The 69,664-nt window shown below is 53.5% G+C and overlaps 5 protein-coding genes across 6 annotated transcripts; 2 read left to right on the top strand and 3 right to left on the bottom strand.

The window, feature by feature from the left end:
* Positions 1–6,330: 6,330 nt before the first annotated feature.
* LOC119102026 (X-ray repair cross-complementing protein 5-like) lies at positions 6,331–9,948 on the bottom strand. Its single transcript, XM_037225401.1, has 4 exons — positions 9,819–9,948; positions 8,600–8,800; positions 7,791–7,969; positions 6,331–7,341 (listed from the first exon to the last, which is right to left on the bottom strand). The coding sequence occupies exons 1-4, from the start codon at positions 9,946–9,948 to the stop codon at positions 7,219–7,221; spliced, it is 633 nt and encodes a 210-aa protein (XP_037081296.1). The 3' UTR covers positions 6,331–7,218.
* Positions 9,949–10,627: 679 nt separating this feature from the next.
* On the bottom strand, positions 10,628–14,452 carry LOC119102025 (X-ray repair cross-complementing protein 6). Its single transcript, XM_037225400.1, has 7 exons — positions 14,259–14,452; positions 12,736–12,916; positions 11,926–12,104; positions 11,755–11,854; positions 11,074–11,193; positions 10,733–10,774; positions 10,628–10,687 (listed from the first exon to the last, which is right to left on the bottom strand). The coding sequence occupies exons 1-7, from the start codon at positions 14,450–14,452 to the stop codon at positions 10,628–10,630; spliced, it is 876 nt and encodes a 291-aa protein (XP_037081295.1).
* A 14,002-nt stretch (positions 14,453–28,454) lies between these two features.
* Positions 28,455–37,703, top strand: LOC119102024 (peroxidase-like). The gene is made up of 6 exons (XM_037225399.1): positions 28,455–28,469; positions 29,184–29,362; positions 31,471–31,615; positions 33,547–34,857; positions 35,500–36,002; positions 36,334–37,703. Exons 1-6 carry the CDS (start codon positions 28,455–28,457, stop codon positions 36,545–36,547), a joined length of 2,367 nt encoding a protein of 788 aa, XP_037081294.1. The 3' UTR covers positions 36,548–37,703.
* A 3,393-nt stretch (positions 37,704–41,096) lies between these two features.
* LOC119102027 (protein undicht) lies at positions 41,097–52,369 on the bottom strand. Its single transcript, XM_037225402.1, has 10 exons — positions 52,226–52,369; positions 50,078–50,299; positions 49,488–49,656; positions 48,680–49,062; positions 46,903–47,119; positions 45,974–46,155; positions 44,530–44,778; positions 43,510–43,616; positions 42,884–43,025; positions 41,097–42,000 (listed from the first exon to the last, which is right to left on the bottom strand). The coding sequence occupies exons 1-10, from the start codon at positions 52,284–52,286 to the stop codon at positions 41,840–41,842; spliced, it is 1,893 nt and encodes a 630-aa protein (XP_037081297.1). The 5' UTR covers positions 52,287–52,369; the 3' UTR covers positions 41,097–41,839.
* Positions 52,370–52,962: 593 nt separating this feature from the next.
* On the top strand, positions 52,963–63,405 carry LOC119102028 (uncharacterized). Of its 2 annotated transcripts, XM_037225404.1 has the most exons (5): positions 52,963–53,045; positions 58,637–58,671; positions 59,977–60,219; positions 60,887–60,943; positions 62,932–63,405. In XM_037225404.1, exons 1-4 carry the CDS (start codon positions 53,042–53,044, stop codon positions 60,938–60,940), a joined length of 336 nt encoding a protein of 111 aa, XP_037081299.1. In that variant the 5' UTR covers positions 52,963–53,041; the 3' UTR covers positions 60,941–60,943; positions 62,932–63,405. The 2 variants fall into 2 exon arrangements, with proteins under 2 accessions (XP_037081299.1, XP_037081298.1); XM_037225403.1 differs by lacking the exon at positions 60,887–60,943.
* The last annotated feature ends 6,259 nt before the right edge of the window (positions 63,406–69,664 follow it).

Here is a 69,664-nt window from a genome sequence, read left to right as displayed (position 1 = left end):
CCCCGCCCCGGACAAGACAATCAACGGCGTGCCCCGGCGGGCCGGGGACGGGCGACAGGCCCCCAGTTAGAGGGGCGCGACGTGCCATTACGCCGGCAGAAAACGAACCCCCGCCGGTCGCAGAAAACAAACCGGTCACCCAGGTTGCGAGCCGAGGGTGTCCGGCCCACCCCACAACCAGCGTGGGGGAGGGCTTGTTATGATGGGGCCCGTTACACCCGATTGTCAAGTATGGGAGTCAGAACGGCCTTGTGGGTGTGGGAGGGGGGGGGGGGGGGTCCTTGGGTGCGGTGATCACTCTGACCGTGATTTTGTGCGTGAAGTGAGATCGTTAGGGAAGGACCTTTTTCGACCGTCTGAGACGTTCATGGGACTGGTGGGTGTCGTCGCCTGCGAAGTGCAGCTGGATGATTGCGGAATGCCGTTCTATATCAAAAACATTTACAAGCATGCATTCAGTTTGTCGTCATGGGGCACTGAAAAAAACTAGAGTTTTTTCTGTGCCATTCCCATTGAATGTTTCCTTCCCTCACTTTCCCCTACATAATTTGCGTCCTACGCCTCTGGTTCAGACATTTAAAAACCATAAGTACCGTGTGCTGGGTTTAGCAGCTTTCTTCCTGGGCAACGCATGGTTGTCCCCACGCAGTTACGCCTAATCATTCTATGGATCAGGACAGATCGGACAGAGCCGACAGGCTGCCAATAGCGCTGGTACCGGAACTGCCCGCTAAATCGACTGAGGTGAGATAGCTGGCAAGAGGGCATGGAAGGTGTGTACAAAAAACGCGCAAATTGCCACTCACAACAATGGGTTTGGCAAAAACGGGAGGGGAAATGACACGCTCTTGAACTTTGTAAATGCCTGTGCACACCTACTACATACCTACCGCCATGTCCAGCATTCCTGGAACGGCCGCAACGAACCTCTTCCGGTTGAGCTTGTCGTAGCTGCACGTCCCGCACCGGGCTGAGCTGACGAACCTGCTGATCAAACGCATGGCGCACGAGAGCGGTGCTGAACAGTGCTGGCCAGCCGGGATGCCTGCCTGCCGGCGTTGTCCCCGCCTGCTTGCCGGTGGCCTCGGCGCCTCCACTGGACGGAGCTCTGCCGGTCCCTGAACTTCCGCGTGTGTTGCCTGTTGGGGGGCAAAGCAGACGGGATCGGCTGTGGTGAGTGCCGCGGCTTAGAGCTCAGCTCCAGGTTCGCCTGTCGCACAACCGCTGCACTTTTCGCAGCTCGATCCCACGGGTTTGGGCTGCGGCCAAGTGTGACCGCCATTGTTACACGGAAAAAATAAACGCGCAATGTGCTAGCCTGAATTGCCTCATTTGTAAGGAGATCACGGATTATTGAAAACATGCAACGTTGTTTGCACATGCCTTATCACAAATATGATAAGAAATGACGCATGTTACCATAAAATTATCGTCACACAGCACGTGTCTTTGGCTGACCAGGTCGACCTCACGGATGAGCAAGAGGCTGCGGGGGGTGGCCGAGTCCCGGAGCGGTCGGACCTGGGCCTGCCCGGAGGAAGTCGGACCTGGGGCCTGCCCAGAGGGGTCGGGCCTGGACCTGCCCGGAGGAGTCGGGCCCGGACCTGCCCGGAGGGGTCGGGCCCGGACCTGGCCGGAGGCCAGGGGCGGGGGCCGTCCGCTCCAGCTGGGCAGCTGGGGAGGGGAGACACTTCGGTCAGGGGGAGGGGCCGGCGGGGAAGACCCGGTCGCCGCCGCCACCGGTTCGACAGATGTCACCGGCCAGGTGACAGGGCCGGGGGCGGGGGCACCCTCTCCTCATCGCCCGGGTCACCTCCGCCTCGACAATGGGACGACCGCTGCCTCACAGATGGCCCGGACGCCGGTACCGGCCGCTAACAGCTCTAAATACACGCTCTGTGGTGGACGGGTCGTTTTGGAACAGGAAGGGTTGGCCAATGACCACTCATAAGGTGTGACGGTGAGTCGCAAAGCGTGTTTTTTCAACGGAAATGTTCCATTTTCAACTCATCCATTACGAGGTGATTCGTGCCATGCATTTAGGGTGCAGCATTGAACAATGCCTTTTCTTTGTTTTATGCGGATTTTTTTGTCTTCCTGGCTATCGGTTTGTATTTATATTGTGTTCATGTGTCGACTGCAAAATTCTCAAACGGGAGCGTTATAGTCCGTTAGCGGCAGGGGAAATGTGACAGGCTTCAGACGAATATGGTTTACCTGTAAGGCGTCAGGTCAGTACTACCTTGCCTGCTTGTTGTGACGTTCTTCAGCCCTCGGTCCTGGAAGCACAGCGTGTGTGACGCATTTTGCTTAGGTATTGAACAAATCAACAACATCGAAACGATCATTGTGTGCATAAGAATAACGAAACTACCCTACTGTGCACCCAGGCAGTTATTTTCAGTTCGTTTAACCACACACAGCATGATACTAAACTGTCATTACTGACGTCAAAACAAGCATCCTACAAACGACACGAACTCCGTTGACAAGGTTCTGATCGTCGCATAGCGACCCGCTTATGACTTCTCTCCAAGACTGCGGGCTTCCTCCATCAGAGTGACTTCGACTTCACTTATGACTTCTCTCCAAAACTGCGGCTTCCGCCACCAGAGCGACTTCACTTATGACTTCTCTCCAAAACTGCGAGCTTCCGTCATCAGAGCGACTTCGGTTATGACTTCTCTTTAAAACTGCGACCTTCCTCCATCAGAGCGCCTTCACTTATGACATATTTCGAAAATTGCGAGCTTCCTCCATTTCTTCATTAGAGCGACTTCGCTTATGACTTCTCTCCAACGCTGCGGGCTTCCTCCATCAGAGCGACTTCGTTTATGACTTCTCTCCAACGCTGCGGACTTCCTCAATCAGAGCGACTTTCGTTTATGACTTCTCTCCAACGCTGCGGGCTTCCTCCATCGGAGCGCCTATCACCGACGTCTGATGCTATGCCGGGCTGGTATCAGACAAGCGCTCGCTAATTACGACACCTACCCTTGCAATTATCCAATCAATAGCAGCTCTTGCGCCCTCTCATCTCTTCCATGACGCCGCGTCGCCGTTACCGTGGCAAAAAAATCGGTCGGGCGCGTCTGACGGCCGGTGGCCTTACCAAAGGGTTGCCGGTCACAGCCGGTCATTACAGTCGGCCGGCGCCGCCACGGGCGACGGGCCCGTGCGCTGCCTTGTACTCAGACCTTCAGAAGGTGCCGGCGCGCAGTGGCGCCGGGCCGCCCCGCCGCCCGCCCGGGAATAGTTCACAGTCAACCGCACATTACCGCGTCGGCCTGCCGGGGACGCGTCCTGCCCGGGTCACGGGCGCCGGCCAGGCCATGGCAGGGACAGAGGACGGCAGGTCGGGCCAGGCGTAACAGGCGTGGTGGGAGGTGCACATGCATGAAGGGGCTTTTGGTTTGGGAAGCTGATCGTGTCGCGATAATTCGAGGGTGTCGCGATTTGGGAGTTTGATGCTGCCGTGTAGGAGTTAGATGGACAGCATATATTTATAAAATGAGTCTTGCAGATCGTGGGCCTGTTTCTTGACACAAATCTATCATATAAATCGGAGCTTTACAATAACACGCAACCCGGGTCTTGACCGTGTGTCACGCATACAAGATATGACCTGGGCATCGCCAGCTTGCCGAAATCGTTCGTACGCTCGTCGGTCAGTTATGCGAAAACCATGGCTACATTGCTAGTCCACAGTTATTTCCACATCTCAGACTAGCAGAACCAAACCAAAAAACAGCAGCCGAGCCGCCAGGCATCAAGGCTCGCGCCAGGCTCACTCATGATAGCCAGTTCGCGGCCTTCTCAAAGATTGCTGGAGGCCAAAACATCGCGTGATCCGGCGCTGCCGATTTGTGATTAATTTACAGCTGCCTCCCAGGCATTCTGCTAGTTAACACGGGTTACATCCGCCCGCCGACCAGCATCCTCGAAGCGACGCATGAACGCTGCGGTACACCGCTGGCAGGCCACATCTGCGCGCAGTCGTAAGGCCGTCTCTCGAGGGGAATGTTTCAGTTCCATATGGAGTTTTGAGCTGAGAAAGACAGGCTGTAGAACAAAGCCAGGCATTCGTAACCACGTCCCTATGAAGGCCTGGAACGCTGTAGCTCACGAGCCTGAAAGCACTAAGATCGGGGCATATTTCGGCCAAAACAATCAGTGGTGACATCCGGAGGCAGCGGCAGGGCAGGCATCGTTCACCGATGAATGCTGAGCTCGACGGCCGGGCGACCGTACGCTTGGCCAGGATCTGTTCGAGTGTGACGTCTTGTGCGGTATAACGAAATGTGACCCAATATCTCAATCGCAAAACTTGACAAAACGAAAACCAACAGTAGCAGTACTTCCAGAACATTCAATTCAGCCGCATTTTGTCATTTCAATCGGCCTTCGCACGGTGAGTTTTTTCGAAGCCTGCTATTTATTTCTGCTATCCGGAAGAGTCCAGGAGCGACAGACTGAGAAAGCCAGGTTATAGTTGTCAGCGGGGCCGAGCGGCGCCGGACCGGCGTCGGTAGTGGCACCAGACGCGTGGGAGCGCGCCCCGCTCACCCGGCCGGCCGGCGGCCTGGCCGCGCGTCTGGCCTCCGGTAGCCGGCTGGGTCACGCCAGAGGTCTGGTCCGGCCGGTGCGGTCTGGTGGTCAGGTCCGGTCGAGTCCGGTCTCGAGCTGCCACCGTGCCCCCCTCCCCCCGCGCGGCTCCCCTAGCTAATCACGCCTGTCACACGGCCCTAACGCGACCGCCCACGCGCCGCTAATCTATTCATATTCAATAATTCTAATTCGGTTTTGGCAGCGGCGCACGGCCGCCGCATCGGCTAGCGTGCACCCCATTATGGTATTTGTGGCCGGTTTTTTGACACTGAAGAGCGGACAAAAAGCGTCGCTAGTCAAATATTTATATGGCGGGCACCGGACGGCGGCGATCCGCCGCGACAGAGCTGTTATTTTGCGAATTAATCACGAATGCCTCGTCTACCTGTCGCGCGAGCCGTACGGCATTGCTCGGCGCGTGTGGCACAGTGGAGCGATGGGATGGGCCGTTGTTACGCGCGTGTGACGCGGTGGAGCGATGGGATGAACCGGAGCGCTGTTCCAGCGCAGAGTCCTCCGCCGGTCAGCCAGCGCGCAGAGAAGTCGGTTGTTCAAGGACGTGAGGTCAGGCAAGGCACCGAATGACCCGTTGGTTCAACTCATCGATACTTGGCCTATAGCGGAAGACCAGCAGGAGAGCTGTGCTTTCTCGCACTGGGCTATGCGGTGTTGCCCCCGCTGGGTTTGTATCGTAATTGATCTGGTGCTGGCGGGAAGGGCGTGAAATCGATCAGGTCCGCGCGCGGGCCACTGGGCAGCTTTGCACGAACGCACCCCGACGCAGGCTCCAGGAAGCCTTGCGGCGTCCGGGCGCGTAACAGGCGTTAGCAAATGGCAAAACGCGAGGATAACGCTCGACCGAGAACGAAAAGCTATCGAGGTATGGGACACACGCAGCACAACATAAGATGCAAAGTCGCGAACAATAATACGGGGCCAGTTTAGTCATGATTACCTGGACTGAAACGCACGGGTTAGATATGCAGGCACTTGTGTAAAGGTCTGACAACATTCTATAGTGAGAAAATAGCGAGAAAGATAGCGAGAAAATTTAACCAGCACCAGCCCTCTGTTACTCAATGCACACCGACGTGCTTTAGCCCCGACGAAGCACGGCATCTGAAGTCAGGTCTCAAAATCCTCTCGAGCCCTGCAGCTTTGATAGCGTGAACAAAGTCGTTGCTGCGAGAGGTCAGACTCGCTCCCATTCCGTTCAAAGGAGACGAGCCTGATCGACCTACCTTCGCCAGCAAGCAATCACCACAAACAAGATCATTGCCGGGAGAGGGCGTGGCGACCTCCGCTGATTAAGTCGCTTGCCGCGCCGTGGACCTTTGGCGACACTCTGTGTTCTCGTCTGACAAATATCTGGTGCGCTGGCCAATGTCGATCCTGAATGACTTAAATCGGCTACATCTGCCTCCAAACCTGTCGCCGAGGAACAGTCTCAGAGCGCGGCAGGGTGATATTTCGGGTTGGCTGCTCTGGCAGCCGGATATGCATACGGCGGGGCGCGTAACGGAGCGCATTTCGGCGTGGACGTAATAATTGGCGAAAGCCAGGCCAAATACTGAGACATGATATATTTGTACATCTACCTCATGCACGCTCTGTGACCCACAGTTCGAATAGCGATAGAAACTGGACGCAAATCCCAATCACATCAGTGGGCCCAGGTTGCTGGGCCTTAACGTAGCAGGGCCCTGCCTAAGCGCTCGGTGACCGTGACAATGCGCGCGCTTGTTCCGACATCTATTTGTTCTATGGCGCTGACAATAACGCCCTCAATAATAGCGTGCGAAAAATGACGGGTAAAATAAACGCTTCACTCGCATAATCCATGCAACATGATAATCCGCTGAGACATTTTATTATTTACACTTCGTAACCGAAACCGCGCGCTGTTCCCGCTTCGCAAATGTTTGCTGACACCCAACGCCATCTGTTGACTCTTCAAGCAACGACGCATTCGGCGATTTCCCATCGGCTACTGTCGCCTGTGCGACTGCGCAGAAGTTTGCACGACTCTGGCGAACCAATTCTGGCTTCTTCTGAAACAACACTGTTCACGCCAACAACCCACTAACAAATCCATAACACGGCCAAGAACATCGCACATTTTAACAGACTGTGCAAACAGCAAACGAGTGTTTATCGAAGCATGTATTGTGCGTTTTCTGTACTATGCGGGTCAGAGATCGTTGCAGTTGAGGCACTTCACTTGTAAGTCCGATAATGCTCGGTAACAACAGGAAAACCGTCCACGAGCGCCCGTGGTCGCTGGGTGGCTGAAGGTATCCACAAGTCACACACGCACGCACACACCAGACAGTCAATGGAAAGTCTTGACATCGTGTAGAACACCGCCAATGTAGCCACAAACACTGCCAATCCAACAAAAACATCACACACTTAACTGTACAGACCACTCTGGTCTAGTCCGTACAAAAATCAGTAGAAACTCAACGATAATCATCACAAAGCAAGCAGCAAAAGACACGGCAGAAGAGCCGCAGCACGTCGAGAGCGCTCAACCGCCGCCATGTCGGCGGGTACTGGCGCCGTGGCCCCGCCGTCCCGGCCCACCGCCGGCTGACGGGGCGCCGGCCGCTACTGCTTCTGCTCCAGCTGTTCGTACACGGCCTGGACAAGGTCGGCCTTCTTCAGACCGCTGACGGACACGCCAGCGTCCTGGAGGAACGCCTTCAGCACGGGCATCGTCGTCGTGTGGACCTGCGACGGAAGGCGCGGCTTAGGCGAGGGCTGGTCCGGACGCCTCCCTCAGCGGTGGGGACGGCCACAGGCGTTGCGGTGTGATCCGCGGTACATTACGGACGAGCAAAGGTGCTGCGAATGGGGATGACAGGACCTGCGATGAAGCAGACGCCGATGTTTAGCGGTAGAACCGTGTGACACGTGACCAACAGGACCTGGCTGCGAGACTCACTGCCGAGACTGGTGCGAGTCTGCTATGCTAGTGCTTACGGCAACCTCTTGTATAATGAAATCCCATAAGAACTGCAGCACAACATTCATAACAGAACATACCATAAAGCGAGGGCCCAGCAGTTCTGTCACGAACAAAAAGCTGACGAGAAAGCTTCACCGCCGGTAGGAGAGAAGAATACCGGGAAGGGAAGTGGGGCGGGGGTCGGGCCGGCGACCGCGGTCGACGGCCTCACCTTCTTTTCGAGTGCCAGGGCGCGCACGTCCACGGCGTCGGGGTCCAGCTTGGGCCGCTTGGCGGCGGGCGCCCGCGGCTTGCTCTTGGCCAGCGGGTCGTACCCCTCTGGATACACGAGCTCCTGGAACTTCTCAATCAGCGGCCCCGCCTTCTTCCTGATCCGCTCCACGTCCGGTGCTGAAACAGGGCGCGGTTTTGGTCGTCACCGGACTGGATGGCCGGCACCTACTCTTCAGTTCACTGAGGCAATGAAGCCGAGGACGCGGTGCGCCACGGTGTCGCGCGCGGCGACAGATGGCCAAGTCAGATGATGCTAGGTTTGGGTCTTAGAGTCGGGTCACTGTCCACACGACGCAGTGGCCAGGAATGGTTTGGGGCTGGTGCGTGTTTCATGACTTCCTTGACTGGGTTTCGAACCGGTTATGTTCTGCGCGATGAAAGGTTTCGGTATCAATGGCAAGAACAGATTCTTAAAGACGGCTGTCGGCCCTGCATTGACCACCGCAAAAATCAGCAGAATCCGTCCTACACATTCATACGGAGACTTGATATAAGTGCACAGAGATATCCGGGTACCTTCTGCGCGACACCACTGGCGGCGCAGAGCGCGCGGGGAGCGAGTACACAACCGCAAACGGCACGAGAGGCCTCTACCGCCGGTGACTGCGCCGACCGACCTCACCGCACCAGGCCTGTCCCGAGTCACGCACCGCGAGCCTGTCCGTCTCCGCAGGCCGGCGAGCGGGCGCCGCCCTCCCCGCCCGCCCCTCACCGGTGTAATCGGTGCCCTCTTCGCCCGCCCCTCACCGGTGTAATCAGTGAACTCCTCCACATCAGGCCGGTTCAGCGCCAAAGCCTCGATGTTGATCCAGTGCTTCTGCAGCTGGGGGTTCTCGATCTTCTCGGGCGCGTACTTGAAGCGCAGTTTGGTGACGATGGCGCGGGCGGCTTCGATCTGCTCGTCCGTGGCGCGCCGCGGCGCCGGCAGCGACAGCTGGCGGACGTCGTCTGCAACAGGCCGGTGACGTCAGCAGCTGCGCGCCGCACACCGCACGCAATGGAACGGAACAACTCAGTCATTGTGAGCACAGTCTGTACGGTGGGCAGATTATGTGACGATACAGAAGGTGTCGCTGACGCAGCTAAAAAATTGTTTAACTGTGCCTCATGAACCTAATTTGATTAGGCCAGACGGTTTTAGCTTCGGCTATTATAACTTTGTATCTCGCCTGCCGACGACAAAAAGCAGGCTGTTGCTAGCGTTAACGTTCTTCTGCCGGGGAGAAATGGAGCTCTTTTTGAGTCGGGGCTACGTAAGTCATCCACCGGGCCATTTCGTTCTGACCCGGTGCTCTTCGCGCTCACTGTCTCGAGGCTCGCTGTTCTGGGGTGCACATCTTGTGCACCCTCTCCCCTCCACCACCACCATTGTGAACCCCACAAAACTATTTATATGATAAATTTGAGGCAGCTGTAAGTTACTAAAATTGACAAATCGGATCTGTGACGTCATCAATACCTTTGCAGCCGCACGCTCCTTCTCGAACTCAACATGCTATACCATGGGATCAGTGAGATCCTAGTCTGTGATCATCAGTCAGATATCAATTTGTCATCATATCTGACTTCTCTCCCATGGACAGTGGAAAGAACACTGCAGACAGTGATCACTTGACAACCAAACTGAAACAGTTGTTGCCTCCGCCGGCACGGCACCCACCGCCGGCACGGCACCCACCGCGCAATGTGTATTATTCTACAACGCGAGGCGACATAATCTGCTCCGCAACCTCAGCATAGCTCAGGCTATCCCATACCCTTCATCCTTAGCAGCGTTCGTCCCCGCCCGCAGCAGCCACCGCCGTCTGCCTATCGCCCAGTCCCTCACCCGCCGGCGCCAGCTGCCGGTCCGCGAGCCGCCCGACTAACACCCGACACGCTCCGCGCGATCCTGCACTACCCCCCACCCGGGTCACGTCCGGACGCTCGGGCCGCGGCCCCGGCGGCGGCCGGCGGCGCCACTGACCGGCGAACGGCAGGTAGATGACGTGGAAGCCGGGCGGCGCCGTCTGCACGCCGTCGCTGACCACCTCTGGCTGCGGCTGCAGCGCCACCAGGTGCGGCGTGTCGTTACGGCGCGCCACCAGACGGCACATGGCCACCAGGGCGCGCTCCGAGCAGCGCCGCAGCAGAGCGGCGAACAGCTGGCGGCTGCCTGCCGGTTACAGCGGAGCTGATCACGCGGCGTCGGCTTGGCGAGGGAGAGACGGGGGCTCGGACGCGGCGGAGGACTGGCGACACCTGCTCGCGGGAGACACGTTGACTGGCGAGGGACCAGCGGTTAGGTCACTTACTGGGGGAGCAGACGGCCCGGGACTAGACCAGGCTGACTGCTGAGGCAGACGGCCGGGGCATGGTGACCCGGCGGGGGAGTGCTGAAGGCTTTCCGCAGAGCTGAAGGGGCAGAGTCGGACCGTGCAGCATCGGTGCTGACGGACGCGCTTCATATGCCACGTGATGTTGCGGCGATCAATTACTTCACTGACAGCATGTGAATACTTATCTGCTCGTGACATCAGGGATTGATCTCAGAAGTGCGCTACATGGCGGTCATGGTCAAGAAATGACCCATGCCCGTACTGACGTTATTAAGGACTTCAGGCATGTGACAAATACACAAAGGCTGAGAGCCGGGGAAATCCCATAGACCTGAAGGCAAACTAGTGATCTAAATAGCGAACTAGCGAAACGAGTGCCCCAAGCCAAATAGAAGCACGCGTTCAGCCGGGACACCCGCCTCTCCGAGCAGGCGCGCCGGACGCCCTGAGTCGCGTCTCAGCACCTGCCTTTGATCCAGTTCTCCTCCGGGTAGATGAAGCTGGCCGGCTGCACGTGCTGCAGCGGGTCCAGGTGGCTGGCCGGCTGGAAGCCCAGCAGTACCAGGCCCGGCTCGCAGATGGCGCGCAGCTCGCGCACCTCGTCCTGCACGCACGTACACAGAGGGCGCGCGGTCACGGGCCGGCCGCCACCCTCTTCAGCCCTTACGTGCAACTATCAATTCAGCATGCCCCCCTCACGGCAGCACCCATACCGGCCGAGGTGCCAGCGGCCAAAAGCCCCGATCACTCCATCTTCCGGATCACCGCACCTGTATCCGCACCCGTGCCCGTACCTGTATCCGCACCCGTACCCGTACCCGTACCCGTACCCGTACCCGTACCCGTACCCGTACCGCACCCGTACATGTCGTCCCGCTGCCCGGCCGGGCCGGGTATACGCACACTGCTGAAGGCGATCTGGCGGTCGCCGACCTTCTGGCAGTGGTTGATCTCCGAGCGGTGCAGCGTGCGCTCGCCGGCCACGTACGTCGTGATCGAGCTCACCCGCTGGTTGGTGTTCTTCTCCAGCAGCACGGACGACGGCCTGGTGGCCGGCCTGCGGCCGAGCGGCAGCGTGGCGGGTCACGGGAGGCGGCGAAGCGCGGCGTCGCGGCGGCACAGAGGGTGACGAGGTCGTGGGTCGCGGCGCCGCCGGCGGGAGATCGGCATGGGGAGGCGGCGGTGGCGGCGGCAGCGGCGGGACCGGCTGCTGGCAGCGAGGCGCACTACAGGTCGCACGGGTGACAGTGGGAATAGGGAGTGGATGGGAGCTGTCGCGCCGGCCGGCCGGCGGATGGAGAGTGACGTCCGCGACCAGGTCAGTTGAGATGAACAGATGAGCTATGCAGTGCGCTTTCCGAGAACCGACGCCGGCTGCCAGCTGACAGTAATTGTGGCAATGACGCTAATAAACACGAAACAGACGTAATGCTTTTGTACGAATCTGGCGGGGAAAATACCTGCCGTACACGACCATCATGTTGGCACTGCATCGCAACAGGTGAACGTCAACATCCCAGGCATGCCTGGGTCCCGACGGCCACGTACGAACGCCAGACACCCCGCGGCTCGTCACGGACCCACGCTGCGCTCTCCCAGGCATGCCTGGGTCCCGACGGCCACGTCCGAACGCCAGACACCCCGCGGCTCGTCACGGACCCACGCCGCGCTCTCCCAGGCATGCCTGGGTCCCGACGGTCACGTCCGAACGCCAGACACCCCGCGGCTCGTCACGGACCCACGCCGCGCTCTCACCGGATGAGGTTGTACACGCCGACGGCCAGCTTCAGCCCCTCCCCGAGCACGAACGGGATCTTGCCGAGCACCCTCTTCTTGTAGGACTTCTGTCGCACGCGCGCCAGCAGCTCCTCCAGCTTGTCCGAGACGTCGGCGGTCGGCGGCCGCTCGTCCGATGCGTTATCGAACAACACCTCCTGTTGACAAGTCATAGTTGCTCAGTTCACCTCCCGGACCTAGACCTAGTTACGGACCTAGAAACGCCGCCACCGGGACCCGCTTTTAAGCTCGTCTCTCAGTCAGTTATAAAACACACCTGGGTGCGAACATTATACAGTCGAGATCAAGCAATGGATGCCAGTGCACGCCACATGACCGGAACAAAACCACGATGCTCGGGACCGAACAGTGGGAGCCGATGCTACGGCCGTACCTCTAAGGCGTCGTGCGCGTTGACGCACAAAGCATTTGCCTGGACGACCGTGTTTGTCCCTGGAATATCGACAGCTGTCGATTGTCCAGCGGCGAGCATGTCCAGCGTGCGGACTGTTCTCCGCTGGCCCACCCGTCCACAGCACACAGACGCGCCCGGGGGACTGTTCTCCGCTGGCCCACCCGTCCACAGCACACAGACGCGCCAGGGGGACTGTTCTGGGGGCAGCAGCAGCACCCACATGGACCGCCAGGACCCGGACGTGCCGCCCGCCGCGTGCCAACGCTCCCACCGAGGAGGGTCAAACCCGCCGCTTCCAGGCGTCGGAGGCACTGCCGAAACACACAGCCACGGGGCGTGAAACCACGCCGCCGCCGCGCCGCCCGACCACCCACCGAGTAGAACGCGGCCACGTCGAAGGCCTTGCCGAGCGGGAAGAGATCGACGGCGATATCGTTGTCGCGGGCATCCTTGACCCTCTGGTGGACGTGACGCCGCAGGTCCACCGAGTCGGCGTCGACGGGACGGTCGCGGCTCGTGAACAACAGCAAGCGCTTCGAGTGCAGCTTATGGGTCCTGCGATCGGCGGCCGTGAGAGGGCGTTGGAGGGCGCGCGGCGCCATGCGTGATCGACTGGCGCGACGGGGATGGGCGCAGCGCACAAACACAGGGGGTGGGCCGCGCGCTGTGGTGCGACTGGGAGTTATCATGGGGCCCAGACGTACGTGCTTCGGCGAGTGGGTGTACACGGCGCCTCAGTGACAACGCCAAATCCAGTATTGTGTACTCAAGGAGAGCATGCCAGGTGGAATGTTAACTGGTGTCAACAGCGCGAACAACATGGTGCACACCGATCCCCTGATGTACTAACTAGACCTCAGTTATGAAATACATTTGGAATGCAAGAGGAAGCACTGCACCATAGCGCGAAGCAAACCGCCCATCACTGATTTAAATAGTCCTTCCCACGAATGCCTGTGATTGTACTCACTTGTCCGTGTTGGTAAACATTGACAAGCATTGAAATAAGGCGTCTTCGAGGGCGAATTTGCTGCTGATGCCTATCTCTCTGCGGAACTCGTCCATATCTCCTGCAAGGAAGAACGCATCTGTTAGTGAACAAGCTTCTGATCAAATAAGGTCTGCTAGCATAGCAGCAATGCTAAGAACACACAAGCAATACAACTTAATTCACCTCATCATGGTAACAAATGTACGTGAGTAGCTTACCGCAATATGATACTGCCCAGAGCTTTCCATGTGTTGCATCCGGCACTTCTTTAAATCAAACTACGACCTTACGTAGCACCAGCCTCGCACCAGCCTGGTACCAGCCGAGTACGTTTCCATTTTGCACACATAGTCAGTGTCATTAGAAATTGTATGGCTAACAGTGTCAATATGAGTCTGCTAGTTTCTTCCAGGTGAAAAGAGGAGCGATTCAGTCCATGTCAATGTTAATCAAACAAACCACGGCAATCAATTGGCACCAAATGGTTCCCACAACACCCACGCAAAGCAATACATTTTCACGGGTTTATCAGAAGAATTGTCAACTTACCTGACTGGGAGGTTAGAGCAAAATACCCGAAGACCATGTTAGTAATGCACAAACTTTTGAAAACTCCCATGTACAACCAAACCATTATTCAACCATTTTATCACACATGATCAATTCTATCGCATGCAAGATTTGAATGCAGGAATGCAAAAACATCCTCACTTTGTTGACCATATCTGTCATTTCTCACCCTAGCTCCCAAGCTTTGGAATGATGAATAGTGGTCAAAATTTCCGGCAGTTGTACACACTAACCACTCCAAACCTATCTATGACAGTAAAACCACCTAGTGCCATAGTCACCGCCGAAACCATGTGGAAGCATGGGAAATCCTGGGGCAAGGGCCCTTCCTCCCACCTGTAGCCAGCGTCAGCCACCAGCGCCTTACCCTTGATCACGTGCTCGAGGTCCAGTACGGCCGACGCCCCGGGCAGTGTCATCTCCTGCAGCACGTACACGTTGTCGGTGCTGGAACTGCGGCTCTTCTCTGTGCCAAACAGCACCACCCCAACGTAGTCGGAGCTGGAGCTGATGACCTTGTTGACGATCATGGAGAGGGAGCACTGTGGAGAAACAGCTGGTTCGACTGGTACTACAGAAGCTTTGTGGCATGACTGGAAGATGCTTTTGACTGGAGCATATTATGGAGAAGCCCAACAGTAGCATATCAAGAAAGTTATGCAATGGAATAATATTCCTTTACAAATGTTATACATGCAGAGCTAACATGCCAACCTTACCCGCAAGGGGGACAGGGGAGGGAGCCGGAACATGGACACCCTCCCTCGAGAGATTATCGTCAGTCATATCATAATGCATGACAATCATTCACACTAATCTGACACAGCATCAAAATTGAATTGCACCTGATTGATGCTTCTATTGGGGGAACACCATACCCTTAATGCCAGCTGTAAAAAGCTATCTTCCTCATCCTCCCGCTTCTGAAACATTTCTGGGGATACTTCCACCAGAAAAATGGCACCATCACGGCCAGAATGGGTTGAATCCTTCCAGCTGTCCTCATCACCCGACTCATCACTATCTTGAGGGTCGAAGTCGGCCATACTGATCCTGTAACAACACATATCAATGGTATACTGATGCAGGTAAGCTGTCAAGCCCAGTAAGGACAGCAGTGTGTCAGAGCTAGGAAATACAGGTCAGCATGGAATATTCATTTTAACAGCTGTTGCAACTTGCATTTCCAATATTACTCAAACAGGCCAGCCTTTACATTGTTCACACCACCAGTATTGCAGGAAACTATTCCAAATTCAACAGTTTCAACATAAATTGCCATTCCAAAACACCAATCACCACTGAAAACAAAATTAACTGGGGCACCTTTCACAGCCAAAGTTTTTTAAGTTTGAAGCAGGCATCAACCATCCTGTAATGCTCAGTAGCCTGCAGCACCCTCTGATGCCATTTGGCCCAGAGTGGGCTGCCACCAGCTGCTGGCCATCCAACCCATCATGATGATGATAAGAGCTCAAGGACATGCCAACATCAGAGGTCATTTTGTGCCCATAACTTAAGTTAGGAAGTACACAATTTAAACAAAACAGGAGAAAAAATTACTGAGTGGAACAGCATATTGTGTCCACAGTACATTATAAGTCTTGAAAAGACTGCCTCAAATGCTGAGTGATTGGAAAATTGCACCCACTTGCATGTGTAACACATTCCAAGAATATGCCTCCTGCCAATACCAGACAGCGAACAGTAACATGACTCGAACCCATCACCCCCGCCACCACTATGCTAGAAGGCAGGTGCCTCAAATGATTGAGCTACGTGGGTGGGCAATATACAATGCACCACAGAATGTCCCATGACTGCAACTGAAATTACATGATGATATAGCTAATGTTGCAAAGATGTTAGCTTCCATAGAAAATCATGAGAGGACTGGCCAAGACAAGAATGGATTATTTTTTGTCACAGGCAAGTCAAGTAGACAATTTTCTCACCATGCAAGTCAGACTATTTCAGTGTATTCTCTCTCCAGTTACCCAAAATTGCTTGCCAATCTGCAAGCATTCAATACTGAAGGTAATTGCTATGGCAAACATAGGTCCTCTACTGGAAAAGAGGGTCAGGATGAAAGGTTGGGGAGGAGGGGTGCATGGTGGGGTGATACAAAGGTTGTGTGGTGCAAAATTGAGGTTATGCAGGGGTGCAGGGTCAGGGTGCAGGGTGGGAAAATTGAGAGAGAGAGGACCACATTCAGTAGTCATGTGTGCCTAGCTTCACCATAATTTTTCAAACATGTGTGCACAAGGACTTTTGGTGAACAGTATCCTAAGCCCCTTGATAGTATCATACAGTGATCATTCTTCATAAGCAGTTGTGACTGTCATTCTTATGTGAATGCACTCAAAAGCTGCATGAGCAAGTAGTGGTTGAGTCACCCACATGAAACAAGATTTGAATGACTGCAAGTCACTGGTCTCCATGTACTGGCCAATAAGGTAGCAATCCACCATAAGCACCGCCACTTTTCGGATCTAGAAAACGCCCGGTGAAACGCAAGGATCACCCGAACTGAAGTTTTAAGTTGAAGCGAAAGGTGACATGGAAATCTCGGCGGATGCTCTGATCAGAATTCGTCACCTGCGTACGGGCCTCTCGTCTTCACATTAGCTAGATTGCAGAAGTTCAATCCACTACCACTGTCACAGAAATTAAGCTTCCTAAATGCCTCACCCGAGGGAAAAAGTCCTACCTACCAACACAATCTTCACCAGACCCAGAACGCTCAGAACCCACCAACCCGGCAAGCAGAACAAGACCAAACAAGCTAAAATGAATACCCCCCCAACACGGCCGCGAGCCTAATTAGTACGAATTCGTGCTAAGAGGGGAACCGTGTTTAGTACCGATTCGTGCTAAACTGGCGGAGTTTAGCACACATAATGATACTAAACAGCGCTGTCCGGTAACACAATGCTCAACAGAGGAGGAGGGCCTATGTGGTGGTGAGCATCGTGAATTTATTTTCGTTCCATGACAGTGGAAAATCATCACCATTTGGCACCCCAATTCTCATTTGATTGCGAGTTGCTGTTAAGACGCCGTGAGGTCGTTCGGTTGATGTCCAGTGGGGAGCGTGGGGAAGCGGTTAGCAAACGTCCGGAGAAACTCTTGTACGTTGTTTACAGAAGCATGTTACCTACCGGTTAAGTATGATATTGATATAGCCTGGGCGACGGGGCCTTGGGAAAAATTGATAGCCGGGTTGTGCGGAGAATGGGATGCTGGTCTCGAGGCTGAGACTGGGCAAATTTCAGGATGAACATTGGCTGAAATGAGGTGTGAATTGGCCTAGGGCACACTATTTCCTGGTGCTGCCAATTTGATTTCAGCCATATGACTCACTGATGCAACTTTGTTGAAAATAATTTATTTTTCAGTTTCTGTCACAATACTGAGAGGTTGCCTCACAGTTAACACCAAGTTATGCCCATGGCCAAGGTGCAGTGAGTGCCAATGTGCAACTTATATGTTATTTCATGGAATCAATTTTTAAACATTATGCATGCAATAATGATAGTAGATTCAGTTTAATTCAGCCAGGCCTGCATTTGGGAAACTAGAGCCCTGGGTTTCACACACCTGTCCTCAGTAAAAAATCATAGGTAGTGGGATCCTATAGAGTGGAAAGGACAATATCCTGCACAACATTATGAATGATTGTAGAAAGATTATAGTGTGTTGGAAAAATGCAACAAACACAAATGCCAATAAGGTATATATATACACACTCATCACATTTTTTTAACCACAGATCAATCAACCTTAGGCTGCAAATCATATTCAAGTTATAGCTCATCAGGAAAAAATAACTGTCAATGATACATTTTTTAATGATAAGAAAGTTTCCAGAAGGAAATTGAAAACAACAAAAAGCTTGTTGATCCAGAATCTTGGCACTTTTGCTTGTGCTCAGCAATAATGTTATGTGATGCAATGAGGTTATAACTAGGGTATGGGTGCGTATAAGTTATCCTCCCTCAAATAGGCCAGGTCCACGATGTTGCAGACGTTTGCTGCTTAAGGAGACCCCCTTACACAATCATATGCCTGTGGGTTGGAAAAATATAACTCGGGGTTGGGGTTGGGGTTGATTTTACTTCTGGATGCCTGAGATACTGATATCGGGATTGGCTTGCATGTTTCAGCATCCACCTTTTTTTCTTCAGTTCGTGGAGATGTTTCAATGGCGAGTGTGGTGTCTGGGTTTGCTATCAGAGTATGAGTATCACTATCAGGCATGGTGAAACACGTCGTGTTTAGTATATCGGACACGATTCTGCACCTATGTTCCCTGTATGGTGATGATGCAAACGAAGGAGTGAGCTGCAAACATCAGAATGAAGAATGTCTTACGTTGGCAACGCCTTATGTTCTTGAGTTTGTATTCATCGCTGTTATTATTCGTCCCCATACCCTGTCATTTCCGTTCGTCCGTTGCGAAATTGGTTTGCACGTAAATACATTAGGGTATATGGTTATGCGTCGGTGGTGCATGTATTTAGTTGTCTACGGCTCGGCAATGGCTGGGGCTCTACGGCCCACTCAGGTTTCGAGGCTATGTGGCATCGCTTGCTTCTTACCCTGGGAGGAAGGGCGGACACTGGGAGGAATCGAATCGAATCCCGTATCCCTGACTTTTTAGACGCGTTCGGCTTATCCACACTAATGTCAGCACCCCTATGTATTCATTTGCGATGAAAGTCAACAACGTGATGTTTTCACAGGTGCTTGACTGAACTACTGAGCAGCACATGCGCTGGAAGGATTTGGTGGTCCTCGCTGCTCGGACTGCACGAAGCAGTGTTTCCGGGAAAGAGGACCAGCCCACAGAGTCGTTTTATGGTTGTCAAATATGAAATATGTAAGAGCTAAAAATGCAGTTAGCAGTCCATGAGGATTAAGAAAAAAAGGAGAAGTTTGCCTCACTCTTGGGCCTTCGGGAGATGCCCCTGAAGTTGTATCATCACATGTAGAGGCTGTTCGGACCCTCAGCTTTAGATGGAGACCTGGCCCGTCAAAATCAATAACCACATGGGCCGATTTGTCTGGAAAATAGTTAAAAATCAGCTGTAAATGTGATTGTTGCTTCAGGGATTATCGTTGCTTTTTTCTTTTTCAGTTTCCGTAAATTACGCCACCGCGAAATGAGGCATATTCCACAAACACAGTTAGCTCAAAAGTACAGGATGGGTACCGTCCGGTTTGAGTGGACATCAGTGGACATCTGCACTGATGCACAGTGCCCGACGCGATTTGACGGCCGGCATCCTCAGCGCAACGCCATGGCTGACCGCGAAACGCGCTTGAACTAAATAGCCATGTTAAAGGTCATTCGGTGCAGTTCACAGCCGTGCCCTTCTTAAGACCTAAACCCCTCGAGTTTCCAAACTACATGCCCGCAAATATGAGGAGGCTGATGCGGGGAGAGTATTTGAGGATCACCTTGGCATTCATGACGTCATAATAACGTGACTCAGGTCCTGCCACTGCATGAGCCGTGCGGTGATCAAGGCCAATACAAATATACTGGTAGAGTCGTTCATATGAGGCGTTCATGAGCACGATTTCCAGATATAACGGTCGTCGATTGGCTCTCAATCAATGTTGTGCCAGATGCGATGATGTACCAACAATGACTTATTTGAGTAGGCTTATTTCGCGGAGACAGCAATGGGTAGGTTTATTTCTCGGAGAAAAACGAGGAGAATGGATATATAGATGCTCTGATATTTCGTAAGGACACCTGTATCGAAACGAACAGGAAGTGAACTCAGTTCTGCCACCTGTGTCATACTGTACGGCGCTTGAAGTCTGCGTTTGCTGCTATTGACCCCCCCCCCCCCCGCCCTCAGTTCTTACTCACGCAGCCGGTCGCCATGTTATGTGGCCGGCCGGGGCGGCGTGGTGCACTAGGCGGACACTGGCCGCAGAGTTCTACAGCGGGGAGGTCGTGCGAGCTTTCCCACTTTGTCAGATGATGATTTGAAATACAGCATCTCCCCACCGATGCGTTTGTCGTGGGTGGATGTGAAGGGAACTGAAATGAAGGAAACGTTGAAAAGACCGAAATAGCCCTCCTGGCCAGGTACTCGAATGTCGTGTTAAACTGTGGGTCTGTTTTGCGGATCAGGTAGAACCGTGATGGAGGTGCGCTGCATGACATGCAGAGTGAGAGCTCCGTGTACACCAGAAATGAGGCTTCTATTGCGTTGAGAGGCAAATTGGATCCGTCGGGAGGCGTGGATTGATCAAGTGCGCTTGGCACGCATCAGACGAACCGACTGAAACAAAGAAAGGTTTAGTTGGATCGGCAGAGTGGGCGACGGAAACGGGATGTTTTAAAACATAAAGCTGGATACCGTTGGCGTGCTTTCACGGCAAGCGATGCATCCCTCTTTGTCTCGCACCTCCAGCTCAATTAGGGTCAGACAGACGTTATCCCTTTGAGACGTTACGTTGAAGGCAGTATTGCCAGGGCAGAAGGGAAGAGGTTGCCCAGCCTCACAGTGCGTGACGATGGGTGAGGGGGGGGGGGGGCTGGTGGGGACACAACACACCTAAGGTCTTCGGAGGATGCCTCTCCGACATATTGCGCGATCGCGCCCAAATTTTCCGTTAACTATGGGGCATCCATTTGTCTGTATTCACACCAAAATCATTTTCCTAGTTTTTCTGGTTTCGGAACAGCGACGGTTTTGGGGGAGACTGCACGGCGATATACGGCCGACGCGTGCGACGGTCATCAACCGACGATGCCGTGGAGCGCGCGCGGCAGACCAACATTGTCACATGAACGTACCGATAAATCATGACTGTTTGCTCAAAGCACTAAAAATACACCATTGAACTTAAAGTGGAACAAGGAACACATCTGTTAAGGTTTTGTGGCGCTGCAACGAACTTCATTGTATGCATAATGCTGCAAAGCTGAAAATGTGTGGTTTTCTGGAAAGTTCGGCCTTTGACCTGTCAAAATGGGCTCAATTACTAAACCAAAAGCTTAAAAACTAGTACCAGTCGCGAGGTGCAGTTGAGACCAAGCCACTGGTGTTTTCTACTAACTCTGATTGGAAATGCGAGCGAGGTCGCATCCACCGCCCATTAGTCCGCGTCAGGAAAACGTCAATCATAGTTGCCCCAGTACCCGGATGCCGCATTGCTAGCAGAACACATTTCGCACATGCCACTTCAAGACCCTTAAGAAACCGGCTGTTCGAAGAGGCGTTAGTCGTGTGAAAGCTTCCATGTCAGGAAAGCATGGAAGCAACCGCAGTACTAGCAGCCTTCTATTACAGAGGGGTAGAATGATGTGTGATAATAGTGTCACTAGCAATAATACGCTTTCACGTTAACCAGCGTTGACCAGCTGGATGTCACAGTTACAGCGGAGCGATAGATGATCTTCTGTTAAGAGGATCCATCCTGGCCGATTGCATTTCCTCGTGGTGACCCATGTTAAAGCTTGACGCTCAGCCCTCGTTGAATTTATTCCGACGGCATTTCAAAGCATCTGACTCGCCTCGCCAGATCAGATGGGGTGCATGATAACCTTCTTGTTTACGACTACTATCCCCAACCCTTCGCTGCGCCAGGCGGGGCAGCTGCACAGGCCGCCGCGCCCGGAACGGTCGCGTCGGTCCCCGTGCCTTGGTCAAACGCTATGAACAGCATGACTGCCTGATGCATGCACCAGGATTCTTTTTGGGTTAAAATTTTGTTTGTTGCTCGGTCAGCCCCTGTCGAATCTAAGCACTAAGACCTAATATTCGACTCTTCTCTAACTTGGGGACTGATTCGCAACAAATTTTGTGCACACGCGGCCATTGGTTCATTAAAGATTGATAACGGTTCTACCTTAAGTATTCAATGTGATGCTAAGCAATCGTGCGAGCATATAAATACGTCTTATGTGTTCATAATCCATTTGAGCTTCAAAAGTTTAAAAAATTAACACATTATGCGTTCATACTCGCACCATTACATCGCAGTATATTTCCATTACATCTCAGTTCGTAGTGCTTCAATTTGGTTCGGTACTTGTTCAGTTTCTTTATTGCAAATGGGTTGGGAATAAAAATCCCGCAGATGAGAAGATAAGTAATAGCGTCCTTTCATAGACAGGACATCAAGCAAAGGTAGAAAGTTAAATAACACTCTCTATTTTTAAGGAAAAGTTACGGAGCTATGTAAATCACGTTACCAGATTCGTGTGTTGGGTTGTGTTTTACATTAAAGCCAACGACTGCTAAATTGCCGAGACGCACCGATAAAAATCACTGAGCTATCTGTGGGTGCCGAAACTGCAGCGGTACACGCATCTGGTGAACTCCTGTGCTTCTGGGGAAACCAGATGTACGGTGTTCGAGACCCGGCGGTGCCCGCCGTTCCTGCCAGAAAGGCAGGTGACGCTATATAGCCTCAGCAGCTAAATGAGTCGTAAAGCAACAGTGACGGCAATGACCTATAACCTATCTTAAAGTACATACAAGCGTGATGCTTTTGCTTCTAGTTGAAGTCATAACTGTACTAATTTTGATGAACTTGTACACAACTCTAACTTTACTCTCCAACCTTTATCAACGGCCAACTTTGTCCGCCTAAGGATCAATACGTTGAGAATGAAACGGCAATTGACAGACAGTGCTGGGCAACGCGTCCAAATATGCGTTAATTGCGTGTCAATAAATAGCAAGCAAAGCAAATTTTAGTTGTTTGCGTTTTTGGGTATGGTTCCTCACAACGTTGCTCGTTGGTTAACTCAATTTTCAAACAAGATAACCATTTGGGGTTCATCGTACCTAATAGGCGCAAGCAATGTCTATGTTATGTAGGAAACACAACAAAAAGTTAAATCAGTTCATATAGTAATGTCGAACTGAAAGTGAAGAGTTGATGCTGTCAGATTTCATTTTCCTGGAGTACGCGACTAAAAAACAGTATGCGTCGGAGTCCTATAAGCTTATTTAGATGTTAAACACTTCAGATGGAATATTTGGAACACGTGTTTCTGTAATCAATTGGTTGATTTTGACAACATTTAAAGCTTCTGAGAATATAGAAAAGAAAACAAAAAAGCAATTTCCTCTCGTAATGCAACAATTTTGTACAAGCTTTGCTAAGTCTCATTTTCACACTTAAATGTCTAAAATTGGCATGTCTCTGGTACTCTACTAATTCGACCGAACTTAGCTCGAAACGTCGACGTGCCAATTACTTTTCACAACCGAATTATTGCACCCCGTCAAATTTGTAGCAAACTCTTGACGGCAAGTGAAAATCAACGCATTTTTAAAGTTGCATGGTATATTTTAATGCCAAATGATAAAGCATTATTAAGCCTATAACTTGGCTTTCTTACAAGATGAAATGACGCAAATGGTTTCGATCAAAGGACAATACAAAGCGCTATTTTTTGTGGAAAACATAATTAGAAATGCTAGATGACTCGTTTTATAACATTCAAACAACATATAAACCACGTTAAAAATGCCTCCAAAAGTTCTGACCAATGTCAGAATGTGAAATTCATCACAGCAAAGAATGGGAGTGTATTGTCGTGCTTTGGGTCTTGTCACATAATGCCATGCCCGTGACATGGGGAGTGAATTTCCATAAATATGGCTCTGATGGCCTTATTCGATTCCTAAGTAGCATTGGGATAATGGTTGTCGCTTGACCAATATACCAATTTCCAACTCATTTTAATGTGAATGCCATTTGCCAATGTCATTTAAATGCCAATGAATGCCAATGCCATTTTAAGCCAATGCCAAAATTGCCAAACTGAATAGCCTTTCGAAACAGAAAAGCCAATGTTGTTCATCCTGATGTTTTCCAAATCTCAGCTAGAAATCACGAAATGTATTTAAGTATATATGTATATATATATATATATATATATATATATATATATATATATATATATATATATATATATACATGAATGAGCCAGGACCTGATAATTGATTTTTCAAACTGCATGAGTCATGAGTCAAGTGCTTCAATGTAAGTATGGTCTGGACTTAGTCAAATGAAAAATGGAGCAGCTGAATCACGAGCTGAATCAGTTTGCACAATCTGTGAGCCAGTCCGGAGCTGACGCGAGACATTCGGGTCAAACCCAAGTCTGATGCTAACCACATCTCAAGATTAACATCCCGTTCTTTGCACTACCCGGATGAAAATATTTTTCCCAAGGCCCTGTAGTCCAAGATATGTTGTTATGACACGCAGCCGGTAGACAGCACTCTTCTGTAAATTACGCGCAAGAGTTTCTCCAGGCACGCTCTCCAATCACTTCCACCATCCTCCCCACTGACCACCAACCGACCGACCTTTCAGCGCATTAGGAGCAACTCGCATTCAAAGGGAACTGAAATCCCAGAATGGTGAAGGTTTTCTACTCGCATCGAAAAAGAAATTCACGACGAACCCGCCGACCTCGGGTCACCATCTTGACTGGCAACCGACCTGCGGGTACCACTTTAAGGCATGACAGCCATCTAGGCTCGAAAACCCATTTAAACATTTCTTCGCAACTATCACCATTAAACAGCCACAGTTCATCAACTGTTCTCATACTGGTGCCCTCAGGTCACCTCAGGTCAACAAAGTCACTTTTAAGAGCTACGTCCACGGGCCAATCCAGTGGGGGAGGGGGCATGGGGCCATGGTCCCTTCGGCCCCGAAGGGGCCCATTGGCTTGAAGGGACTTATAGCCGGCCGAAGAGGTGCAGTTTTTTTAAAATACGGACACCTGCTAGGGTTCAAACCAGGGGCGTCACTTTATGTACTTCCGGGGGGGGGGGGGGGGGGGGGGGCAAGCCCTGTCTCATTGCTGACTTGAGCCCGGCCATAGGAATATCAAATGATGCCCGTCAATATTCCTCTTAAGCACCCCCCTTCCTTCGCAATGTACGTGGGGAAAGAGGGAATGCAGGGCCAAATGAATACAGAGCAACTATCTAAACTATTCGCATACTAGGTAGTGGGTACCTAAAACATCACAACTAGTATCATGGTAATTTTGAACCAAATATTACCTATGCTTAAGGTGCCTAATGCTTTTGTCATACTGACTGTTTCATATGTTTAGCCAGTCTTCAGTATCTGACAACATTTTCAAATGATAATGCATGGAAAGAAAAAGAATTGACTACAGTATGCGGCAACTTTTAAAAGAACAGGGTGCCCTGGTTAAAAGTCAACGTATGTTTTCCCCCTTAAAATGGCAAGTGTATTTGCACAGTGTACAGCATATTTGTCGCATAACTGCAGCTGTGGTGGTTATGCAACGTGATCAGCGGCAGCAGTATTTATCAGCGGTTCATTATTAAGATTACTCAAGATGTTTTTCTTTGAATTATACCGCATTTTAAGCTTTTTGCGAAAGGCATCTCACATCAACTCGAAATGGGGAGGCATTCCTCCGCAGAAAAACAAATTTCAGTCTACGGAATATAAAAAGTTGTTTTACGGACACAAATTCAAGCAGTGGAAGTCCGGGGGGAAATCAGGTTGAGGTTTTCGGCTGAGCCGCCACTCGACCAATCTTAAAGAGTGTCATCCGTGGTTCAGACAGCCTCTGAACGCTCCACTGGGGCTCAAACAGTCCCTGTACGCTCCACTGGGGCCCAAACAGTCTTTGCACGCTACGCTTAAGTTCAAACAATCCTGAACGTTCCGCTGGGAGCTCAGACAATCCCTGGATTCCCCGCTGGAGGCTCAAACAATCCCTGGACGCCCCACTGGGGCTCAAACAGCACCTAGACGCTACACTGGGAGCTCAAACAAGCCCTGGACGATCCGTTGGCTCAAGCAACTCAAACTCCTAGACGCTATACTGAGAATAGGAACAATTCACGAATGCACTTATGGGAGCTTAAACACCCCCCCCCCCCCCGGACGCTACAAGTCGGGAGTTCAAAAAATCCCTGTTGGCATTTGGCAGGTTGGAAGCTAGACGTTGGAGGCTCCAACAACCCCTGGACGCAAACAGGAAAGACGAGCAATGCGCATTCGTTATCGGGTCACCACCCATCCCACATTGTTTAATTCTTGATGTCGTTCATCATATCGTTACATCAATGTTTTCCTGTGTAACCGGAGACACGCTGCGGCCTACGCGTAGAAATGTTTGTTTGTGGGTGATGTTATGATGCTGGTAACTGCAGGCGTGAACGTTGTTGCGCAACCGTGCTGGTACTAGCAGCTCAAGGCCTTCTGACAAAGGAATGTCCTATCACGCACGCAAATGTTTGCGCCGACGCAATGTCAAAATCCACGCGTGTTCGGAATTTTAAGAAGACTCCACGTCCTTTTGCTCTGCAACTTGTCACCTTTCACGCTCAGGTAGTGTATATCCGGGTCTGATAGGTCATGTGTCCTTCATAGAGACGCATTTTCAGGCTTTGGGCGTTTTTCGGCCCTTGGGGGCGTCCATAGAGTTCTCCGCGGAGCCGTTGACCATATTTTGCGTGTATAACACACCGCTGGCATAATATCGGGTCGTCAGGTGTTGTCAGTTCATAGAGCGCTGTGGTCAATAAATGGCAGCCAACAGGTCACCTTCGAGGCCGCATGGGCCAGCAACAATCACTTCTAACAATAGGGACTGCCATTCACGTGCCTTCGGCGCCCTAGGGGAAAGCCATGGCCGGTCGGAGCTATCCAATTATGCCTCTGTTCAGCCCCTGCCCCGGATCGCTTCTTCGGAACTTGGCTCATGACGTTTGCACCTCGTCATCGGATGAGTGGAGTGAGCCCCGCTTTGCTGCGCGAAGAGACGGCAGCGTCGTTGTCGGTATAGAAATGCCTCCAGCCGCATGGCATTGGCTCGCATCTCAGTGATGCACAAAGTGTAGTCAACTGTGCTTCTTAAGATTTCAGTGCACACGTCAGTTGTCAGTCCCCTGCCTGTGCGATGCTAAATTCGTCGTTGCTTGAGCTCTGATACGTCTTTTCGACCACTTAGTCTTTGCACTTCTCGTCTTCCCTACATGCACGAAAAGTATTACTCTACTAAGAGCAAAAACATTACCCTCTTGCGCACGCTGTGACAGACACCGGTGTCGGACGGGCTTGAATTTATGCCGCCGATCGTAGCGACGTTTGAGCCCGTCGTGTGGACCAACTACCGGCAATTTGTGAAACCGTCTGTGCTCTGCGTCTCGCCAAAGAAATGATTACAGACAGACGGACAGATAAACCGACATGCACTCGGAAACAAGAGAATTAGACAAACGGTTCCCGGTTGCTTCGCTGCGCTAGGAGGCGCCCACGTCGGCACGGGAAGCGCCGCCACCAACGACGTAGCGCTGTCTCGTGCCTCACTGATATGAAGTACATCGCGGTTTACTCTTCTAAGCTGCATAACACGCATCGATCACGCGTACGCTTGTCCACGCAACGCTGTTCCGCGTCCCCAGCTCATCGGATGCACAGTATTTAATTGTAGTTCTCGCTTGGTTCTCCGCGCGAGGATGCGAGGCCGTTGTCGGTATAGCGCCGCCTCCAGCCACATGACATTGCTTCGCATCGCACTAATGCACAGCGTGTCTCACCGCCCTTGAGCTTAAGAGACGTTATATCCTTCTGACGCTCTCGGTTGCGCTTGCAGGGGCGTGCGTGCTGAACTGAGGTTTGTGGAAGTCGAGATGTCAAAGCACACATCTGTGACATGCGCATAAAGCTCATATTCTTGTCTTGTAAGATTGTGATCTTGTTCATGTCATACCGAGCCCACTCCGGCGAGGAAACTTAACAATGACATACTATAAGCATTCATGGCCAAATAACCCTGACAAAATACAGTTGACCTAAGCAGGTTTTATCGTGACCTATCATCATCAAGCCACTTAAATGAGATAGCCCAACCAGTCAGGGGTGCAGCCAAAAAAAAGAGCCATAGGGATCGTCCCTCCTTCCCCTGAGCCCAGGGGTCTAGGCCATATACTGGGTGATTTCGCCAAAAATGTGGTCAAATTTTACGGAGCTTAGAGCAAACTCGACACATTCCCCCCGTGAGGAACATTTGGCTACGTGCCTACCTTGACCCGAAGCTCTTTCGCTACCGCGCGACTGCGCCTCCCCAATACGGTGGCCGTGCATCCGACCCTCCTATCCTCTTCCTCGCTTTATCCTAAATCCTCGCGACGCCCCACTTATCCGAGGCAGGCTGTATGCGCCAGCTACGAGCGGGTCGAGAGGCTTCCTGGGACGGGGAACCCCAACCTGGCGCCCAGCGCACACCCCGAGGGGCTCCTCCGCGGGTTAAAACTGGGCGTTTGGCCCCCAGGCGCATGTAGTCCTGCCCAACCGTCTCCTTTTTATATTCTCCTTCATCCCACAGCCCTGAAATAATTAATTCTGCTCGAAAGGGTTCTTTTCCAAAGAACCAACCAAACAAACGGCGGCAGATGAGCCCGGCTGGCGCCCGCGCGTGTCGTGCCCCGAGGCGATAAAAGTGGGCGGGCTGGGCCGGCCGCTCAGTTCAGCCCGCACTCGCCCGCGATGAATCTGCTACACGTGAGTGCAGCTGGCTGGCGCCGGGCGCGCGAGCGTGGCGATGTGTGGTGCGGGTAGATGGGACGCTCTATACGTGGGTGCAATGTGGACACTGAACACTGTCAGGGATTTTCGTGCTCAGAGCCAAAACAATCGGCACGAGTAATGTGACTGGCTCTGGTGGTTATCGATTCCAGCAACAGAATCGTATTACTTTTACCGAATGTTTGGATTCGAGGGACAAAAATCATCAATGCCACCCGCTCATCGCATTTTTTCTCAGTGTGGGGAATGCCGTGCATGAATAAACCGATTTTATGGCTTCTGGGGTGCTTGCGGCGCTATTCCCACCACTGTTGCGCCTGACACACTGACATTAGTGATCGGGTTTGATCCCGATCTCCTTACGCCTGGTGGATCAATATATCTACTCACAGCCCGTGGACATGAATATGTTTTTGAACGGCTCACAAACGGCGCCAGAGGAAGTCATGGGCTGGTGAACACTCTGCATAAAGACAGGTACCAGCCATTATTCCCCGCATCCGGTTAAGTCCATACTGCAAGTTAATCTAGCAGCGGTCTCGATTTATGCGCCACAGGTGACACATGAATGTGAAACATGACTGAAACAAGTGTGTTTCATCATCCGGCATTTCACGTCGAGTTCCAAAGTACACTCACAGGCGTGCAGACGGCGGAGCAGCTGGTTTGACCGCGCTCGTGCCTGCCCAGGTCGGCTGTTTGGCCGTGGCGGTCGGCTGGGCGGCGGCCGAGGCGTGCGTGCCGCTGATCGAGTGCAAGACGCTGGTGACGTCACACCCCAGCGTGCGGCCGTTCGCCGGTGGGCGGCGCTGCAGCCTGCGGGACTGCTCCGGCGGCGTGCTGTGCGACTCCGACGCCCTCTGCCACAAGTGAGGCGGCCGTCACTCAGGCGGCGCCTTTGTCGCCCCGTGCCTTCTCTGGCGCGTCGGCCGGCTGATGTGCGCGGTCACAGAGCGGGTCACAGAGCCGCATATGTGTCACGTCGTCATCAATGGTTGATATGTGTGTGTGTGTACCCATATATGGGGAGACCACTCCATCACGCCGTGCCTTTTGATGAACAGCAGTAAAAATCGTCTTCACATCGCGAGGACATGCGGCCACGTAAGGCATGCGGTCAATAGTTTTCCCAGGGAAATGCCAAGGTCAAATATTTCAGATGCCAGCTAAATTCGCGCGAAACTTCTCAATATCTAGTGCAGGGCGCATGCCTCGGGAAACGCCCACTACCCCTGTGGCAACCCACTTGGTCATATTTGTCTGCAATGAGACACCATTGCCATTTGCAGTGGGCTGCGCACATAACCGGAAAGTTAGCTTCGATAACCGCTAATCCACTAAATCAAAAGTTGACTTAATAACACTAAGCTGACTAACTCCTTAGAGCTTTTACATAGCTTACTATAACCGCTACCCACCAACTTTTATTGAATTATGAATTCAGTTTTTTCCTCGGCCACGGACATATTTGTTGTATCATGGTCATTCCGGGGCTCATATCCATTGATGCTGCACGTAGCAAAGATGATTCGTTTCGCTTCAGGAGACGGCGAACCTACAAAAATTCATGTATCAGTTGGGGACGACTGGAGCCTGTGTAAACACACAACGGTTTTAAAGTATGACTTGCACGATCACTGCAGTTTTCAAAAAGATATAGTACAACTCAAATAAAAGCGTGCTTTGCTGCTAAAAAGTATCGAAAGAACACCGACAGCAATACCGTAAAATTTGCCGCAGAGTGATAACTGAAGGTAATACACAGCTTATGGAGAACAAGTTGATAACGTGCTTTCAATCGAAACTTTGCTAGGGTTTCGACTCGCCTGTTTGTATTAAAATGGAGTTGGTACTTGTATCGGAACAACGGTGTTAGCCAGTGACGTCACAGGAGGCCACATCGTCTTTACCAGTCACATTCACGCAGATCACATTTGGCTCCACCCAAGCGCTGTGTGCCTAGCGCTGTCGGACGCAAAAATTTGTACAACGTTCTTTGGAAATGGCTGTTTTTTCTTATTTCTGGGCCTAAAGGTATCCTGTTTGCGAAGTGCATAAAATGCACCGTTCGGTGATATGTTTTTTGTTTGTTTCCTTGTACATCTAAAAGTGGAGGGAATGAGCGATGAATGTAACCAATGCGTGCGCACTCGCGCGCCAGCTCCGGGTTAGTGATCACGTAACATCATATATCCTTAGGTCTTTTCAAGTGCTCGTACCTGTACACTGTATAACCCGGATCTGAACAGCACACTTACACAATGCTGCTGCTGCCTTGACCATCACGTCTTTTGTTTTCACGTTAATAGCGAACGGCGTGTCGGACTGCTGCAGATATGACCACGGCAAGCAAATAAAAACACGTTTGAACCCTTCATGTATCGACATCTACGACCGCTGAACTTGAGTAATTTTACTCTTAAAAAAACCTTAGCGGAATAAGCTAACGGATTTACTTTCAGCGGAAGCAAAATCAGCCACTAGTGTTTTCGAAGTTGGCGGAAGCGCTGATCCGCGGAAAAAAGAAGCTTGGTCGCCAGTAAACGGTCATGGCCAATTGTTACAATACTCCCAGTTAAATAGTTACAATAAATCGTTCCAGACTGCAATCGCTTAATTATAGATTAAGCTGGTAGTATGCAGACCGCTATTTGTATCCTGAACAAACTGCGCATACAAGCGGAATCTGCCGTCAGTATTCGTTCAACACCCGTAAGACGGGAACACTAAGGCGGGCATAAGCACGCGAAAGCATACGAAAAACAAAAGCACGTTCACGTTGTTATAAAAAGCACGTTGTTACAGGGCCTTGAGCACGTTGGCTGAGCACTCCAGGCTGGACACAGTATCCTGGCTGAGCACTCAAGGCATGACACGGTATGCTGCATGACTGCGGCATCCTGCATGATCATGGGACTCGGCAGGATGCCCGCTGGGTTTGAGCCCAATACTGACCATTTGTGATCACTTACAACAGGTTCGAAGGACCAGATTACGTGGCGGCATTCTGGAAGAACAATTCCGAAAGGTCCTTCGGCGTCTTCCGGAAAGTGCTTGACATGCAACCCCTGAAGAACCGACTAAAAGCACAGCAAGAGTATGTCATCAGTAGCGAAGTGGAGGTTCGTTTGGCTTGCTGAGGGATGTGCTCACAAGGTCGCCACTCTGTATAGTTTTATGGAAGCCTGGACCCTCAATAATTTCAAGGCTGTAATGCTGCGCCCATGGTGACTTAAGAAAACAATCGCCAGCGGTTTCAAAAAAGATAACATACCAGAGGAGTTCGCCCAATTTTTTTTTAGGGAGTTGTCAGCTACGCGTGGCACTCCCGGTCTTCGTGGCCGTCCATAAAGTGCGTTACGCATGAAGGGCGAGAAGAAGGAGATTTGATGGTGCGAGCAAAAGCACAACCAGGGGAGGGGTTTCGCACAGCGTAACTCTCTGTTCAGGCGTGGTTGCCAGTCATGCTGACATCTCAGAACCGCAACAAAACGTGGTTTCCGATCGTAAAGCGAAGAGGTTAACTGAGCTACAATGTGCCAAGGGTTATGAAGGAATGCCATTAACTTTGTAGCTTACACACGGTACATGTCTGATTGGGAGCATTTTTAGAACCATACATTGGTGTTACAATCTGCCCCCTAATTGTTCTATTAATTTGGGACCACAGAGATAAAGAAGACAGGTGACGACGGTACATGTTCATGTCCCATGATCATTAATCCGATACCGGTCGCAATATTCGTCGTTCCGGCCGCCTGCGGATTTAAAGTAACTCAATCGCATCCCAAGATCTCGTCAACGAATTTGAAATATTCAAAACGCAGTTGAACTCCCTGTCCATCGTTACCATAGAATCGATGAGGTGACACTGGTCACGCCACCAATGACATCATAATTCATGCAAAATCTCTTAAAAAAATATCCAACGTAATATCTAAAAACACTGCGGAGGGAGCACAGATCATTTTGCTTTGATCTGTTTTCGTGCCCAGTAGAGGTATTTAAGCGTAACATTTCGCTTACGTATTTCACCTGCCGCCCATGGGGATGTGTCAAACCCACACGCTACCATTCCCAATCAGATGTGCCAGAATTTACACACCCGTTTGCAATTTATAGTTCTTAAGCCTGAAATTATGAAAAAGTTTCAGAAAAGTCTAACTTACTCCATTGCGTTCACAATGTCAGGGTATTTTGAATTGGAGCCTTTCGCGATGTTTCGCAACTGTCATGCTCGTACCCATACCTGTGATTTCTCCTAGACGTATATTCAGCTTGACCCAATACCCAATTCATATGGGTATTCTCACCCGTGGGCCCACCCCACCCATGAAATCCTGTAGCACCCACCAGGAACCATAATGATGGTTGTGCATAGGTTGTGATATTTCCGTTTCCGTTAGCGTCTCCTAATTAGAGAACCCACTCTTGTGTTTGAGAACCATGCCGTAATGTTAGTGATGAATGCCAATGTCCAGTCCATACAGGTCAAGGCTTGGTCAGTTCATTGATTCAAATTTCCTGCTCTGGTCTTTTAGTTCACATGCCACTTGCAGTCATTGGCTTGGAAATATATAAGCGCTACCGAATCGAAAGTGTTAGATTATTTTGTTTCAACACTTATAGGTAGACTTCACACGAACTCTGATGGTGACCTGGTGTCTCCCCGCACAGCATGACTGAGCCCATCCGACCAAGCCAGCCAGCAATTTAAATCAGAGCAATTCATATAGGGAAGGAAACCGCAACAGTCTGCATGCAGTAGAGGCACAAATGCCGCGCAAGAATGAACTATGACGGCGTGACTCAGTGACCTGTTTCAGCGTAAGATTGTTTCCTTGATTTGTCAAAGGAATTGCTCCAATAGTCCTGCGACTTTGTCGTGCCTACACCTGATACTGCTCGCAACATATTCACGGACGTTAAACGGGAGATAGTTATTAACCTCTTTCTCTTGATCCCCTCTCGTGGCCGCGGGCCATAGCTATGGCAGCCACACGGAGTCAGCAGTCGCGCCCTCACCAGTGGCTAAGGCTCCCCTGCATTTCAGCCGGCAGCTGTGCTGCAAGAGGCCATGATAACGATGGAAACTGTAGCGAATGAAGTGCGCCAACTTGCTCAAACGGGAATAAATGAGGCGATCGCGGGCTCGGCGGAAGCTATACAGCACCGCTTCTCCGCGCCGCAGTCGTCGGAGCCCATGCTGTTGGCCCAGGCATCACTGCAGTCGATCCAGGTGCTGACCAAGCTGAAGAAGATGGAGGCCATGGGCTACAAGCCGTTAAGCACTGAGGCCCCGCTGTTTGATGCCGGCATACAGCACCGCGCCAGCTTCAACCAGCTCGTCTCGCCCGTCTCCGTCACGATCCCCGGCTGCGAGGTCATGCAGCCGGCCGAAACTTGCGGGTTCACTTACCTCTACCGTAACCTCAGTGGCATGTGCAACAACCTGCAGCGTCCGCGGCTGGGGTGCGCGCAGTCAGCCTACTCGCGTTTCTTCCCGGCGGAGTACGAAGACGGCATCTTCCAGCCGACGGCGACGGGGCATGGCGTGAAGCTGCCGTCGCCCCGACTGGTCAGCGAGCGCGTGGTGAGCACCTCACCACGCCCGGACAACCTGCGCACCATCTCCGTCATGCTGCTTGGCCAGTTCATCGACCACGACTTCATCGCGACGCCGGTGTTCACGCTAAACGGCAGCGTCGGCCTGTCTTGCTGCGGCGGCGGAGGCTCGTACCCGCCAAAGGCGGTTCACCCGGTCGGCTGTAACCCAATCCGCATACCCGACGATGACCCCTTTTTCTCGGTGTTCGGTCGCACGTGCATGAACCACGTGCGCTCGCTGCCGGCGCCCTTCGAGAATTGCGTCGCCGGTCCCGTCAACCAACTGAACCAGGCATCCCATTTCCTAGACGCCTCCAACATCTACGGCAGCAGCATACAGCAGTCGAACCGGCTGCGAGCCTTCACCGGTGGCCTCTTCAACACCAGTCGGGGTGACCTCCTGCCACAGGTGGATGGCAGCTTTATCTCAGGCGATGGCCGCCTCGGCGAGAATCCTGGCCTCACCTTCTTGCACACGGTTTGGACGCGCGAGCATAACCGCGTAGCGAAGGCACTGGCCCGGAAACACTACGACTGGGACGAAGAGCGGCTCTTCCAGGAGGCGCGCCGCATAGTCATCGGGGAGTACCAGCACATCATATACAACGAGTACCTGCCGGTCGTGCTCGGTACTCAGTACACTTGCGATCACGGCCTGGAGCCCGTGCACGGCCCCTCATTCCAGTACTCGGACCAGGTGGATCCGACCATCAAAACCGAGTTCTCCACAGCCGCCTTCCGCTTCGGCCACTCCCAGGTCAGTGGTCCGCCCAAGACGGGCTCGTCTTGAGCGCCGCCTGGTCACTGGTCGGCCCCTTCCGATGCTAGCGGAGGTGTTGGGTGCTCGTGCCCGGCCTAGGCACTTCACCGACGTGTATTCGCCAGCGCTCCTCATCAGCGTTCGTCATCCTGAGGTCTGAGGCCGCACCGTAACTGATGTTGAAACTGGTCACCATTACCCTTAGACTGGATGCAGTGTCTGCGATTCGTCTTAAACGCCTTAATACGACACATCTACGTCTTGCATGCGATGTTTTATACAACTACATCAAATTATAAGAATGGCTTATCTTCAGAATAAGAGGAGGAGCGAGGTACATCGTTAATTATATGGTTCGTCCGCATGAACGGGCTAAGAGCATACAGGGCGATGTGAGCCTGGCAGTGCATTGTTGCAGTCAGCTTATTTGTTCGTTACTGTTTTTTTGCTCGTATCCACACGCCCAAATTACATCATTGTATAAAGTCTTCACCACCGAAACCGAAATTGCACGATCTGCTTCCGTAGGTTCAGGAATGGTAACCTATAGGAATCGCTTGTTCGGCGCACGCCGCATCATCATGACGCCACACTCTGCGTTCACCTGCCGTCTTGCCCACGCATCTTCCACTTCCGCAGGTGCACGACGCGTTTGTCCTCCGCAGCGAGACGGGCAAAATCACGGAGACCTTGGCGTTGGAAAACACATTTTTCCTCACAAACCTGATCGAAGCGCCGGGCGCCGTGGCGCAGTTCGCGCGCGCGCTGACGGACCAGAAGCCGCGCTTAGTCGACAGCACCTTCGTGCCCGCCATCCACGAGAAGCTCTTCGCCAGGGGCGCGCCGTTCGGCCTGGATCTAATCGCACTGAACATCAACCGTGGCCGAGATCACGGCCTGCCGAGCTATGTCACTGTGCTCCAGAACTGCCTGCGTCAGTCGTTGCCCAACTCATGGTCGGCGCTGAAGCCGTTTTTCGAGCCGGATGTGCTCCAACGCCTGCAGTCAGTCTACTACAGCATCTACGACATCGAACTCTTCATCGGCGGTGTGTCCGAAAAGCGGAAGCCCGGTGCCCTGGTCGGCGAGGTGTTCCAGTGCATCATCGGCGAGCAGTTCTTCAACACGCGATACGGAGACAGGTGAGGGTGATTGGGGAGCCTTTTGGGGCTTGGCAACCTCCAACACTTGAGGGACTTGGGAGCATTTAACCACCGCTGGTCTACTGGACCGCCTTGCGCGGGCATTTTGCGATTCGCGATGGCGTCTCTTTCAATAATGAAACTGCAGCTTCACTGCATTCGGAACCGGCGCCTGACCGACATGTACGCTACGCTACATTTGAGCCTGAGCCAGCTGCCACAGCCGTTTCCCTTGGCTGTTCTCGGCTTCCGGAGGCCTGTCTGTGCGGACGTACCTGTGTCCGTCCTCACCAGCCATTGCCCTCGCTTCTCACCGCCCCCACATCGGCAGATACTTCTACGACAACGGCGGCCAGCCACACAGCTTCTCGCATAAGCAATTGCGCGAGATCCAGAAGGCGAGCTGGGCGCGCATCCTCTGCGACAACGTCAAGGAGCTGGACAAGATGCAGCCGATGGCACTATGGCAGCCATGCGTCTCCTACAACCGACGGCAGCACTGCGGCTCACACGCCATACCTCAGGTCAAGCTCAACGTGTTCTAGACGCGCGCGACAGCATCTGGGCCTGCCAGCGGGGCGGGCGCTGGTCGGCGCGCCGATCCGAGGCAAGATGAGCTACGCCAGGGCTGACCTCTTACTCGTCCGAACTTGACAGAGCGGTAACGGGAGAGGCACGAACTTGGCAGTACGAGCGACGGGAGAGGGACGAACTTGACAGGATGAGAGACGGGAAAAGAACGAGCTTGGCAGGACGGGCGACGGGAGAGGGACGAACTTGACAGGACGAGTGACGGGAAAGAAACGAGCTTGACAGGACGAGCGACGGGAGAGGGACGAACTTGACAGGACGAGTGACGGAAAAGAAACGAACTTGACAGGACGAGCGACGGGAGAGGGACGAACTTGACAGGACGAGTGACGGAAAAGAAACGAACTTGACAGGACGAGCGACGGGAGCGGGACGAAAATTGGGAACAAGCTTTGATTGCTCTTCGGCGACACTCTGACTTGCACGGACGTTTTTCTTTTAAAGGTTGCACGGCCCCCACCACCACGCAGTTTTGAGCGCTGGAGCACGGTTTGGAGCTTCAACTGTTCGGAGCACTCGGTATCGCGATGGTCGTATCAGCGCTCACGGGCCGAAGCGTCAGCCGAGAATAAAACCCAACCTCCCACATGGAGGCTTGCCTGTTCTGTGGGCCAGCGGCGGATCAGTCGACGAAAACACGAGATGTTCACATCCTGGCTGACCCACCTTCGTCGTATAGGTTGCTGGCGGACGTCGGAACAGCGCTTCGCGACTGCGCAGCAGCCATGTGGGTGTGAGGGGAGGTGTGTGGGGTTGCCCTGTGTTTTTTTTTTTTGGCGCCCGAACACTTCAGCGAGTCCACTGCACCGAAGGTGACGGGATGGGACCACGATAAGTCTTGAGGACTTTCAAGGAGCGTATGCCAGTTAATCAACGGTCCTGTGGGTGTGATTGCTGAGATGTGGTTGACAGTGCTTGGCGTCTAATAAAATTGAAATAATGCAAAATATCCTGAGTAATGCTTTCGCGGTGTGGGATTTCTGACGAAGCTGCAGTGAAAGGTTATGAGATTTGTTCATTGAGATTATGCATTTTTTTGAGTCATGGGCAGTACTCCTCAAATTTAATAATTTCTGGCGGCTTTGGGCCATTCACTTTGCATTCAACACCCAAGGGCTCGTGCCACAGCTCACAGACATTGTAGTGCTCGGGGCTTGTCTTGAGCTTGGATGTTCCATCCTTGGTTGCGGAGGTGGTTATTTTTTTATAAAGGGTGGTGAGGATGGGGGGTGGGGGGTGGGGTGGGGGCTGCTGAGGTCCCAACAAGGTGGCCTGCCTCATTTCTTCACAACTGATTTAGCTCACTCTGTCTTGACAAAAGACAGTATACCTTTTTAATGTTGGTTCATTTATGAAAGTCATTTATTCAGGCATCACAGAAGTCATGCAGGGGCAGATCCAAAGCGGGAGGCCACTGGAGGCACGTGCGCCTTCTGATCGGAAAGAAAACGCGCCCCTTTAGACATCGCTTTCGGGCGCTGAAAGCACTCTTCCATAGCGGCATTCGGCGACGGCACGAATTTTTGGTGGTGGGAGATGGGGACGAGACTAACCATGAAAAATTTGAGTCAACCCCGTGCACCAGAGGCATCCAGTTTAACTTGTCAAACCTTTACGTATCTTATGATTATACGTGCGTTAAGTTAATTACGTCGCGCATCCGCTCAGCTGTCGTGATTTTTAGTACACGCTTTTTTTTAGCCAACACACCCGATTTTTCATTACGGTGGGGAAGGAGAGATGGATGCCCTGGAGTTGGCAGGTGCATCGTCACGTACGACGAACATACGTTTCCGGTCGATAAACATCGGGCTACATTAACGAGTTCAGCTGATGGCTTGCACATGCCATGTTTTCCGTCCACTGATCCGACGCTAGTCCACAGAACAGGCAAGCTTCCATGTCAGAGGTAGGAGAGTCTGTCAGAAAGTCTGAGCAGTCGTCCAGATTCCCTGGACGACCCGACCTCTGGCTGCCGGGATGCCTGACGAGAACTGGGTGTGATGTGCTAATTATCATGACGTCACGGGAAACAGGCGGGTCACGGGAAACAAATAATCGGTGAGCCGGTGTTTCGTGCAGCATCATGGGCTGAGCCGTTCGCAACCTTCACGGAGATCGGTGGGTGACAGCCCACAATCGTCCTTGTATGACATAATTTTACTCATGCTTCATTTGGTTGCATTCCTGTTGAAATTGAAAAAAATGCTCTCACAGAATACAGGGGTAATATATGCAAGGCTCCAGTAAACAAGACCACGATGTCCGTCTTCGAACGGACACGCAAAAATTATAGCACAGAGACTAGCCTCTGGCAGGGGTCTGATTTGCGAAGCGCTGGTGCGCATGTGCTCTCCTGTACGTAGGGTTACGCGCCCGGTGTGCGCCAGTCTGTGTCGCAGAGTTCCGTTGAAGGGGGGGGGGAGGATGGGGAAGGGGGAGGGGGCAATTACAGCCCGGGCGCAAACAGGATGGGCGCACTCCGCGATGACTTTGTGCGTTCCGTTGTCAGGTCACCACCCGGTGCACAGCACACAGTTCTGTGCACAGAGTTTCCACGTGTAAGCGGAGATACGCTGCGACCTGTTTTGGGATTTGCTTGTTTATGAGCAATATTTTTGGTGGTTATCGCACGCTTGGGCACCACTGCGTGGTCGTGTTGTCTCTAGAAGCCCAAGGCCTTTTAATAAAGGGACATTGTCACGGACGCCACTGTTTGCGGCGAAGCAAGCGCCAAATCTACGTGTTGGTTGTAATTTTTGAAATATAACCCAGCGCACCCTGCCCTCGTTTTCCAATGGTCCCCACCTATGGTGGCAAAGGGTGAGACCTGATATGCGTCAGTAAGGCATTCAGCTCCTGGTTTTCGGCATTATGAGTTCAGACTTGTTATGTTAGTTAGTGAACTTCATTCTACGAGTAGGCGCTGGTAAAACGAGGTTATAGAGCAAACATTCGGCATATTGACAGTACTTGACAATTCAAGCTGTGATCATAAACGCAACTTGAAACGTCGAATGTTGACAGGATGACCAATGTTTATAACTAATGTTAAACCAATATAACTACAATGAGACACAACACATAACCACAAAAATATAGAAATAACATGCGATAGCTAAATAAAAAAAAAACGCTTCTCTGGGCCGACCCATTCAAACCATCACCGCTGTTTTCCGAACAGTCCAGGAGCATGTCGCCTCCCCTGCGATTTGAAGCCACGATGTCCACTGTCCACAGGAAATACGGCCGGAGCCTAGGTGGCAACGCACGGTGTTCCTCGCCTGAGCATCTGTTGCATCCGATGGAACACATGCATTCTCGGTACTTGAACACGGCGGGCCCCGCGGGCCCGGCGAGCCAGAAAACAAAAGCGAACTCTCGCCCGCGCCCCCACCCCTTTCCTCTCCGCTGTCCAGGTTCTCCAGAAGGAAACCGAACAGCAGGGGGAGGAGGTGGGTACAACGAGAGGTCATCTCACGGGAGACAGCAGCGCCTTGTCGACCACCGGTGGAACAACCAATGGAATGTGCACACTGGCGTCTAAAGGACAGGCGTTAGGCTGCGCCGACAGCCACCCCTGTAAGCTCACTCATCGCTTCACTCGAACGCTAAATCCTCGAGAGTCCCGCCCGAGCGCCCGCACAAAACACAGAGACGGTCCATGCTCGGAGTGAGGCTGGTTAGCGGAGGTCCCCGGCCAGGGCCGCATGGCCGTACCGCAACTCACCTCTCTCCTTCACTTCGCGGCCAAAAGCCAGTGTTGGCCGAGGGCGCTCCCATCCTCAGCAGGCCAGCCGGAGCGCGCCGAGTAGCCCAACGGCCAGGGCCGGTGTAGAAGGGGTGTCGATTAACCACCTGAGCGCATACTGATCGCACGGGTCAGCTAATCCTAGTCCTGGCGTTAGCCACCCTCCCTTTTTCGTTTTGTCCAGACTGGCACTTCTTGGTGAGGCTTTGGGAAGTTCCACTCGGCCTTCAGCAACACTAGAGCTCAGATCGTGACTTGGTCTTCGCAGTTTCAGTTCAGAGTCTGGAACCTGCAGCTCCGAGCGACCAGTTTTGCCAGGCTTTCGCTCCCGCCCTTGCGGTAATCGTAAATTTGTTTGCATTTTCATTTTTGCCTCTCCTTGTTGCACCTCGGCTATTGCACCATACGCGGTGGTAGGTCCAAGGACAAAACGGTTTGGCGTTAGGGCATGCGTAAACCTTTACCGATCAGTTGCACGTATATTGTTGATAAACCTTTTGCGTTGCTGGTTTCGAACTAAATCACAAAATGAATTTAATGTGAAAAGGCGAATACTCTCAATAACATTTAAACCCCGGCCTTTCAACAGCATGTGACAGACGGAATGCCAGCTAACCTGTTTTTCCGGGTTCGAAGGAACGCTGCATTTGAATAGCTTGCACGTTTGGTCAGTGTCGACCAAATGCAATCGCAGAAATTTAAAGAATATGACCTTGGAATCACATGGATTTTAGAAGCCCAATCACCAGACCTGAAATCTGTGGTAATAGCTTTATTATCGCAGTATCTCGTGCATATGTATTTCATAACATCCAGCTTTTGTAAGAAACAAGCCAGACACAAAATACAACAGCAGCACATGCACATATAGAACGCTTCGCTTAAGTACATGATCTATGCACATGAAATCAGTAGCTGGGTTGCCGAGCTGTTTGAGCAATTTCGGTCCACTTGTTTAAAAAAGGCCTCAAGAATAGCCCGGTATGACCCAAGCCCGTATGCTCAGCTTATAATCCCATTTTGGGTATCTGCAGCCCAAAAACATTGAACACATCTGTGAAGGTGGATATTGACACATACACAAGAAAATGTTGACTGCGTGGGACTCTAATCACGAAGTAAGACTGTGCACCGGCCATACCTCACACTCTGCGGCGTCCTTGAACCCAGTGCCTTCCATTTCCAGGCACCTTACAGTTTCAGCACGTCGGGAGCGGCGCCTTCTCACAGTCTCGTGCAGAAATGCGCGGACATGCGTCATGCCCGCGTAGGCCCGTCACACTACCGCAAGAAACGAGGCACTCACATGACGCGGCGCGATCTGTAGCTCTGATCTCTGTCCCTCTGATATCTGTCTCTCAGATCTCTGTCCGGGCCGGAAGAGACATGCACGCTCTCTTCGCCACCATACGCTGAGTTCATTCCCCGCGGGGGGACGTCGCCAGTGAGGCAGTCTCCACTGGCCTAGCGGTACGCCGTCGACAGCGCAGCACTATCAGACGAACGCGGCCGTGGCCGTGGTCAGCAGCAACAGCAGCGGCAGGCTCAGCACGCCCAGGGTGGCGCCGGCGCCCTTGAAGTCGAATACCTTGAAGTATCTGTCCTGCCGCGCCCACGGGTTCTCGCCGTCGTCAAAGTAGAGCGGGCAGCGGTCCCCTGGAATGGCCGGCCAAAGTCTCAGCGAGAGTGGGGGCGAGCTGACACAGTACGCTCGGAGGGGATCTGTGCAAACTCCGGCACGTGGTCAGACGCTTGGAATGCCGAACTACGTGACGAGTCGGCTGGACGCCCAGCAGATACCAGCAGGCCCATCGACGCCAACAGCCGTCATGTGAACACCAGTCATACCAGTTGCATTGCAGCTGCTTCCAGACCCAGACCTTCCGCCAACTGAGCTTATGCAGTTTTTCAAACCCCAGTCATTTAAAAAAGATCGGTCTTAGTACGTAGCAGCATAGATGCCTGAGAGCACTTTCCTGCCAGTGTAGAGTGCCAATTTTTCGGACGTGTTAACACCATTTCACCTTAGTGTCGGTGTTATGTTTTAACAGTCAATGGTTGTTTGAATGCTTTGTATTACAAGTAACCACTGAAACGCTGAAGGTTTGCTATGATCGGCATAATAACCCCCGAACTCTTAATATCGGGCATTGGCACGTTTTCACAAAAGGGCACCCATTGTCAGCATGTGCAGAGCTCTCGATTGCAAATAGTTCCTCACTCCTTTGCTAATGGCGCAATGCTGTTCTACTCTTGGTTCGCGATAAGGCGAGACTTGTGACCCGAAATTTAGCGCATCAGTTTCTAAAAAGACAACGCCGTGTACTATATGATCACCATGGCCCTTACGTCAAATACCTGCAAGGACGTGCCCCTTTGGAAAACTGTGCCTCCTGATTAGAATTCCTGGATCCGCCCCTGTTCATACACCGCAGCCACGTCCACATTGTCTGCGTAAGTACCCCTCATCTAAGCACCGTTCCAGCACATCAGTCATCTTTGCGGTGCATTTTGATTGGTAGGTTCTCCTGACACTCACGCTCGCGCTCGTTCTCGCGCAGGTCTAGAAACACGGCTGCGCCTTCCGTGTAGTTAGTTGAGTCGGCACGCTGGTTAATGTTGCAGAAGCTGCCGACCGCCTGCGACATCTTGATCCGGTTGATGTCCGTTCTGACGTACACCTGGTGGAGGAAAGTGTTCCGTTTCGCTGCCGGGGATGGACGCTGCACTCGTGTGACATCAGCCTAACTGCCAGTGTCAGGGAAATCTGTGTCCTCACTGCCCAGGGCAGCTCGACTGTCACCGCCCCATGACCATGCGCAGGGCAAGGGGTGGGGGTGGGGTGGGGTTTGAGGAGGACATGGATCGGAGAATACCTGAGGACTTTCAGGTAAGTAAATTTCACGGTACCTAGTCAGCTCCGTACAAAACACGGTATTGTCAATTAACAACAGTCGCCATGAAAATCGACTGCTCTGTTTCGCACACATCTTCCCATCCCTGTATGGGGTGGAAAAGGAAAAACAGGGAGGTTGCGAATTTGCTCGGAAGGCATGAGGTCCTCCAAACATCTCAAAAGCCAGCTTTGCAAGGCCACATAATACTGAAAATTTAAGGACATTTGGCACCGGACAACAAGCAGCCTGGGGCGTGCATGATACTCACCCAGCACCGGTACTTGCTGATGGGGTCGAGCTCGTCAAAGGTGATGAGATATGACCTCAGGTTCTCCCGCCAGTAGCCTACACACTGCATCTTGTAGTCGGGGTCACCTGCAAACATTAGAATCAGCTGAAATTGTTCTCACTTGAAGATAAACTTGCTGATATTGCAGTATCAGTGAGTACTTCCGGTTGGCTGAATACAACGGGAATGAATTGTCGCACTTGGCGTTAGCTATCCGCGCTGTGGATATATCAAATCAGGTCATCGATACTTTTGTCCATCCAAGTTTTGAATATGTGGTAGAATATTTACATTATATATATATATATATATATATATATATATATATATATGCATATCCTCCTCCTCTCTCTTTCTCTCCCTCTCTCTTTCTCTCTCTCTCTCTCTCTCTCTCTCTCTCTCTCTCTCTCTCTCTCTCTCTCTCTCTCTCTCTCTCTCTCTCTCTCTCTCTCTCTCTCTCTCTCTCTCTCTCTCTCTCTCTCTCTCTCTCTCTCTCTCTCTCTCTCTTGCTCTCTGACTAAATCTATTAACAATAAGCGAATTCTTCTGATCTTCAAGGGCAAAGAATCAAGCATTGACCAGCTTATGCCGCTTCAGCTTTGCTCAGTTGTCCTTAAATGTCTCCTGCTCAGTTTGATATGGCGCTGTTCACGTCGATACGACGCGTGAGGAGTCTGCCGGGTCCGCCCCTGCTAATGCCCACACATGAGCGGCATCATCATCGGACCGAGCAGACTCGCGTCCGACGGCCGTTCGGTGGCAAAAAAAAAACAACTCCCGTCATTCACCAGTCATTCACCATCATTCACCAGCCATTCACCATTCAGTGCATCCACCTTGGCGAGTAACCGGGGAACACGGAACAACAGAAGACCACTGAGCTAAGCCTGGTGGGAGCGGGGTGCGTCACAGAACAGCCAGTCCCCTGCCCCCCCCCCCCCCGCCCCCAACCCTCTCCCTCCCCCCGCGGCACCCGTCGGCGACGGCCGCGCCACCTACTGTAGATGTCGTGCGGCCGGCCAAGGTAGTCGACCGAGTAGCATTTCTCGTTGTCAATGCTGATCTCGGTCTGCGCCTTCTGGCCCTGGTTGCAGGCGGCGAACTCGGAGATGACGTACTGGCAGTTGAGGTCGGGCCGCGGCGAGTCGGTGATGCCGTGCAGGATGCGTGTGCGGAACTTGATCTCGCCCTGCTGCTCGAACTTGAACATGCCGGCGACCGGGCAGCCGATCGGCACCGGCTTCTTGGCTACGGGGAGGCGGAGAACGGCCGGCTCAGATCGCCGCCTCAAACGGAACGAGCAGCAGCTCACGGTCCGTGGCTTCGTCTGGGACCTGAGGTCCGGCTGGACAGACTGCGGCTGCAGGAGGGAGCGGCACGAGACCTGTCGGTGGACCGGTCCAGGTCCCGTCTGGGACCTGAGGTCCGGCTGGAAAGACTGCAGGTGCAGGAGGGAGCGGCACGAGGCTGATCGGCCGGCCGGGCCCGCGGAAGTCCCGCGCTGCCGGGCTGGCGGCGCGTCGACAGGAGGAGGTCCAGGAGGGGACACAGAGCTCAGCCCGCGCCGCCAGCGCGGCGGCGGCTGCTCGCCACCGCTAGGTGGCAGTGATCGGAACGCATAGCGGACAAGGCTAACACCATTCGGGAACTGGCACTCAGTGGTACTAGACATGCCTGTGTTTCTGCAGAATGTTTTTCTTTCGAGCCGCCTATTTTATGAACTTTGTCACCTACTGTATTCCGCCGGCTTTGCCACAACGACATTGCTAACTTGGGCCATTTTCACACGAAATGATACCTGACAGTTGAGATCCTAGGCAACATTATCAGACAAAAACTGGATCACGGGCTACCGTGGGTTGCCGCCAGGAGCGCCAAGCCAGCACAAGTCACGACCTGGAGCGGTGAACCAACGCAGGTCACCAGTGAGAGCAGCAAGTAAACACAGGTCAGTGTCGTTCCGCGTGCTACCATAGGACAACAGCTGACTGATAAGTAATGCAAGCCTACACGGAGACGCCCAGACGTGTCCAGGTAACGCTGCCTGCACGGCACTGACCGACGCACGTGCGCAGCAAGATAAATACAGAATTTGACGATGCTTGTCAAAATCAAACATGCTTTCTCTGGTACCCAAGTCCAAGATAGCTTCAAACAATGTTGTGGCAAGTTATGCGTTAAGGAAAATCTGAGTCAGCTTTGAATTAGATCGCTTTGATTTCATAATTGCGTCTAGAATATTCCAGGATGTAGCCATGTAGTCATATTAGTGTAATACACATTCAAGTTGCAGCTGTTATGCGCGAGCCGATAAACGTTGCCACATTACGTCCGCGTTTGCTACACAGCTCTCCACAACTACATCTGTATCTGAAGAGAGTTGCAACACATCTTGCCCACCATCTACCGCGTCTGACACACTGCCGATCCGGAGACCACTCACCGACCATGATGTTGTAGAGCCAGGAGCCGTCCTTGCCGACCTGCTTGATGCCGTCGCTGCCCTCGAACTGCTTCCAGGCGCAGACGGTGTGGAACTCGTTCCTGATCAGCTCCCGGCCGCGACGGTACCGGATCACGTTGTGGTGCATCGGCAGGAAGTCGAAGCACACGTAGTCTGTCTGACTGTTGGGGCAAGCAGGCAACGCGCGGTTTTAAAATAAATACTGGTGGCATTCATGACATCCACTACACAGCAATTTCATATTGTTCGTCATGGAGACAAACAGTAGGAATAGCCTTATTCCTCAGAGAGAAACCAGGAGAATGGAGAAATAGATTGGTTGATATTTCGGCAACATGCCTTTATCGAAACAGCTGGTAGAAGTGTTATTGTTTCGACAAAAGACATGCTGCCGATAAAGGAAACTTTCTGCAATTGTTTCAATAAAGGCATGTTGCCGAAGCATCAACCCATCTATATATCCATTCTCCTGATTTTTCTCCGAGGAATAAGGCTATTACTACTGTCTTATCTATGTGAATAATGTTTCTTGCTTATGCACTGAACAACTTACGTAATTTTGAACCAAATTGCTCGTTACAAACAAAAAGTAAGCTTTGGGTGGTGTAGGAATGTTCACCACTTTGACTGCAACTTAAGGTACAAAACCAACGCAAATCACACGTGTCCGTCATTTCACTCATGTCTGCACCCAACAGATTCGGGTTAGCCCAAACAGGCGGGCAGAACTGAGGCGACTCTAGGACCTGTGACACGGTCACCGTGGACTGCCCGCCTTCGCGCACAAGCCGAGGGCACCTCCCATTCGCTGACATCCCCGCGCGTCGTCTCGCGCGTACACCAGCGGCCCGGTGTCCCGCCCGCAGGAGAGCGGCCGACGAGAAGCGCGCGCCGGCCCCGCGCCTCACCATCCGTCGATGTTCTGGCGCGCCATCATGTAGCGGTTGCCCTGCTTCTCCAGGCAGGTGTAGATGGTGCGGCGATAGCGGCCCTCGTCAGGGTAGTACGTCTCCACCACGTGCGTTGAGTTGATGACCACGTCGGCGTCGGTGTTGGCCGTGTTGACCCAGTCGCCGGTGAAGTTGGTCGGCATGCTGCAGAGCGGTGTCACCGTCTCTGACTTCTCTGCAGGAGGACGAAATAGCGAGAGACACTTAATAGACGGACGATGCAGTTCTGGCCGATGGATGGTGACCGTCGCCAATCTAAAATTTTTACAGAGTTGCTTCACGTGAATTTGGGTCGTGATAGACTGTACCATCAATGCTACGGAACTACGAAGGTGAACAATAAAGCAAAATTGCGTAATAACGTTTTTTAGGAATATCAGCATTACTTTTAGCAAAACCGTAGAGGCATTAGTCATTCTATGCATTTAAACGCATGGTAGCATGCTCCCTGCATTAAGTGTCATTGTGATCAGGTCTTAGCGCGGTTTCCTCTCAATCCAGATAAAAATTAGGCAGGTAAAGTTCACAGCTTCCCCACTGCTCGCCAAACCATTACCGCGTGGATAGATATCGCGCGTTGATGTGAGATTGCACGCCATAAATGCGCAAAAGGATATCAGATAATTCGGGTAGAACTAAAATTGCCACACCAAGCAAAGAAAATAGGACGCTGTCGATGACCGCGGAATAAGGACTACTGTTCGTCCCCCACTGTCGAGTGCCAGTCGTGGGAATTCGACCCTGGTATCGGTCCGCACGATTCTCTAGATGAAACTTGAGTGCCTCTGCCGCCACCGCGCCGTCGGGCAGTCCACACCAGACACTGCACCCGGCCTCATGCGACAGCGCGCATCCGGAGCCCCCTAGTACCCAGCTGTGCACTGTCTGGCCGCAGCACGCCCACCAGTTCGCTGTGAGCATTCGTGTCGTCCTGACGGACCGCCATTCTCCGGGTCCACCCAAGATCCCGCCCCCTGACTGTGGGCTGGCTGCACTTCCCCACACACTGCGTGCGGTCCTTACTCGAAGAGAGCCCCAGACCGGGCGTCGTGGCCGCTTCATGCCGAGCCCGCGGCAGATCTGCCTCCGGACCTGAGCAACGTCGTGCCTGTACGCAGCTTTCTGGCCGTTACCGCTCTCCATCACGAGTGAGCACGGCCCCGTATACGACTCTACTCGGTGCAGAACTTACCGAAAGTCCGTACGCTGACGGGTGCACTTCTCACCGTTACTGGTCTGAGCCCGAGTCTTTCCAATCCCCGGTGTCCGGTATCGGTCTCGTGTCGTACCTGGTGTCAGACTGAGTCTCTCCAATCCCCGGTGTCCGGTAACTGTGTCGTGCCTTACCTGGTGTCAGGCTGAGGCTCCCCGGTCCCCAGTGTCCTGTAGCTGCCCCGCGCCATCCCTGGTGTCGGGCTGAGCCTCCCCCGTCTCCCGTGTCCAGCAGCTGTCTCGCGGTGTCAGGCTGAGCCTCTCCGGTCCCCAGTGTCCGGTAGCTGCCCCGCGCCATACATGATGTCAGGCTGAGCCTCCCCCGTCTCCCGTGTCCAGCAGCTGTCTCGCGGTGTCAGGCTGAGCCTCTCCGGTCCCCAGTGTCCGGTAACTGCCCCGCGCCATACATGATGTCAGGCTGAGCCTCTCCGGTTCCCGGTGCCCGGTAACCGTCTCGTGCCATATCTGGTGTCAGGCTGAACCTCTCCGGTTCCCAGCGTCCGGTAGCTGTATCGTGCCGTACCTGGTGTCAGGCTGAGCCTCTCCGGGCTGTCCTGGGGCGTCTTCAGCACGTTACACTCTGGAGTGATGCTCTTGCCCAGCAGCAGGTCGTCGTCACGGTTTTTTAGGAAGCAACGGTACTTGGCCTCTTTCCGCGACTCCTTGGTGTTGGCCACGGCAAAGAAGTGGTTCTTGCCGACTTTCCAGTCGCCCAGACAGGCGAACTCCACCTTGCCCTGGTTGATGTCCTCGTTGCGGTAGAGCGGATCCCGCTCAGTGTTGTCGTCCTTCGACTCGCACCGAGCGTAGTTCATGGTGAACTTCTGGTTGGCGATCAGGAACTGGTTGCCCAGCTCCTGGCAAGAGCGCAAGCGACTGTCTGGGTTGTTGCACTCGCCGGTGAACCTGCAGCAGAGGATGAAGGCGGGGCCCCATCAACAGCGGAGTGGTTTGTTGTCATTGGGGCTTCACAACGCGCTCAGCTGCTGGGTCTATATGGTGTCGTCTACCTCTCAGCCTGAAGGGAGTGCCGGGACTGAAGCCATAAAACGTCTACGTCTTGTGCTAATCACCTACTATTATCACGATCAAAGACATTACTGACAACTGTCATGCGACACAACGTTTGACCCCACTTTAGTTACGCTAAGCATATGTGACTCGTCCCCAGTTCGCTGGCATGCGGCTAGCAAGCGTATGTAAGCATGGGGGCAGCATATGTGGCTAGTAAGCGGCTTTCTTCATTGCGCGAAACCCTGCGTCCTCTAGCCTGTTGAGTTACTTATCACGTTACATAACATCATCGAGTTCTATAATAAGCTTGTACGAACCGGAATCGATTTTGGTAAGCAAACTGCCAGACGCCTTCCAAACTGGACCGACAGATCTTGGGTCGGAAGTTCTGATTGAAGAGTGTGATGAGATCTTGTTCAGTGTCCAAGTTCTTGCACACTTGCTCCAGCGTAGGCGAGAACGAAGATGCGAAGTTCACACAGCCAGCTGCAAGGCCACGTTTCAGGTTAGGAATTCACTCAGCATTGCATAAAAGCGACCATGGATTGGAACAGAGCCACGATTTGCATTTTGAGAGCAATGATTCGGAGGTGTGATAAGACATTCTGTAAAATGCCACGTTACCTCAGTTTGTTGTGCGCCGTCAAAGCCCGCTACACGCACACGCTGGCAAGCGCGTGCATCGCAGCGTGCTGTCTAACCCAGGGCATGCGTTCCGACCCAACTGTGTCGTTCGTGTGGAGACCGTGTCTCCGTTGGCCAGCACATGGTATCTGCCATGATGCTCAAAATAGGTAAAAGAACTGCGCTGATAGCGTGCGGTAGTTGTACGGATGAAAACGCAAACCTGCAGGGGCACGTGCTCCACGCTGTGATACCCCTCCCTCCAGACCCACGCCGAACTCACTCTCGCGCTTCTCCATAACGTTGATGGTGCGCACCAGCAGCTGCACGCAGTGGTAGCAGCTGTTGTCCTTGAAGAGCATGGTGTAGCGGTAGCTGTCCTGTACCATCGCGACGCACTCGCCGCGGCCGCTCATGCGCGTCGCGTCCAGCTCGGTGATGGTGTTCTGGCCGTCCTCGTAGCTGTACCACTGGTCGCGCATGATCGTGGGCACGCTGCAGTTGGCTGAGGAGGACATGCGAGGGACTCGCTGGTCACGTGGTAGGCACGCGAGGAGACTCGCTGGTCACGCGGTGGGCACGCTAGGGGACTCGCTGGTCACGTGGTAGGCACGCGAGGAGACTCGCTGGTCACGTGGTGGGCACACTAGGGGACTCGTTGGTCACGTGGTGCGCACGCTGGACAATGCTAAGGGTGAAGGCGCGGCACCCTAGACCGGGCTGAAGGTGACGCACGACACGCTAGACGGGGCTGAGGGTGACGGCACGGCACACTAGACCGAACTGAGGGTGACGACATGGAACGCTAGACCGAACTGAGGATGGCGGCACGGCACACTAGACCGAACTGAGGGTGACGACATGGCACGCTAGACCGGACTGAGGGTGACGGCACGGCTTACTGGACCGGACTGAGGGTGACGACATGGCAAGCTAGACCGGACTGAGGGTGACGGCACGGCTTACTGGACCGGACTGAGGGTGACGACATGGCACGCTAGACCGGACTGAGGGTGACGACATGGCACGCCAGACCGGACTGAGGGTGACGGCACGGCACACTAGACCGAACTGAGGGTGACGACATGGCACGCTAGACCGGACTGAGGGTGACGGCACAGCTTATTGGACCGGACTGAGGGTGGCGGCACGGCTTACTGGACCGGGCTGAGGGTGACAGCACGAGTCGTTATCCGACGTCGAGGAGGAGCGTCGCCCAGACGAACGAGCACTACACTCTCATCATGCCGTAGACGAGAGAGGTCGAAGTCTGTGCGGTATCTGACCCTGGCAGCACAGAAGAGAAGACTGGTATCTCAGCGGTACGTTACACGAGGCAAGATCGGATTGCAAAATATTGTAGCACAGATACAAAGCTCACGCCGTGTTGACGCGTGCAAGCAGTACGTTACTGGAGCGCAACTCGCGCTGCGCACTTCGCGGACGCAGGAAGCCGGTTGTAGCGAGTCTGCTCTCCAGTGAAGCGATGTGCTGCTGTTGTATCGCTATGCTGTACAGTACTGCTGTATCACAGCGGGAGCGCAGTCTCCATGGGGCAGTAACACTCCTCTTTTGCTCTTTGTTTGGCAACTTAATGTTGTTGACAGCTGTTTCTACATATATACGTTGTGAATCCCATGAATTCACTAGAAGGAAAGACTTACATCCATTACATGCATCACTAATTGCTGGTTGCACACAAAAGACCACATCCTAGGGGAACGAAAAAATAAGTAGATCGTCCGCAAGCATGGCATGCACATACGTGACGCCTCGCAAAACTCTGCCACCTGACGTCATTACGGGGGGAACCCTCCCCCCCCCCCAGCTCGCCAAGCCTGTCACCGCGTGACGGTCAACGCACGCCTGTTGACTGACTGTGCCGGCTTCAGGACACCTTACATAATGAAAGGCACGGCTGCCTGTCACAGTCCGGCGGGCGGGCGCCACGGTCACTTCAAATCTCGATCAAGCAAACGGAGCCGGTGGACATCGTTGCTGGAGCTAACGTACATTGTTCAAGGTTACGGGATATATACACGTGTTGTTCCTGTAGCATTATTGTAACGCCATTCAACCTCACGCCATCAGTGAAGCTGCACCGGGTCTTTGCGTTCGGGCAGGAACAACACATACCTTTATCCTCGTAACCTTGAACGGTATAGTTTAGCAGTAGGAATGTTGGGTTGACTTCTGGTTTCCCGCCATTTTATAAACAGGATGTGCACATAGCACGCATCACTGCTTCAACCAGAACAGTGTTACAACGCCGAGCTGGGCCATGAGCCCCCTGGCCGGTCGGCATCGTGACTCATCATCCACCCCGAGACAAATCGCGTCAACAACAGGAAACGCATGCCTCGGAGGGCACAGCATCCACGCATCCGCCTTCGCCGGCGATTCGAGAGCATGCCACCGTGCCGCGACTCACCGCAGTCTGCCCCGTCCGGGAGCAGGGCGGCCAGGAAGAGCAGCGCGAGCCAGGGCGTCATCCTGTCGAGCTGCGGGTGCGGCGGCGACCGGGGCGCGGCGCTCCACTGAAAGCGCCAATTTCCGCCGCCGCGCTGTACGCAGCAACGGCCGCTGACTGAGTCGCCGCGCCCGCCGGTGGCGCCGCGCGGCGGACCGGTGCGCAACTAGCCGTGACGCCACCGCGGCACGTAGGAGGGACAGACGACCCGCGGCTGGTGAGTCAGGCAGGGGCGCAGTCAGGCGTGCTTCCCGGGCGGACGGTGGCGCGCGACCCGAACAGGCGGACGCGCATTCCAGAAGGGTCGGGCGTGCCGCGCATAACTGACGACCTCGGGGAAAGAACTGATGTGAGGTACAGCTATTCTGTTACGCGTTATTCTTTTGCCGGAAACAAATTAGAGCAAAGTGCGCTAACGAGCTGGAATGGCTCCGCACACCCCACACGAACAGGATGGTGAGGAGAAGCTCCTTGCAGGGAACTGCACGCAAACGCGCTGCTGTTCTGCCCGCGCCGTCGCGCGCTGTCCGATGCGGTTCTGCTCGCACCGTCTTTGCGTCACGCCCCACGTCGCCTCCGCGGGGCAAGTCAACAGAGGCGCTTTCCAGGCGGCTGGGCGCGGCGCGCTGAGCCTTACGCCGCGGCGGGCGGCGAAGGTGAAAGCGGCCGAGCGGCGGGCGGTGGGGCCTTGGCCGAATCGGAGCGCGGCGGACCGGCTGTGTTGGTGACGAGCGCGCGAACAGCTCGCACGGACCGTCAGCACCGCCGCCACGAAACATGGGTGAGTGCTGGTCGGGGGGAGCGAGCGCGCTCCTACGACTGGAGGGGACAACGGCTCTGTGCGTGTGCGTGTGATCTTTCGTGCCTGTTAGCGGACGGGGAGGGGGTTTGGCCGAAGAACAGGTCCTCGGGGATGACCCTGGTCAGCCCACGCATTCTGCTTTCGTTCTGGCGGTGCGTCTCACGGCTGGGATGCAGGCATGGAAGCCAGACAGGCAATAATTCTGAAGAGAGCTCGTTACGTTGAAGACCAGCAGCTCGGAGATATTCGAGAGCTTTGTGTTGCGCTCATGCGTAACGGTGACAGGAGGCAGCAGATCAACGCGGAGTTATCTCACGCGACGGCTGTTCGAAACTCTGCCGCTTCCGGTACCAGCAGGCCACGAGGTAATGCGCCAGATCACGAACAACGTCAGGTGTTCAGAAGTCGCTCTCAGAGCTGCAGCCCGCCGTACAGGATGCACTGCCAAATAACCCGTTCTAAGCAAAAAATGGCTCGCCCGACTCGCAGTCGTCCAAATTTGTCCACAAAAAGATGGCGATGCCGGCCATGCTTCTCGGTGCAGAAGCCCCTACGGCATTCTGCATAAGCCTGCAACATATGTAACCAGCGAAAAGGCTGTGATAACGTTGAACATAAGACATTCCTGCAAACACACACCGGCATTTTCGGACGGCTTCACGACGGTTACACCACCGCACGACTGCCACGTCAGAGCCCTTGTGTGGAATGGTTACACGGATTCTGAAAATTGCAGCGAGCAGTCGTTCAGCACTACATTGATATGTGCATACATGGCTGGAAGAACATTTGAGTAGGCTACGTCCTTTATACCTTGTGTTGCTTTAATACCAAGTTTCACCCGCCGGTGGAATATGCTTGCAATAGGCATTTTGCTGTTGACAATAAGCTGAAAAGTAAGAAAAGACAAATGAGCACCTTCGGCAAACTAACGCAAGGACATCGTCTAGCGGGGTCATGAAACCGGACCGACACAGGTCATCCAGTGTCAGAAAGACCAGTTCCACCTTTCCGCGAACGCCGCTGGCCCCGAGGGAAGCCTGCTGGTCAGGTGGACCAGCTCGGGCGGCGGGACAAGCGCCCGAGGCCGATGCTGGCGACGGCAGGGCGTGACGTCACGGTAGCGACCACCGTCTGCTCGTCACGGCGCCGAGGCGGCGGCCCAGATCACGCCCCGCCCTTCCGGTCTCGTCGACGCCGGGTATCGGCTGAGCCGGGGCTGGACCGCCCGCGGCGGCGGTCTTGCCGTACTCGGGTCCAATCCCACCGCGCGCTGCAGTCTCCGGGTTAGACATCTCGGCCAGTTGAGGTCTCCTGGCTAAGGTCTCGCCAGAGTTTTTCTCCTTTGGTTTGGATCAGAGCTCTTTCGACCAGCAATATCCATTTCAGAGCTGTTGCAATAAGGAGAAGGGTGAATGGTGTAGAAAGACCGCATCCATCTTAGAGACCTTCGCTTCCGAGACCTACACCCCACGAGGCTCCTTCTTTGGGGTTGGTGAGGCGCAGCGGTGGGATTCCACGAGGCCGCTACTTAAGCCGGCTCGTGGCTCATGTGTGCAGCTTGCACTGCGGAGGTGAGGCAAGCTCTGAGTGTTCACGACGAAGCTGTGGGCGGGGAGGGCGGAGCAGGTGGCAATGAGGAGCTGACATTAACATTTTTACCAAACTTGTTCGCTAGACCAACCGTTCCCAAAAGTTTTCCGCATTCACATCTCAATTCGGTCTGGAACTTGGCCGGGTCTAATTCTTAAAGGAATGCATTCAATGACGAAAATAATGCGTGCCACGACGAACACAAACGTTTTGTGCCAACTAGAGCCTGCCGAGACTGAACAGGTTTTATGCCGTACTGAACGGGTTTTGTGCTCCAAACCACCACCGTAGTGTGTCAACGTGACAATGTGCCTTGTTCCACACCCTCTATAAAGAAGACATATCTAGCACATCTGCACATTTTACAAGCGACACTCGCCATTCTTTCCTCGTGTGCCGCATGCACCATATTTTAACATTTTACACCATCTCATTGGTGATTGGTTATCACCTAATTGATTGGACCCCACGTGGTTACATATTTCTTTCATTTGTCGTTTGCTTGCACTGTCTGTGTATTTTCAATCTGCGTATTGCTCTACTGCATTGGTGAACGCTTGCAATGGAACTGTTTTAGTTGCTCTACATTCCCAAACGGAATGGCTGACGATTAGGATGAGCGATGCACGAATTTGTACGTTTCATGCAAGAGCCAGTATTAGTAAAATTTATCCACCTTGGGAAAAGACAAGAACGCACATCAATATGTCGCACAATCGCAGTGTATCGAATGTATGCAAATATATTGCATTCCGTACCCTAAGGTTTTTTTTTCTTTTTCACACTGGCTTTTATTTAAATGCAACCATAACTTTTCATGATTTTAACACTTTGACACTGCCAAAATGGGTGCGGGTCAAATATATCAAATAATGTCTGCCGTGTAAGTAAGCGGAGATCCGAATCAAAACGGTAATTCTCAGTACAACATTGGTCATAGCTATTCGTATCATTTTGTAATGCACTTTTTGATGCAATGGAGAAATCGTTGTGTCTTAAATGTTTCTGTGCACATCATCCTGTTAAGTTCAGCTTAATAGCAATTGTTTCACTTACCGTTCACAGGTCACAGGGGTTTGGCTTGGTCCCTATGGGCTAGAAATAAAACACGTATCTTTTAAGATGTGACAGGCAGTGAGCTGACATATAAGGTTAGTCATAGGGATGGACATCCAACTTGACCCAGACTTGACATGCACCAGAAATGTGCGTTTGGGCGCAGTCTTGAGTAACCTGAAGGATTAATCAGGCCTTTGAAGTTTTATAAGCGAGATATATGTCGACAGATGGGGAAATAATTTTTTAAGGTTGAAATGTACCATGCAACGCCCAAGTTTACAGCTAACAAACAACGGAGAAGTAACACAAAACGGTAACAAGATATTTAATGCCTACGCAAGACATTTAAGGTATCGCGGGGATAAGGTGCAAGCGTCCCAAATATGCGCGTTTGACATTGTCCATCAACCCTCGTTTATTTATGATAGTATCATCTCCATCAAGATTATGCAGTCAGTTTTTCATTCAAATATGAGTGGTACGCCGCCCGAATGCCACCAGTCATACCGATGACTGCAGTATTCACTTCGAAGTCGTGACCACGCAAGATAAAAATGCCGCAGAATTTTGCAGGGGATCTCCGCATGGAGTTGCAAACGCGCGCCGACAAGTCAGGGCGGGTTGTCGGGTGGCTGCAGCGTGCAGTAATCCCTGACCTGAGCTACCACGATGAAGTGATGCTGGACTGTTGATTGAAGGCGATAGCCGATATTCGTCTCCATGGTGCAAACGTTGTAACTCATTCTGGTGGCTACGACCTCGCGGAATTATGGTTAGTGGACACATTTTGGAGGCTCGATGAACTCAATGCTGAACTTTATACGGCCTGCCACGCTTTCCCCATCGCATACTCAGTAAATACAACGCAGAGTCTGCAAAACGACCTCTCCCAATCGCGTTGTCTTACTGCCTCCTCTATCCCTCTCTCCTCTTCCTCAGGTTAAAGGAGACAATTTTGCATACTGTGAGACCCTGACATTCTCTTAAGCTCTTCGCTGTCGCAGCCACCTTGCCATTCTCGAGTTCTCCTTCCGTATTGTAGGGTGCTCCGACATTTGGAGCTCTTCAGCCACACTGCCATTCTCGAGTTCTCCTTCCGTATTGTAGGGTGCTCCGACATTTGGAGCTCTTCAGCCACACTGCCATTCTCGAGTTCTCCTTCCGTGTTGTAGGGTAATTCGACGTTTGGAGCTCTTCCTAACTCCACGACCGTCTCGGTGAAGACGCGGTCTCCTAGAAATCTTTGCGCGAATTCATCGACTCAGACCCTATTACTGGCCGCTGGAAGGCTCATGAAAAAACCACAATAAAATAAAGAAAGCTCAGAAATGCTTTATTGCACCCTGTTAGTACAACAGTGGTGTAAATTAATGGACAGAAGCGAATACAAACTACAGTATGTGTCATTTGAAATGTCAACTTGAAAGCGGTTGTGATTCGTAAAAGAAAACATATTATAACATATTTCTGTATATTACAGATACTTGAATACTTCAATATTTTTGTTTCTATAGCCATGCTCGTATGTCTGGCCAAATCTCTCCCCGACAGTCTCTCCCCCCCCCCCAACACGATCGCCCTTTTCCCAACGCAGAATGACCAACACCTGTTTGTGCCTTGCAGGTGGGGTGTTGATCCGCTGAGCGATAAGACTCAGGCCTGTAGTTCCAGATTCCAGACACCATAACTGCGTAAAAGACACCAATCTAAATGTCCGGCAATGTTCAACAACGCTTGCCAGGCGGCGCGTGCTTGGCCTATTTCCAAGCCTCCTTATTGACACCTCTAAAGGTGACATTTCAAGCGAAACACCCTGCACATCCCACAAAGTACGAGTTCGAGGAGAAGAAATATGTCTGCATAAACGTAAAGCACATCGTGGAAGTTGATAGCTTGAACGCTTCTACCGATGCAAATTAACACCATGCTTGTTTATTCCAGCACAAGATCATCTTTTAAGACACAAATTTACAGACATCTTTGCTCATGATATCACGAACAAAAATGCCTGTGTAAATAGCAAAAGACCCATTGGCAGAAAATCCCCGCTTCGTATGCAAAACACACATTGAATGCTCACACATACTGTGTCTGCTACACTACGTGTATCTCTTCTTAAGTTTTACATGGTCCCCGTGCCTCTCAGTCCACGCGCACCGGCCTGGAAGGGAGCTCCGTGACCGTCTAACGGAACTCAGAGCCTACTCCCCCGCACGAGGAGGCCCTGGCGGCCGTCACGGTCATCAGGTGCTGCCCGGCCGGCATGACTCCAGCCCGTCTCCCCAAATGGGGCTGCCCGTTGGCAGCGGGCCTAGCGCAAAAACGGCGCCGACCACCGCCGCCGGTGAGCGGCCGCGGCCGGACCAGGTGGCCGCCGCGGCGCCAGGGGTCACGGGCCAGCGGCGGCCGGCCGCGCGGCGCCGCGGGTCGGCGACCCCTGCACCGGCCGCGCGCAGGCGGCGAGGCGAGACAGAGGCTTGATTGAGGGGTGGTGGGCAGGTGGAGAGCGTGCTCTCTCGTGCGCTGGTGCCGCGCCGCGATGGACAGGTCTGGCCTGGAGGTGGAGAAGAAGTGGTCTGAGACGATTTCAAGGCCGGGATGATTTGGTGGTGTAAATCTTTTAGGTGATGTTTGAATTGGAAGCGCAACCATAAGGAGTTATGTTATGGACGTTAAGATCTATGCGCATACCATAACGTTGTTTGGGTCTGGTCAACATTTCACAGAGTTGGTCGGATATGTCCTGGATAATTGTACGACATCTCAAATTCCTGGAAAATATGTCCTCTTTCCAAGGCCGCATGTATTTGCTATCCCCCACATGTGCATCTTTTGAGATCTAACTGAGCCAGCTGTTTGTCGCTGTGGTCATTGCTCTTATCTGCACCGAATCGTCTGACTGACCCGTTTATTTTCAGGAAAGCTGGCAGGAGCCTGGTTGTTGCTGGCCTTGGTGAGTCGGCCGCGCTGTGAGCCCCATCACTGTCTTAGAAAGCAATAAAATTCGCTGGGACTTGAGAGGATTAGAGCTGGATAACCTCAGTGGCGTTGGGCAGATGGCCCGTTGCAAACATGACCGTGAAGGCGGGTAAGTGACAGTTCCATCGGGGGCCGGTCCCAAGGCTGACCAACTCAGCAACGCCACTCAGGACAGGATGTACGGGCTGGCTTGGCCGACAATTACGGCTAATGGGAGCGTCGAACGGCGCTGGCTGGTGTCTGACAGCCGGCCGAGAGTGGCTGGCGTCTGACAGCCGGCCGAGAGTGGCTGCTGTCTGACAGCCGGTCGAGAGTGGCTGGCGTCTGACAGCCGGCCGAGAGTGGCTGGCGTCTGACAGCCGGCCGAGAGTGGCTGGCGTCTGACAGCCAGTCGAGAGTGGCTGCTGTCTGACAGCCGGCCGAGAGTGTCTGGCTGCTGTCTGACAGCTGGCCGAGAGTGGCTGGCGTCTGACAGCCGGCCGAGAGTGGCTGGCGTCTAACAGCCGGTCGAGACAGGCTGGCGTCTGACAGCCGGCTGAGAGTGGCTGCTGTCTGAGAGCCGACCGAGAGTGGCTGTCATCTGACAGCCGGTCAAGAGTGGCTGGTGTCTGACAGCCGGCCGAGAGTGGCTGCTGTCTGACAGCCGCCCGAGAGTGGCTGGCGTCTGGAAGCCGGCCGAGAGTGGCTGGCGTCGGCCGTCTGGCACCCACTGTCTGCATGTAACACACGACCTCGCGACCCCCGCCCGGACGACCTGTCAGCGGCACGGCTGGGATCGCACACGTGCGTCACGTGCCTTACGGGAGGGGCCGCGTTTCACGTGGGCTGTGAGGACGTCAGCACTATCGTGTGTAAGTCATGACAAATTCGTTCCTTTGTGTGGAGCGATGCCGACTTGCTTAAGCCTGTGCCATTCTTGTGAGCAACCGCACCGCTGAGGCGGGCCAGCATGCTGCCAGAGGACATGGGGCGCTTGTCAAAAACACCAGACCGATCTAGCGATTGGAATAATCGCCTAAGGCTTGCATCCTTCACGTGTCACACAGTAAGATGCATGAGCGGCTCCTCTGCTTAAGATGGAGACGACATCAGAGCAGTCCCACCCCGTCTCATAAGCCGACAACGTCGGCTCTTGCACGGCCCCTCCCGCCATTCCCATTGCCTAAAATGGCGCGCCGCACCGCTCCGCACTGCGCCCCGGGATTTCCCACGTCGCCGCCAACCCTCTCACGGCGCGTGACCTCCCGACCTGCGCCACGACCCTTGACCGCGCCCGCAGGTGGGCTGCTGCCTGGCCGGTGACATGATGCGCAAGTCGATCGTCTACAACCCCAAGACGCCGGACGTGTTCTACTGTCCGCTGTACAAGCCCAAGTCGTTCGACGACATGCTGGTGAAGTCGCGGCCGCTCTCGAAGCTGTGCGAGTTCAAGGGGCGCCCGCTGCCGGCCGACTACCGGTCCGACTGCTACGGCGACGTGGACGAGACCGAGTTCGCCTGCGCCGAGAAGCACCGGATCCTGGTGAGTGCGGGGCCGGACGGCGGCTCTCCTTGGCAGGCGACCTCTTACGTCACGTGTGCGGAGGCAGAGGTGAGGTCTGGACACGGAGAGCGGTGCGGCGGGCGGCAAGAGGGACTGGGACGTACCTCGGGGCGACGCCGCGGCGGAACACAGGTGGGCTCCTCGCCCCCAGCCCACGCATTCACTGATTCGTCAACGAACCAATCGTTTGGCGATGTACCAATGTGTGTGAGTGGCCGAATGAGTGACGTGGAGAAGGAAGTCTGCATCGGTGGCTCGTGGCACATCAGCCGAACGCTGCAAATAAGCGGGGTGCTTGATGGACGGCAACGTGTGTGACAGCCCGGCTGCTAACACCAGAGGCAGAAACAATGACTGGCAAGGTGCACAACGCCTGGGAGCTGCGTCGGCGGGGAATTACGAACTGTGTCGAATCATGTAACACATCTGTTGACCTGTGTTCTACCATGAAGGAAACTCATTGGGAAAGCGGAAGGCATACTAACGGGTGTCATGTTTAACCAGTCCCAATACGCTTGCCGTTATAATACGGAGCGGACAGGTGCATCATATATCAAGGTCAGAATAATCGAATGCAACGCTTCGCTGGACTAGCCGGTGTAGTCCGGCGATCTCCCTGTGTCTAACTCACTGATCAACCTTGCAGCAGCGGCTCAAGTCGGAGGAGGAGGCGTTGAACGGCATCTGGGACGGCCACTAATTGGTAACTAACGCCATCGCTGGACCCGCGACCGGGCCCGGCCGACGGCCGACTTTTACAGGACTTGGGGACCGCGGACTTGGACCCGAGGACTGGCAGACCTCAGACTGTTGCGGGTCTGACGGACTGCGTCTGGTCTAACGGACCATGGACTATTGCAGACCAGAGCAGTTACAGACATGAGTTCGACATGGTCCAGACCATTGGAGATGTGACAGACCCTGGACGAATGCAAGCCTCGCGAGCTGATGACCATTGCAGACTTAGACCATTGATTATCAACGACCGGTTAGACGACGGACCGTTACGGGCGAACAGACCAGCCAACGGCTGGTTTGACTTTTGACAAAATATTCGCAAGCCTGCCTCAGTGCAAACGCAGCTGCTGGTCCCAGCTCTGAAAGCCGTGACAGCTGTACAGCCAGCTGACTGCTGGCCGCAAATATTCGCAAGCCTGCTTAGTGCAGGCGCATCTGCTGGTCCCAGCTCTGAAAGCCGTGACAGCTGCACGGCCAGCTGACTGCTGGCCGCAAATATTCGCAAACCTACCTTAGTGCAGACGCATCTGCTGGTCCCAGCTCTGAAAGCCGTGACAGCTGCACGGCCAGCTGACTGCTGGCCGCAAATATTCGCAAACCTACCTTAGTGCAGACGCATCTGCTGGTCCCAGCTCTGAAAACCGTGACAGCTGCACGGCCAGCTGACTGCTGGCCGCAAATCCCGTTGCCGCGCGTGATGAGAACATGTCTAGCCTGACCTGGAAGTGGCGCTAAGCCGACAAACAGACCCGACAGACGGACACAGCTGCGTCGTGTTCTGACAGCGAAAGCATCCGGGACGGGATTTGCGGAGGGCCGGTACGTACGGACAGTCGCCACTGGTGTGACAAAGAGAGCAGCCAATCCCCGCAGGCGGTGGCGGAGCTTATCCGTCGGCAGAACAGCGTCAGACAGACCACGCTCAGCTCCTCCGAAGACCACCGCACTCACAGCACGGACCCGAACACGACCGAAACAGGCCGATATCAGGGACGTGGAGTGTCAGTAAACTGGTTATCAGTACCAACGACTCAGTGGACCGATGCGGGCGAGTATGGCTTGGAAGTCACCGGTGGCATTAAGCCAACAGCCACAGCTTGCAGTTTTATGCTCACACTTCGTTGACCGAAACAGGAAACAGCAGTTTTGAACAAGATCTATATTTGCAATCGAGATATATGGCTGAGAAAAGTGATAATTCAACATAGAACCACCTTTCGCATTAAGTAGTGCTTCTTTGCTATTGCTCGTTTACGGATCGTCGTTATGGCTTTGATGAAGCTAATCATATCAGTAATTGGTTAATATATATTGGGCCAACTTATACCGATGAACCGCCGCGCAACAGCGATGCTTAACATCTCTTACTACCCGACTACCCTGCCGCGCAGCCATTACGTGTCTGAGTAAGCAGGAGATCGGGGGAGACTAATGACGTCACTATTCATGACTCAGACTAGCCGAAGATGACAAAGGAGCCACCTGGTCCTGACAGACGCATCCTGTGCTGACAAGACATGTGCCTGCGTGATAGCGGCGTAGACGTCCGAGGAGGGGCAGGAACAATGGGCACAATCGCTGTACCATATTTTGCACGTAACCCAAAAGACTCATTGAAATCGCTAACAGAGAAGGGTGACGGTTCCAGCAACCGGCATACCGGCATACTGGTACTAATCGCAGCTTGGTTTTTCTTGCTCAGTTCAAACGGTTTTATTTCCGCTGCATTTTAGAAGCGCTTCTATGCCCTGCATCAGAGTAGGTGCAGTTGACGACACACAAAACCGCTGCAACCAGCTTCCATCAACTAACTCAAGGGCAAAGCTCTGCATCATCACTACAGTTCCGCTTCTTCGACAAGATGGCACAGCAAGCTGTCCGCCACGATGCGTGAGTCCGGTCATCCAGCCGGCGTTCCGCCCAGCGCCGAGGCTAACTAAGTTTGGCCCACAGATGCGGCTGAACCCACCCGGCTCTGAAAACGCCATCGACTTGGACGACGACTTCGTCTACAAGTACCACGGCGACTATTGAGCGTCGCCCGCCCGCCCCGAACCGAATACCGCTCGCGACGCCACCTGCTGTGCCGACTGAAGCGACATCTGCAGTGCGCCGCCCGCGGTATTCGACGCCCGCGCTGCGTCCCGCTCAGCGGCGGGGCGTGCGCGCGGGCGGCCACATTAGAAGTAGACACGCGCTCCTAATCCGCGCGGCCCATCGAGTCTAACTGATCATCAGTATTGAACGACGTCCTTGCACCGCTCCGATGTATAAAATAGTGATGTTGAAGGTACTGTGATCGAATGGTGAGTTGCTTTATTGCGACTTCAGGTGTAATATATAGTTCGTTAATATCGACCTTGCGCAGAAAGCAGCTATCTGACTACTTTGAGGATAGAAAAACTGAAAATAAACCACTCCAGTGAAGTTTGTTTTGCTATCAGCTTTAAAACCACTATGATATTTGCGACTTCCCCAAGAATACCAGACACGAGACACAAGATTCACAGACGGCTTTTAATGCCCACTTTCTGTTCCCTCACCCCCCCCCCCCCCCATACCCCAGCTGCACATGTGCAAACAAGCACACACAAATGTTCTATGAAGTAGGGCAGAACATTTACATATAGTCCAGTTTAAACAGTATATGCGGTTTTCACGAAAACGTTAACTCCGAAATATTTTTCGATATCGTAAATTCTTTCAGACATTTGCATAATATTATATCGTATCTGCCGCCTTCCAATGCAACCCATGATTTGCGTCGACATACAGGTACTTTTCTCACACGAAATGTAGGAAGTTAAATGAAGCAAATATGATAAGCTTAAGTCACTTAATGCGCAAATGCTCGATGATTTTCGAGCCTCACTTTGGGAGGGACGCATGCAGCAATGCTCAATGGGTAGACGGGTTTCGGGTGAAAAACTGTATTTCTTTGCATTACATAAGGATTACATTGCAGCTCCTCCATCTACTTTATTTAACGGGTCTGTTCCAATTTCGTTTTCAACCTTTGTTCGCGGACATATAAATGCATGCAAAAACACTTGATAAGGGGAGGCTGTGCCTCTGCACGCTGCACGTGAAAGGCCACTTTTGAAAATATTTTGCGCAGAATATTTTCACTATTGCAGAAATGTTTATTCTTACATTTTATGACGGCGTCCAGCTCCTTCCAAGACTTAACATATCACTCAGAAGCGAAATCGCTCACACGACCTCCGTGCGCCTTTTAGTTCCCGAAAGCTTCCCATTCGGCAGCCCGATCCAAGCGGTCCCAGCCCGACAGCAAGACTGCCCCAGACCTTGAGAATGGGATGAGCGCCCGCCTCGGCAACTGCGCATTGAGAACGGGGCTGGTAATCACCTGGAGCACACGCGGGTGGGAGACTCGCTGGATCACTCGACCTAGCCAAGGAGATGCGTATCCAGACCACTCAACCTTCAGGATGAGGTGATCGCATCCGAAGCCGCAGAGCAAGCGGATCGCCTCCGCGGCCACCTCCCGCCGGCGGAAGCTGATGAAGTCAAGCTATCAGACGGTGATGTTCAAGGCGCACACGTCTGCTAGCCTGAATCGACAGAATTGCCCAGCAGGCTAGTAGACGTGCACGCCTTGAACATCACCGTCTGATAACTTGACTTGCCTAGCATTCGGATGATGTGATAGAGAGCCTAACGACAAATTTGCGACAAAATGTAACGACAAACTTGCCCAACATTCAGATGATGCGATAGAGGGCCTAACGGCAAAATTGCGACAAAATATAACGGCAAAATTGCCCAGCATTCATATGATGGGATAGAGAGCCTAAATCACAGGCGCCCTATCACTCCGCCAGACCTAAGTCACCCGCCCGGCCCGGACGAAAGTACCCAGCCACGCTTGGCCAGGGAAGCTGATGTTGTTGCAGCTATCGCCTCCTTCAATACTGTTTCCAGCGCAGGCTAGATGGCTTGAGACCGGCGTATCTCACAGATCTGACCAGTCAATCAACGGGAGAGGCTAGATTGCGAGTCACTGTTGCATGCGCGGAACAGGTTAACCGCACACTCAGTGGTGACGTTCCATCTTCGGCTCTAGAGCTTTCTCTCTAGCAGCTTCCGTAGGGTCTCCTTGGATCGCCGTACGGAAGTCTGATGGCGGCATTCGACAGACTGCGGTTGACTCCGTGTACCATAGGCTGACGATGGAGGCAGGCCTCGAGCCGTTAAGTGCTCAACTAGACCAGGAACTGTGTTCCATTCAACTGGCCTGTGGTACGCCGGGGGGCTGTGAAACTGCGGTCCGCGCCTCACGACAGCTCATTAAACACCTGAATGAACATGCAGCGTTGTCGTGAAAATCGACATGCGCAATGCTTTCAACACCACGCGCCGTGACCACTTCCTCCGTGTCGCACGAGGGCGTGCACCTTCTCTCCCTTCCTCTGGCAGGCTCATCCCTAGCCCACTCCCCCCTTCTATGGCACCACCAAGATCATGCCAGCGACTGGGAAACAGCAAGGTGACCCATGCGGGCCGCCACACTCTCCCTGGCAATTCACTCAATTGCCAGTGCAGTCACCTCAGATTGTAATTGCTGGTACCTGGACGACGGAGCCGTAGGTGGTGATGTTGAAAAGGTTTGCAACGACTTGAGGCGACTTATTCGTGCCATGACCGGCATCGGCCTTGAATTTGGCCCAACTAGGTGCGAGTTCATCCTGCCCTTTAAAGCCTCCGGGCAGGTAAGGTGCTTTACCATAGACCGACTTCAGAAGCTTATCCCAGGAGCTGCCGCACTGAAGGAGGAGGAGTCAACAGCATTCGGGGCTCCCAGCAAAGAGGCTGCGGACGATGTCGTGACGGCTAAGAAAAAGGAAGATCTAGAACGAATGACGAAGCGCCTCAACATCTGGACGCCCACTCATCCTTCCTCCTTCTAAAAAAGCAGCCTATGGCTACCTAAGCTGCAGTATGTTCTGAGAGCTGCCCCGGTATTTCGAATGCCAGAACTCGTAGGGCCGCCAGACAACACCCTTAATCCAGCTGTAATCCGACTAGTAAAGGTCAACTTCGATGACAACTGCTGGAGTCAATCCGTCCTGCCAACAAGATACGGCGACCATGGACTCCGTCAGATCAAGGACCTTGCTCTGCTGAGCTACGTGACATCAGTCCACTGATGCGATCAGCTCATGACCTCCATGCTGCCAGCAAGCCTAAGTGCATGCGTGGCGCGGAAATCCGAGTTGGTGGCGGAGGGCTGCCAAACCGAAGCCGGCGATTTAGGAGCTCCACAAGGTGGTGCTAAGCGCGAGCAGCGGGCATGGGACCCCGACCTCGTAGAACGCAATCGCAGCTCTTTGCCTTTTGGAGGCTGACCAGTTTGCCTGAGCCCGGCTGTTAAGCACCGGCACTTCTAAGAGCGGTGTCCGGCTGCATGCCGTGCCATTGGCCAATCTCGGTACACTGACTGACAACAAGAGACTGCGCAGCTCAATAGCATCGAAGGTTGGAGCCGATGTGTGTAGCCAACACCAATGCAAATACGGTGCTCTTGCGGACGGACTCTTACAGATACGGTGTCTGCAGGAGCTGTAATGGTTACCATGCCCTAAAATTCCGTCTCAGCGCTTGAAGACCTCCCTGACACACAACGCTGGACGATGCCATCAGACGCGTACTGCAGTCTGCGGGCATTCCCGCAATTCTGTAGCCAACCGGCTTGGACCATGGCGACAGCAAACAACCAGAAGCGTTGACGATTTATCCGTACTCCCGGGGAAAGGCCTTGTTTGGGAAGGCTTTCATCAGAGAGTTGGGTTGCGGCCTGTCAACTTATCTGGAGATCACTTTAAGGCTGGCTAACTCTGACAGCGGCCATCAGTCGCCGTCATCCGTGGGAATGCTGCTTTTGTGATTGTCACAACTAGTTCCCTTAACGCGCCTATCAGCACACATCACTGGCTCGCACCCAAAGGCCAAACAGACTGCGGTGGACTGGACATTACATCCGGAGGCAGCCAACAACATCATAAGCCCGATTGATGGAGCGCCTAACTCATCGCCGCCTCAGTGTGAGCCTCCTACATGCTCCTTGACGGCTCGTCACCTCCTCCGGGACCGGTATGACAGTCCGGTAAAGCCAGGCTCAGAGTGATGCCTTCCGGAGCTGCAGGCTGAGGTGAACAATTCCACTGAGCCACTGGGACGGAAGGAACGCCCGGAAGGAGCGTAAGGGAAGCAGCAAGCCGAGCGGGCGCGCACTGACCGGTGGGACCGGGAGCAGCTCTGCCCGGTCGCCTGTCCAGGCCCGACCGCCTCCCCGTCCAGCTGCCCTAGGATCATTAGCTCGAACGTAGGTAGGGCCCGGCCCGGGACACGGCCCGGGACACGGCCGCGTGGCCTTACGGGTCTCCGGAACATCGGCAATACGTGTTTCATGAACGCGGTGCTGTGATGTCTGAACAGCACCCGCGCCCTGCATGCGGCGCGTAGAGACGCGAGAGCCGCACGAGCTGTGCAGCACGAGATGTATTGTTGCCGGCGCTGCTGGCGGCGGCGGCAGCCGCATGGGTGGCGCGAAGGAGCGCGGACGGGGGTCGGCTGCTTAGTCCTGTAGATTTTGTAACGTTTGATTGTACCGTCGTACTGTACCGTAGCATTTAGTATTCGAATCGCAATTTAAATACAAGCTCTTTCGGCAATATGGCGATGGGTGTTCCGGACCCGTCTGTGCAGGTTCCCGTGCAGACCAGCGGGGTGACGGCGACAATAAGTCTGCAAGCGACTACTGCTCCGACGCTAGCTGCCGCCGCTCATCAGCCGGCAGCCGCAGCACCGACATTCGATGCTCGCCTCGTCCCCGAGTACGACGGGACCGGTGATGTCGTGAGCTGGATGATGCGTGCGGAGCTGCTGTGCCAGCTGAAGGGGTGGCCGCCGAGTCGGTCATACCTCTGTGCCTCGCCGGCGGCGCGTTCCACGTCTGGTCGCAGTTGCCGGTGACCGACCGCTGCTCCCTGGAGGCTGTGCGAGGCGCACTATACTCCGCGTTTGCCCTCGATCAGCACGCCGTCTACGAGATGTTCGCCGCTCGACGACTGATGCCGGGTGAGGCGACTGACATGTTTCTGGCCGACCTCCGGCGGCTGTCGGTCTTGTTCTGTTGACTGCCGAAGCGCGCGCTGGTCTGCGCGTTCGTCGCGGGGCTGCCGGACGCGGACGCCAGAGCATCCGCGCCGGCTCCAAGGCTGAAGGATTGGACCTGACCATCGTTCTGGCTCGTGCTCGTGCCGTTCTCAGTGATCTTGGGTCACACGCAGTGTTGGGTCTTAGCGGCAGCAGTGTTGCGACGGGCCGCGGCGCCGTCCCCCGGCCAGCGCCGTGTGTCGCCGCACAGTCAACCGCCACGCGCCCCGCGTCACCCGCGCTACTGGGCTTGCGGAGAGCTCGGTCACATCGCGGCGAGGTGCCAGCAGCGACCGGGTAACGGAGCCGGAGGGAACGGGCCGGCACCGCCGACCTCTCCTGCGCAGCAGTGAGCGGTGCGCTGCCCGTCACGCGGCTGAGGGTGGATGGTCGGGAGTGCAGAGCCCTGATTGACACCGGCAGCACAGAAGACATCATCTACGCTCCCTTCTGCGCACGGTAGACACCGCGGCAGGTGCGAGCGACTACCATCAGTGGAAGTGGGCTGAGGTGCTGCGGGGTCGGCAGTGTGGTTGTGGAGGTGCCGACGGGCCGTCGCGCCTCGCTCGAGACGGTGGTGGTGTGGAAGCGGCTGCTGGGGGTGGACGTGATCCTCGAGGTGGCAGGCATCTCGGTGCTGGGGGGTGTGGCCGTACTGTCCCCATCTGAGGTTCGCTTTTGTGGGGCAGCGTGTCATGTGCCGCTGAGCGTGGATGCCCCGGATTTTAGTGTGTGCTTCGACGCGGCGGGCGGAGGTGGACCGTAGCTTGGAAATGGTCGGGCGGCGTGGGACCCGAGTGTCTGATGAACACTGTCGCCCAATATGCTGTGCCGCCAGCCGCTCGTCGCGAGTATGACGCCGCGTTAGACGCGTGGGTCGCACAGGTTTGGGTAGTGCCGTATGATGAGGGTCGCCACGGGACGGCGAGGGGGCTGGTGCCGTTGATGGCCGTGCATCAGTACAACAAATTCAAGGCGCGCCCGGTGATGGACTACCGCGAGCTGAACGGTTTTGTGATGGCCCACGCAGTCGACACTGACGTGTGTGCTGATCAGCTCCGGAGATGGCGCCGCCACGGTGCGAGCGCGTCGGCGGTGATAGATCTCAAGCGTGCGTACCTGCAGGCGCATGTAGAGGACCGGCTCTGGCCGTTCCAGACTGTGATGATTCGGGGCCAGCGGTTTTGTCTGACGCACTTGGGTTTCGGCCTGAACATCGCCCCTCTGGTGATGAAGGCCGTTGTACGGTCTGTGCTGGAGCAGGACCCGGACGCACGGCGTGCTGTCCTTCCATACGTGGATGATCTCGTAAATGAAGATGTGCTCAGTGCAGAGTGTGTGCTGGCCCACTTCGCGGAGTTTGGGCTAGACTGTAAGCCTCCGGAGCGGGCGGTCAGCGTGGCCCGGCTGCGGGGCCTGCGCGTCCAGACAGAGCAGAGAACTGCGATGGGTGCGGGACAACTCTGTGGGCGCGCCGTCGGCTCGTGTGACGCGTCGCGCCGTGTTT

Source organism: Pollicipes pollicipes, unplaced genomic scaffold, assembly GCF_011947565.3.
Source record: "Pollicipes pollicipes isolate AB1234 unplaced genomic scaffold, Ppol_2.1 Scaffold_5332;HRSCAF=6302_pilon_pilon_pilon, whole genome shotgun sequence".
Taxonomy (NCBI): Eukaryota; Metazoa; Arthropoda; class Thecostraca; order Pollicipedomorpha; family Pollicipedidae; genus Pollicipes; species Pollicipes pollicipes.
This window is presented reverse-complemented; position numbering and strand designations above follow the sequence as displayed.

Excerpts from the sequence above, each read along its gene's own strand:
- LOC119102028 (XM_037225403.1), top strand. Across the intron at positions 58,672-59,976 it reads CCTGGTTGTTGCTGGCCTTG|GTGGGCTGCTGCCTGGCCGG; the intron begins GTGAGTCGGCCG and ends CCGCGCCCGCAG. Across the intron at positions 60,220-62,931 it reads CCGAGAAGCACCGGATCCTG|ATGCGGCTGAACCCACCCGG; the intron begins GTGAGTGCGGGG and ends TTTGGCCCACAG.
- LOC119102025 (XM_037225400.1), bottom strand. The coding sequence starts at position 14,452 with ATGATCGTCAACAAGGTCATCAGCTCCAGCTCCGACTACGTTGGGGTG. Across the intron at positions 11,194-11,754 it reads CATGCCTGGGAGAGCGCAGC|AAGAACACCAACCAGCGGGT; the intron begins GTGGGTCCGTGA and ends GTGCTGCTGGAG. Across the intron at positions 10,688-10,732 it reads CCATCTGCGAGCCGGGCCTG|CACGTGCAGCCGGCCAGCTT; the intron begins GTACTGCTGGGC and ends GACCCGCTGCAG.
- LOC119102027 (XM_037225402.1), bottom strand. The coding sequence starts at position 52,286 with ATGACGCCCTGGCTCGCGCTGCTCTTCCTGGCCGCCCTGCTCCCGGAC. Across the intron at positions 43,617-44,529 it reads CCGGCCGCACGACATCTACA|GTGACCCCGACTACAAGATG; the intron begins GTAGGTGGCGCG and ends TAATGTTTGCAG. Across the intron at positions 42,001-42,883 it reads GCGCGAGAACGAGCGCGAGC|GGGACCGCTGCCCGCTCTAC; the intron begins GTGAGTGTCAGG and ends CGGCCATTCCAG.
- LOC119102026 (XM_037225401.1), bottom strand. The coding sequence starts at position 9,948 with ATGTGCCGTCTGGTGGCGCGCCGTAACGACACGCCGCACCTGGTGGCG. Across the intron at positions 8,801-9,818 it reads CATCTACCTGCCGTTCGCCG|ACGACGTCCGCCAGCTGTCG; the intron begins GTCAGTGGCGCC and ends GGCCTGTTGCAG. Across the intron at positions 7,970-8,599 it reads GGAGTTCACTGATTACACCG|CACCGGACGTGGAGCGGATC; the intron begins GTGAGGGGCGGG and ends GCCCTGTTTCAG.
- LOC119102024 (XM_037225399.1), top strand. Across the intron at positions 31,616-33,546 it reads TCATCAGTAGCGAAGTGGAG|CCGGCAGCTGTGCTGCAAGA; the intron begins GTTCGTTTGGCT and ends CCTGCATTTCAG. Across the intron at positions 36,003-36,333 it reads AACACGCGATACGGAGACAG|ATACTTCTACGACAACGGCG; the intron begins GTGAGGGTGATT and ends CCACATCGGCAG.